Source organism: Clinocottus analis, unplaced genomic scaffold (genome assembly GCF_023055335.1).
Source record: "Clinocottus analis isolate CAN_PGR_092001 unplaced genomic scaffold, fCliAna1.0.p SCAF_18, whole genome shotgun sequence".
Lineage (NCBI taxonomy): Eukaryota > Metazoa > Chordata > Actinopteri > Perciformes > Cottidae > Clinocottus > Clinocottus analis.
Window position 1 is genome coordinate 13072760 of NW_027175909.1, and position 66664 is coordinate 13139423.

The 66664-nt window shown below is 41.5% G+C and overlaps 5 protein-coding genes across 6 annotated transcripts; 2 read left to right on the plus strand and 3 right to left on the minus strand.

Moving 5' to 3' along the window:
- Positions 1 to 298: 298 nt before the first annotated feature.
- Positions 299 to 22092, minus strand: myom1b (myomesin 1b). The gene is made up of 36 exons (XM_068582334.1): positions 21938 to 22092; positions 20096 to 20230; positions 19789 to 19963; positions 18391 to 18548; positions 18117 to 18209; positions 16760 to 16848; positions 16371 to 16412; positions 14658 to 14819; positions 14159 to 14320; positions 12353 to 12494; positions 12000 to 12199; positions 11447 to 11500; positions 11233 to 11357; positions 10966 to 11149; positions 10701 to 10875; positions 10498 to 10619; positions 6629 to 6825; positions 6394 to 6520; positions 6042 to 6226; positions 5751 to 5865; positions 5509 to 5665; positions 5326 to 5432; positions 5175 to 5219; positions 4939 to 5075; positions 4709 to 4853; positions 4013 to 4072; positions 3629 to 3696; positions 3423 to 3536; positions 3124 to 3211; positions 3001 to 3039; positions 2796 to 2901; positions 2396 to 2559; positions 2213 to 2249; positions 1994 to 2016; positions 1679 to 1734; positions 299 to 1561 (listed from the first exon to the last, which is right to left on the minus strand). Exons 1-36 carry the CDS (start codon positions 22090 to 22092, stop codon positions 1301 to 1303), a joined length of 4404 nt encoding a protein of 1467 aa, XP_068438435.1. The 3' UTR covers positions 299 to 1300.
- A 4592-nt stretch (positions 22093 to 26684) lies between these two features.
- On the plus strand, positions 26685 to 29643 carry myl12.1 (myosin, light chain 12, genome duplicate 1). Of its 2 annotated transcripts, none has more exons than XM_068581604.1 (4): positions 26685 to 26750; positions 28088 to 28293; positions 28514 to 28675; positions 29082 to 29643. In XM_068581604.1, the coding sequence occupies exons 2-4, from the start codon at positions 28110 to 28112 to the stop codon at positions 29252 to 29254; spliced, it is 519 nt and encodes a 172-aa protein (XP_068437705.1). In that variant the 5' UTR covers positions 26685 to 26750; positions 28088 to 28109; the 3' UTR covers positions 29255 to 29643. The 2 variants fall into 2 exon arrangements, with proteins under 2 accessions (XP_068437705.1, XP_068437706.1); XM_068581605.1 differs by having other exon boundaries at positions 26695 to 26752; positions 28092 to 28293.
- Positions 29644 to 31439: 1796 nt separating this feature from the next.
- On the plus strand, positions 31440 to 35110 carry fastkd3 (FAST kinase domains 3). Its single transcript, XM_068582155.1, has 7 exons — positions 31440 to 31495; positions 31793 to 33273; positions 33534 to 33619; positions 34027 to 34201; positions 34290 to 34359; positions 34452 to 34566; positions 34708 to 35110. Exons 2-7 carry the CDS (start codon positions 31809 to 31811, stop codon positions 34804 to 34806), a joined length of 2010 nt encoding a protein of 669 aa, XP_068438256.1. The 5' UTR covers positions 31440 to 31495; positions 31793 to 31808; the 3' UTR covers positions 34807 to 35110.
- Positions 34959 to 38175, minus strand: chmp5b (charged multivesicular body protein 5b). The gene is made up of 8 exons (XM_068582156.1): positions 38007 to 38175; positions 37281 to 37385; positions 36755 to 36801; positions 36511 to 36604; positions 36347 to 36418; positions 35699 to 35807; positions 35419 to 35534; positions 34959 to 35323 (listed from the first exon to the last, which is right to left on the minus strand). The coding sequence occupies exons 1-8, from the start codon at positions 38073 to 38075 to the stop codon at positions 35273 to 35275; spliced, it is 663 nt and encodes a 220-aa protein (XP_068438257.1). The 5' UTR covers positions 38076 to 38175; the 3' UTR covers positions 34959 to 35272.
- Positions 38176 to 38853: 678 nt separating this feature from the next.
- On the minus strand, positions 38854 to 44468 carry LOC137788935 (delta-type opioid receptor-like). The gene is made up of 4 exons (XM_068582123.1): positions 44322 to 44468; positions 43691 to 43934; positions 41506 to 41858; positions 38854 to 41150 (listed from the first exon to the last, which is right to left on the minus strand). Exons 2-4 carry the CDS (start codon positions 43924 to 43926, stop codon positions 40624 to 40626), a joined length of 1116 nt encoding a protein of 371 aa, XP_068438224.1. The 5' UTR covers positions 43927 to 43934; positions 44322 to 44468; the 3' UTR covers positions 38854 to 40623.
- Positions 44469 to 66664: the final 22196 nt, after the last annotated feature.

Below are 66664 nucleotides of genomic sequence, written 5' to 3' on the forward strand. Positions count from 1 at the left end.
AAGTGGTTAGTCTTCCCTGAATTACATTCAGGTGAGCTTGATTTTTCAGCTCTGTGCTCATCTTAAAGGGTGTGTGTTTTTTTCCCCAGAGCCTCATCAATCAAGTACACTGTGGTTACAGAAGATGGAGCGGTCGTCTCCATGCTGGTGGTTGATGTCCAGGTGGTCCAAGTTTACAGGTGACTGGTGACTGGGAGTGAAAATGGAACGAGTCAACTGGAAGGAGGAAGTGAATCGTGAAGGGTGGAGGGTTCAAACCACAGTGAGACGACTCAAAGAGGAAGAGGAGGAAGTGGAGGAAGTGGGGAAGTACATGCTTGTTTTTATTAGTCTCATCAAGAACCAAGGGAACAGGAAGTGATGCAATAACCACTGTTAATGAACAGTGATCAAACAGTCTTCACTACAGTGGCTTCATCACAATAAAGGAGGCATTGGCATCATTAACTGTGAAGGGGATCGCACATCAATGGTGGAACACATTATAACAACAGTGACATACAGTATACGCACGACAGGAAGGCCGACAATGGAAGTGATGTCATGATCACGACATTCAAATGGTTGTGAATAACAACAAAACATCGCGAAATGTAAATTCTGATGAAATGACACAATGCATGTTTTAGCCCATTTGCGACAAAAATTTACTTTTCCTGTTTTACTCCACAAAGCACAGCCGACCACGGATGTCTTCTTCGACGTAAACTGCAGTAGAGTCCTAAAACTCAGAAATAAGTCACTATTTTTGCACCTCCAGTTCCCTTTTCTAAGTTTACGTGAAGATTGTCTTTTCATTGTGGGAACCAGTGTGATGCTAAGTATCATCATTTGATGCAAATGGGGTAAACCATGTAAAAGCACTTGTCTTTTTAATGGACATTGCACACAGATTTTTTTTCCCCTTCATGATTTAGCGTTCCTATCATCCCATCAACTCATCTTCAACTTTATCTTTGGCTTTCTTTTGTCAAGTAGTGTTTCATTCTTTCTTCTAAAGCAAACAGAGTAAAATGAGTGCAAACGTGTGCCTCGCTGCATGCCACAACTTTACACAAACACAATCTAAAATAGCACCAGTAACAGATTTGAGTGAACATGATGTTAGATTTGTTCTTAAAATTATTATAAGCATCTTCACCACACTCTGACATTTCATTTCAGATTCAGCGCCACTAGAGATAATTTCATATTCTACACAAAACATCGAACACATCCTCGAGCCCGTTTCTTTTCTTTAACTGTTTCCAGTGTTTTTTTTCTCCATTTGTACATATTTACGACAAGATTTGGACCGCTTTTATTTTTTCTTGCCGCCCGCCTCTTCGCCGATGAAGGCACTTACGGTGAAGTCCCCGCTCTCCGTGCCGTACTTGTTCTTCACCAGGATGCTGTACTTGCCAGAGTCCGACGTGTTCACGGCGGTGATGGTGAAGCTGGCGAACTTGCCCGAGGTGAACTTGAGGATGCAGTGGTCGTCGGACGTGATCTCCTTGTCGTTCTTCAGCCAGGTGACCTCTGGCAGCGGGTCGCCCGAGATGTTGCAGGTGAGATTCAGGGCCTGGTGAGAGGATAACGTGCAACACACGTAACATTATATAGTCATAACGATTATGTTCAGGCAGGTAGAGTCAGTCTCTCGTGGTGCTGGCCCCATGAATCAGCTGAAACAGTTTACCTTGCCCTCCTGTATAGCGACCACATCAGGCAGGCCTCCTGCTACTCGGGCACGACCTGAGAGCAACAAAGTTAACTTCAATAAGTACACTAAATACTTATAATCTGATGGGAATTTAAAGTAAACAACCAGGTTGGAAATTAAGTATATGGGAATATACTAATATAAATATAGTCTGGAAGTTGAAGCATTAGAAACTTCATTATGGATCTTTCTAAACAGAATAAAGAGAGGCCTTCTTGATGATTCAATGGCTCCCACATCCAGACCTTAAAAGTGATGAACACAAAGTCACTTTAAACAAAATAAACTTACTTCTCTCTGCAATAGCAGCAGCTCTGATGAGGTAAAGAAAGGACAGAAAGAAGGAACAACAAATTAGATGAAAGCTGCAGAGAATCAGAAGATTTTCATGCATATTTCTTTTTTTAGTTCCTCAAATCCTTGTAGATTAAAATGTAGAAAATGTTTTTTTATGCATGCCGTGATTACGTGAAGCTACGATAATACGATAGTTATCAAGGAATAACTTACTGCAGTCTCTTGAATTCTGCAAAAGCATCGTCAAATGCTGCAAAAAAAAAGGACGTATTTTAATATGAATGCTAGTGCAGGATGAAACATTGTGCTCTGAAACAAGCAACATTAAATCATAGTACAAGTACTCTACAGTCATTGTGGCGTAGAGAGATGCTTCATATCTGCTGGTGGGCTCACCTTGACCAGACAGCTCAACAGTCCTCCTCAGGCCACCCTTTCCATCGTTGAACTCAATGGCGTATTTGCCCGTGTCTTTCTCTGTGGGCTCTGAGATCTGCAGCCACAGCTGCTCTCCCACCACGCCGCTCTTAATGCGGTCAGAGAAGGAGATGGCCGAGTCCCTGTCGGTCAGAGAGACGACGCATACGAGGAAACACAGAAACATGAGGAAGACTAGCGATGGACAAAGCACTGAAATATTTTTGCTATTGTAAAAAAAAAGGCAGAAAATTGCAGAAAAAACTAGAAACGTATCCAATTCACTCTCAGGTGTAATTATGAATGCACAGATCTTTGCAGAGTGTCTGAAAACTAATTGATTTTAATAAAAAAATATCAATGCAGACGCAGAACGTACTTATAGTGCCACGTCACTTGGAGTAAATCGTTATAGAAGTTGACGAAGGTGTAGAGTCGGATGCCCTCATCTGTGCTTGTGATCTTCAGCGGAGTGGAGGAATTGGCTGCAAAGAAAATGTGATTTTTGCAATCAATTAAAAAAAATATGAAATGACTCAGGCACCAACATGTTTAATGTGTGCACAAAATGTTCATCTTCTTACCGATAAAGCTGAAAACTTCATTCATCAAGTCTTTGAAACCTTGAAGGGGACAGATTTGATCATCCTAAGTGATGTATTTGCTCAAGTTATGATTGGTTACAGTGTGTGACTTTAGGAGCTTACCTTGATCTTTCAGATTTAATGTGGAGGTGTCTTTCCCTCTGTCGTCCTTCAGAACGACCTCATACACACCAGAGTCCTTCTTGGAAATCTGACAGAGAGCGGGAACTTCATTAACTTCATTTCTTGTTGCAACTGACTCAAAGACCTCGTGGACCAGCATTGAAGTGAAAGTGTCCATAAAATATGAAGGATCCATATATTTTTGGATCAAGGATTCCACCGTTAACATTTATATAAGCAAATGAATGTAACTACACTATACACGCACATACATTCACTCCCCTCTCTCATATTCTTACCTGGGCAATTTCCAGTTTCAGGACTCCCTCGGTGAAGCCGAGGTTCTCGTCTGCTTTGATCTGGTGTCCGTCTTTGTACCACAGCGCAGAGGTCTCCTTCTTCATGTTTCCAACCTGAAATGCATCGCAACCCGATGGACGCGATTAGCGATCAGATCAACACTTCAAGGAGTGCGGCGGGGAAACCCGTCAAAGTCCGGCCTCACCTTGCACTTCAGGATGACGCAGCACTCTTGTGTCACCTCGTAACCCAAATACTCGATAAAGTGAGGACCTGCAGCAAACATGACAGACAAAAAATGGAAAATGATATCTCTATTTTATGTCATGAAAAATTAGTGTACAGCTCAAATGTTTGGGCAATCATTTGACAGGATAAATAAACTAAACACCAAATATTTACCATATTGTTCTGTTTCTCTCTTTATATTTTTGTAACGGATACTGTTATGAGATTTATTTTAGATTTCTGACATATTGTAGAGAAGACAACTATTGTTTGATCAAGACAAACGGCAGATTCCTTAATAATGTCACTCGTTAGTCGCTCTCTTAAAACATGAGTAAAACACGAGCCTGCAGACACTCACCTTGCTTTCTGACCCACTCTTTCATCTGGAACTCTGACTCCTTCTGCAGCTCCTTGAACACTGCAAATAGAAAAAGAGTTTATGATGTGAACATCTGCTGGCTCAACACAACATTTACACTAACCGTGATCTCCAACCATGTGACTCTTGTTTGTTTGTTTTTGCTGTTAAATTGTGTGATAATGTAGTTTGGGATCAGTGTTGCCAGATTAGACAAAAGGTTGCCCAATCAGAGCCAAGAACCGGCTCAAACGACCAATTTCTAAGGAAATGTTTTTTATATTTTGTATTTATTTATTTATATATAGTAAATATGAACATAAGCAAGAAGAAAAATAATCCCTCCTATCGCGTCAGCTTCTGTATCTTCAGGTAAACTTAAAAAACATGGTTGTAAATGGTTGAACTTTTACAGATGTTTTGATCACAGAGCTATGGCAATATGTATTGGAACGGGGGAGAATAATCGACTTGGTTGTAATAAACGGAAATAACATAGAGTTTAAACAGTCATCAGTGAGCCATCAAGCTCAATCTTAATTATACTACTCATAAAAATAAAAAATAATCGATAATTCTATGTTATAAAGTAAGTATCTATTGATTCCCAATGAATTTTAGCATTTAAATTGGTATCTAAACTCACTGAACCCGTCTTAATAGCCTATGCGTTTGGGATTATCTTCAGGATTGTACCGTCTCCTATCAGCACCAAGCTGGACTGGTTGGTGGCTTTCCCATCCTTTAGCTGGAAGGTGAAGGTGCCCTCGTCCGCCGGAGTCAGAGAGTCCATGATCATCTCAATCACGCCGGTGTTCTTGTCAAAGTTCATCTTGTATTTCTGCACAAAACAAACACAATACCTCTTCAACATTTCTCCCCACATAATTCCTAGATACATCATGAACTCCCAATTGTTCGCTTACATCCCCCGGGGAGAGAGCGTTTTCATTGAAGATGTAATCGACGTTGCCGTTAGCTGACATCTTCTCCGCCTGCAGCCAAAAGCGAACTTTCCCCTTCTCCAGTAGCTCCACGGCCAAGTCTGACTTCAGGGGGATAACTAGTGAGGAGGAAGAGTGAGAGCCAGCTAATGACATACTGTCCAGATCATGACAGACTTCAAAAAAAGCAGCTTTTGATTACATGCGTATACACTCACTGGGGAATTTGTGGTCGTGACTGACCTCCAGCAGCCTCTTCAACTCTGACAAAGATATGAGGAAATTATTTATAAATACAGGAAAGAAAAGCGGAACACTAAAGTTATTTCACTTCATTTACTTTTTGAAAAGTGTGTTTTTGTAACGCACCTTCTTCAGAGAGAGTGTAGCTGGATGAAGCACCGTCAGTGTGGGTGACAAGACATGAGTATATGCCAATGTCCTCCTCCCCAGGAGTGTTGAAGACGGCTTTGGATCTGAAGGGAAAAGGAGGACTCGGTAAGACCGCTGCGTGTCGGTTAAAGAGTTTATAACTTTAAAAAGTCCTCTCACTTGTTTCCCTTGGTCTCCAAAGTCAGACGGGATGGATCTGTGATATCCTCGTAGTTCTTGGACCACACGAATTTGGAGTCGGGCGTCATGTCGCAGCACTCGAAGTTCAGGGAGATGTTGCCGTCATCGTCGACGTCCACCACGATCTCCTTGGTGCCTGAAAGCGAGAGCCGGCGTTGTAACGACGAGCTCCTCGGCAGCGGCTTTTCGTCACAAGCAAATGTTTTTGTTTTCCTATCTACCTGGTTTGGTGAGAGCTACAACCGGCTCTGTCACGGCGGAGGTTTGTCCGACACCGGCTTGATTCTGAGCGCGCACTCGAAACACGAACGTCTCTCCTTCCTTCAGATTCTTAATCTGCAAAAAAACGAAAAGACATTAAGAAGAAGAAGGAAGAGGAGGAGGAGCAGGAGCAGGAGCAGGAGAAGGAGAAGGAGGAGGAGGAGGAGAAGGAGAAGAAGAAGAAGAAGAAGAAGAAGAAGAAGAAGAAGAAGAAGAAGAAGAAGAAGAAGAAGAAGAAGAAGAAGAAGCACCTTGATGAACGTCTTCTCTGTGGCCTTGCTGTTGATTCCTCTCCACGCCTCCTCCGGGGCGTTCGCTTCCTTGATGTCGACGTAGAAGCCGTTGACCGGATCGCGGCCCTGGTACACGGGTGGTTTCCACAGCAACACCAGAGAGTCACTGCGCACCTCTCTTACCTGCAGGTCATGAGGAGGTCCTGTGGTAAAAAAGATAAAATACACACACAGGCTTAAAAACTGCAGATCAGTAAGTCTGATTATGTTTTACAATAGAGAGGACATTCAGATATCTTTAACAACTAAATATGTGTGTGAGCTTTTTTTTGTTCTGTTGATGTTCTAAAAAAGAGGTTGAGTAACCAACCCGGCACGGCGATGGTCCACTCCTCACACAGGAAAGTGTCACTGGCCAGTGAAGGGATGCCGACGCCGGCCATGTTGGCCGCCCGCACCTGGAACTGGTACTTCTTGTTCTCCTTCAGGTCAGACACCTGGAGACGAATGGGACACGAAGATAAACCTCAGTCATGGGCGTGTCTCGTCGCGTCTACATCAACTGAACCCCGTCATTTTGGGTGGTTGAACTTGACAGAGCTCACCCTGTACGCCCTGTCGCTGATGGCCCTGATGTTGGCCTCGTGCCACTTCCCCGGCACGCCGTCGATGACCTCACGGTAGTCCACGAAGTAGCCGGTGATGTCAGCGCCGCCGATGAAGCTCGGCTGTTTCCAGGCCAGCACCATGGAGTCGCACACGCACTCCAGGACAGTGATGCCATAAGGCGGAGCAGGGGAGGCTGAGATGACAGAAAACTCATATTAGCAGCAGAACGCCTCGGTAGGGGAGCCGGGTGACGTAATGGGAAACTGAAGTACTACAATGAGGTGATACTTTTAATTCCCAACCTTATTGTTTCACCTCCGGGCCAACTGCCGGATCTTTGAAAGTCTTGTACAAATTAGTGTGTTTTAGTTTTCTGGATGCTGACAAGCTTCAGTGTCCCATTACGGAAAAAAAAAAAACATGTCCAATTACAGCAGGTATTGGCTGCATTACAACTTACTCTCTTCCAAAGCCAAAAAAAAATCACTGAAGTCACCACTATATTGTGGAAAAGTGTAAAGATAATTGTAGGCAAATACCTGCTGTAACAGAATATCCTCAAACCTACAACACAATAGCACCTTTGACCTTTTATATGAAGCTCTTGTATATCAGTTTGAGATTTGTTTCCCCCCTTTAAAGTACGCTAAGCTAAGCTATTTCACAGACAAATTAGCATGTGATATCAATCTTCTCATCTAACTCTGCAAGAACGCGATTAAGCACAACTTTCCCAAACATTTAAAACTTCTATTTTATACTTAAATAGAAATATTACATCAAATGTGTGGTAAGAAATGACACGACAAAGGACAATGTCATTTCTAGGATTTGGACGAAGGAGTAACTGTGAGCAAAACGGTCTCTCCAAAAGCAGGATCATGTAACATTGCATCATTAAATTGACCTGTCGTCACATGATAGTCACATGATAGTCACATGAACTTGATACTCTCCCCTTTTTAGGGGTGAGAAGTTGGTTAAAGTGTCCGAGAGGAGAATGTATGAAGGGGTACAGAAAGGTCTCGGGTCACAAGTGTCCTGCTCTTGTGTTGGTTTTGAAGAACAGGGTGTGATTAGCTGCCTCCTGCCATGACATACTTGTGTGTGAGTGTCAAAGGGCTCTGGGTACTGAATGTGATGGCAGGTCCTGAGGTGCATGGTGACCGGTGTTGAGCCCCCCGGTGGGAGTGTGTGTGTGTTTGTGAGGGGGGGTGGTTGTGGGGAAAGTGTTGGCGAGGGAAACTATTGACAGGCGTGTAGAGTTAAAGTTTGGTGGTGTTTTACAGTGACTTACCTTAAAGAGAAGAATACCAGGAGAGAACTTCACCAACTGTTTATTTGGTTTATGTCAAAAAAACATGAATGTAAAAGTGGAACCTTGCAGAAATCTTTATTCTAATAATTAAGTATTTGAATGGATGCTAATTTAAATTGTTTGTTTTAGATGGCGCTGATAGAGGAGATATTTTTGATCTGAGAAGAAAATGGACCGTGCATGGATCTAAGTGTGCGTGTTTGATGACGATAAAAGATTTCCATCCGTGACCTCACCTGTCGACCCTTTCCTGGGCCTCGCTGTCTCCCGATCAGCAGGAGCGTCTACAGAGGACTTACGTGCCCGTTGGGCTTCAGGCTCGCTGTCTGTCGCTACAGCCCCTAAGTGCGCGGCCGTGGCTATGTCAGTTAGTGAGTCGGAAACTGAGCCTGACACGGACTCTGAGACCAGCAGGTCTTTTGCCAGGTCAGGGGCCCAGGACACACCGCCTCTCTTGCCCCCCTTGCATTTACTCTCCACGGGTTCGGGCTGTGCTGTCCCCTGCCTGGCTTCAGTGTCAGCCTGAGCTTTATTGCGCTTTCGCATAGTGTCGGGGGGGGACTGGACAGTTTCATGCGTGCCCGTCCAGCGTGGCCTGTGCTCGGTTAGTTGGCCCGCGTTAACCCTCGGCCCCATCTCCGGTAACACACCATGAGGGATGCCGCCCCCTACAGGAGTTATCAGAGAAGAGCAAAAGAGGCTTTTAAAAAGAAAAGAAGAAGAAGAAGAAATAGACAGCAAACATCCAGAGAGAAGACGAGCAAAAACAGTACATCAGTCTACTAAATACAGTAAAATGTCTTCATCTGACAGGGAGTGAAAAATGAAGACAAGATGACCAACATCCGTGTGAGTCGGAGAGCTGCAGGCGTGTAAAGAAGAACAGGCACAATGACTATGGTTGTGAAAAAACAATCCTCTATGAAAAAACACTGTACTTTAGTCACAATGCTAATGGATTTCCTCTCCCTCAGATTGGCATTCAAAAGATAACATAATTGTTTTTAGCTGTTCTTTGTTTACTAATTCTCCTCAACATGAAGAAATTTGAGCTGCAACTTTTCTGTTTGAAATATACTGTAAATTCAGTTTATTAATAGTACATTCTTTTTGTATTTTAACAAAGTAGAAATGATTGTGTTTCCTTACAACATTACCAATACTTCTGTCTGCAGAGAAATACATTTGCATTTGTACTAATTGTGTACAAAGTGAGTGAGTTTCATGAGAGAAAACAAAGAACAGAACAAAGCTGGTGAATGAGTGAGTGGCATTCAAAGGCTGAAGGTTATGCTGGTTATAATGCGGACAGACGTTTGGAGAACACATGCAGGAGATCAGAAAGAGCAGGATTGGTCTGTTCTGCACAGTATGTGCTCAAATTAAATATTCAAATATTTTGACTTTGGAATTGTATCTCAACGATGTGGAGATATTGTGTTATTGCTTTACTGAGTTATAGTGTTTAAAAAGGAATGTTCTGATCTTGAGATTGAGAATTTCTCTTTAAGAGATCATGTTTTTAATGTGTGAAGGGTTCAAGTCTGATGATAATGGTGAGAAAGTTATGTGATTTTGCAGACATTGCGCCATAATGTGATGATAACAATATTAATATTGGAATCCTATTGAGTGATTTCAGCCCCAGTGTGTGTAAAGTGTCACCAGGTCTGACTGAAACCACATAACTCAGTTGTAATGTCTCAGATTGCCTAATTAATTTATAGTCTACTCCTTAAAATCCAGTTAACTATCGAACAGAACAATTGCAAAGTCGGCTGCTCGGAGGGAGGTGAAGACAGAGAAGCTCAGTGCAGTTGGAGGGCATCGGAGGGTGGGAGAGGTGTGTGTGTCGCTACCTTTAGCACCAAGAGGGGAAGCCGACACAAATTTTGCCCAGGAAAGGTGAAATGGGGGGTGGTGGTGTGACAATGGGCCAGTTTGTAACAACCAGCTGGTTTGGGTCGCACTGACCCAAATAAGACCTGACCCCCTCAGGCTGTGCAGGGAGGAAGAGGAACAGGAGGAGGAGGAGGGTGGATGTGGCTGGACAGGGTGGTGGGTATGTGGGGCACATAACGGTGCAGAATAATGTGACAGGGTGACACAGGGTGGAACCATGGTGGAGAAAGTGTGGAGGTGTAGATGCCGATGGTATAAAAAACTGAAGACTCAAAGGACGACATCATGTTAAAATGATATTACTGCATGTTTTTTGTGGGGGGGGGATTCGCCCCTTTGCACAGATAGCGTGAAATAAGATAAAATATATATTGAATATCATATAAACCTCCTTTCATTAAAAATCCTAACATAATTATCTGAGATGTTACAAAATATAGTCGAAGTAACAGCAAAATGAATTCATAAATACAAGCTACAGCACCAACAGTACATTTTAAGACATTAAAGGGATTTATTTTGCGGTGGGTTTCACCTCTAAACCACACATCTGAATATACAAATAGGATGATATCAGTAGCTCAGTATCCTCTGACTCCTGCACTAGCTTCTTGTACTGAGATGTGAACCGTCGGCTGTACTCACCAATAGCAGCCTTCACCTCCACAGGCTCAGACTCTGGGGAGAACTGGCTGAGCCCTGCTGCGTTCACAGCCCTCACCCTGAATATGTATTGCTCTCCCGTCGTCAGACCGTGGCAGATGAACCTGCAAACGTGAGAACGGCAACGCGTTCGTATGGAACAAACGGACTACATTGAGCTTAAAGAGAAAGAGGGGTCATTTTACCTGGTAGCATTGACGGGTTTGTTGTTGCACGGCTCCCACACATTGCTACCCACAATGCTGCCCTCGATGTAGTAACCCACCAACTCCTTTGCGTCTTTAGACGCTGCCCAAGACACGACGACCGACGTGTCTGTGTTTCTGATGGGTACGACTTTGCTTGGGGCAGATGGGATGTCTGTGGACCAGAACGTTTGACATGTTTCGGGTCATTAAGTGTGAGTGCGCCGCGCCGCTTATCACGATGGATGTAAGCGTGTTTTCTGACCGAGCTTGTCGCCAACAGTGGTGGCCTCAGTTGGGTCGGAGGGCTCGCCGACGCCGGCAGCGTTGCAGCAGCGGACGCGGAAGCTGTAGGATTTCCCCTCGGCGAGATCAAACAGAGCAAAGCGAGGAGACTTGACCGGGATCTCTGTGTTCACCCTCTGCCAGCTGTCTGTGCCCGAGACACACTGACCAACAAGGAGACGAGGTGTAAGCGCAGATGTTCCCTTTAACGGGTCAAACGTGAGGAGGTGCTGTTAAGATAATTTACCTTTTCCACATAGTACATGACACCCTCCAGGCCTTTCTCTCCAGGTGGATTCCAGCTCAGCACCACATAGTTCTTGGTCGCTTCTGTCACCTGCAGCTCGAGAGGTCTGCCAGGAACGATGCCCTCTGATGATCAGAGGATAATGAGTTCATGTCAGCAGATGCCGTACACATAACTTGTATAAATGACGGTATGCAAAAATGTGATTCTCTACCTGCAGGCTCCTCCTCTGTGACAATGATCTGTCCGGTCCAGGGAGCAGAGGTACCTAACAGCCAGTAGATGGAAAGTTAGGAATTTAATGTGAATACTGATTTTCTTTCAGGTTTTAACATTTATGTATTTTGCTGAAAAGTTCACAAAGTATTTTTTAATTGGTTCATTTTGAAATACTTATTTTGGTAAATTCAAAAGAAAGAAATTTAAATGACGCAACATAATTATTAAATAAGAAGCAAATACTTCTAACAAACATCCCTGAAAAATAAAAAATATTTAAAAAATTAAAAAAGTTCAAAAAAATATTAATCCCTGTTGTCGGCAGATATCAATGTATCTGTCAACAAATACATTGCCCCTGACTCCTATTGTGCTTTGTTAATTAAGTAAATACAGCTCTTTAAATAAGATAAGATAATCCTGTATTAGTCCCGCAGTGGGAGGATTTACAAGATAACAGCAGCAGAGGGTAAAGTGCACACCAGAGACAAAGAATCAAAAACAATTATTAAAAATAACCAATAAAAAAAGAGTAAAGGCTGCAGTACCTCTCATACGGGCGCGGTCAGCTGGGTCCATGGCAGCCACCGGCTCAGACACTCGGGACGGGCGGCTCATGCCACTCTGGTTGACGGCTCGCACGCGGAACATGTATGAGCGGCCCTCCACCAGGCCGGTGACGGGGAACCGGGCGAATTTAACTGGAGTGTCGTTGCACTGGATCCAGTGGGAGGTTCCCACCTCACATCTGCACACATATGACATTATTTGTTATCATACATAGGTTTTTACCTCACCGAAAGCAAAAAAATAGCCAATTGCTCGAAACTGTGCTTTTCCTTTACCTTATCTCTCTCAGGGGTGTTGTCCATATGACAACCACTGCTCTATATTCACTGACCTGTCCACAAAGTAGCCCAAGATGGAGTCGCCACCATCGACCGCTGGCTGCTTCCAGGTGACGATGATGTAATCCTTGTTGGCATCCAGGCAGCGCACATCCAGCGGGGCCCCGGGAGCGCTCTCCACCTCGGCTTCAGCATCTAACACAAACAGCATCAACACCGTCAGGGTTATTGATATGCATGCTCTGTCTGTTTTACACACTCTTGTTTTGTTTTTTTATCAGATCATGGATATGGTTATGTGAGTGCGTGAGCGTGTGCATCTCTGTGTCTGTCCACAGCGAATCTCCCCTACTGGAATCAGTCTGATATATTTTGTATGCTCAAGGAACTCTCATGGATGTGGTGATTCACAATTTTTGAAAACACATTTTATTGACTGTTTTGTCTCCTCATTGACTGTCATTGGCTGGTGGTTTAAAGGTGAGCTGTGCCTTGTGCTTGAGCTGGACTACGTGGCTGCAGGGTTTGATGTCAGGAATGTTTCTGGACCTCCAGTCAAACACAAGCTGAGAGCAATCAGCAGGTCAGGACAGAATTAGCTGCGGCCCTCCCCGGAGTGAAAGGGGATAAGAGAGGTGACTCTTAAAGAAACATAGTAGGGGGTAAAGCCAGGCAACACAAGAGTTGCATCATTAATTAAGAGCATGTATTGACTGGGTGCAGGTGTACGAATACAGCCTGTATTATAAACCGCAAACCATTAAGAAAATGACACTTAAAAAATGTACTTTTCAAAAAGGGCGGCATCCCTCAATAAATCTGAACGTACTTTTCACAGCCATTAAAAGTGATTTGCGCCATGTTTTGAGGAAATAAAATGTAATATAAATCAGGCTATGAATGATATATCAACACAAGCCTCTATAAAATCCATCAGAATAAATATGCAAATCAGACATTGTCTAATGCTAACTTTTGGAGAATTACGGAAAATTACCACAGATGCAAATAGACAAAGTTGTAAAACACACACCCAAATCTGTATTTTTTTTAATGTTTTCTTTCCACTAGCCTAGTGTTTCTCTTTGAAACAGATATGTACAGTATCTATCGGTGGTTATGGCGAGACTCATTCCACAGCTGAGCTCTCTGAGAATAGACCGACCGCAGCCGAGCTTTGTTTTGGAGACTGGCCTCTTCTTAAGTGGGCCTCGTCTGTCACAGACCAAAAAAGTCTGAAAAACAACTCTATTTCGATCTCTTATTATCTCTAAATGTAGCACTCTAATTAGCTTATTTGGACAAAACTACCAGCTGAATAAATATAATGTGACATAATATAATGTGTTATGCTGTCAACGGCAGGGTCTATTTTCTGGAAGCTGACCCTTTAAAGGTCAGATTGTCTCTGAAGGCAGCAAAGATAAGCTTCACCACTTTTTCCATAGTATTCAAACAGATGCCAGGGAGGCTATCCTATTTAAAACCAGTCACTAGCATTCAAACACGTTGGCCATTAGCTGCATCGTTGTCATCGGGTGCCAGGGGACGTGCGGTTGTGCCTTTGACCTTGATGACTTAGTTGACAATAACAAAGCAGGTTGTATTTAGCTGCACATGTATGAGTGGAGACATCTAAGATAGGAAACATTTTATAGAATCAAAGACTTTTGAATCTTTCCTAAATGTGCTTTAAGTGAGGTTTTAGAGCAGACTTTATGGTTTGAACGATGGTCAGTTTGACCATAAATGACCTCAGAGTCAGAGCTTTTAGTCCTCTGAAGGAGTCTGAGACATGGATGTGTTATTTAACAGCTAATATGCAAAGCAACAGATTACACTCAGTTAGAGGTTCCCACCTCTGACAAAGACGTAGGCTGAGTAGGTTTCATATCCGGACTTGGTGGTGACACGCAGGGTGTAGAGCCCCTCGTCCTCCTTGTTGAGGTGTGTGAGAGTCATCGTGGCTCTGTCGCCGCTCCAGCTCATGTGGTTCCATTTAGAGGGAGACAAGAGAACATCTGGGAGAAAAAGAGGCAACACAAATATAATCCTTCATGGAAAAAGAAGCAGGGAATTGGACAGAAAATCATTCACAAATCATTTCACACTTTTTAGATAGATGCAGTTTTCCCAACCAAAAATAATACATGTGATGTATTGGGATTAGATACATAATTAATACGTACGTACCGCAACTAAGTACTATTTTTAAGACGCATAACTATAATATTTTTAGTTTGGTAAAAGATCTGAGCATTTCTTTTACTGTTGAAATGTCATCCCAATGATATTCATGCAGGCGTTTGGTGTGGTGTGGTGTAATTCACAATAATCCATAATGATCCATATTCTTACCATCTCTGTACCACTGGATCTCTGGCTGGTAGCGGTGCAGCGCCGGGTAAATGATGACCGTACATCCCAGACTCATGGTCTCACCCTCTCGTCCAAATGACACACCAAATTTATCAACAATGTGAGTCTGGAAATTGATGCCATACTCGGACACTGGGCCATCTACAGACAAAGCATGAGACAGCAGAGTCAAATTTTGGACTGGCACTATTGTGCAAACACTTGACGAATAGAAAGACTGTGTTCAGATCAAGTGGAGGAACAAAAGATTGAAGTGTGAAAGAGACAGAACATTGGAGACAGAGCAGATCAATAATCATATCCACAGAAACAATGATGAGTTGGATCCAAACTGTTTTAGCCAGACAGAAGAAGGTGGAGAGAACATGAATGAAGGATAAAGGACAGCAACATAAACAGACAAAAAAAAGTGACTCTGAAAGTAAAGTGCTCATAATAGTGTATCATGCATTCAGACATGTGAAAATCCTATTTGAAATGAAAGAAACCTCCTAAATATTCTGTAATTTCATACTCTCAAAATGTGCAACACGTTCCGTATACCTTATGAGAACATATGTTTCAGAGGTTGCATACCTGCCAAATAGTTTTCCACCAAAAAATCTCTAGATTTTTCCATATGAACCTCTTAAAAAGAATACTGTGAACTCTGAATATCAACACAGACAGGAGTGGTCATGCACGGACACGCAGTGGAAACATTAAGTTCACCAAAACATTTGCAAACCAGATTCCAGCGACCCGTTACCTTCAGTACTGGCACCTGTAGTGTTGCCACAGCATCGAGGAAACAGAAAAGTTGTTAGTGTAGCAGCACCCACCCGTCTTCACAGCACCCATCACACCCCACTCATCACTGCAGGCCAGCCAGTTAGCTGACACCCGCCATCAGCAATGTTCATAATATAGATTATTTTGAATGACCAAGAAGTGCATAATGAAAAAATTAAAGCTGTATCAAATGTGGCTGTGGAATAAGGCAAATTGTTGCTATTACTGTATTTCATATTTTCATTATTACACAATTATTTAGTATTGTGGTACTTTTAAACCATTTTGGCCTGCTCGTTTTCAGAACACCAGTGTCCTGAGAGAAAGTCTTGTTTTTGACACATCCGTCCACAACAGGTTTAAAACTATTTCTGTTGAGCCGAGGAATTCAAGTTTCTACCACAACAAATTATCCTTATTTATATTCTATTGGTATTGTTTCCTTGGTGCACTTGGTCGGAGGTTGGGGTCATGTTATTCATTTCTGTGACATAATGCTTCAAGCAGCTGTACAATACATGCACAGCATCAAACAGCAAACGGGCAAAGTCAGCAACTAGTGATGAAAACGAAATATCTGGCAGATGAAGAGAGATGTTTTTCTAAAGAGTTGGTGGAGACCAAAACAGACCCATAAGGTGACTGAATGGTTGACTTGTATTAATTAGATGGCTAGAAACATAACAAAAAATGAATGCTAATGCTCCTCGTGGTCTGCTAGCTTGATGTGTAAAATAGCAACTGCTTGCTAACGCGTTAGCTAAAACAAAAGATGTAAATATGTCAAGGCTGTGTCTTTCTGCTGGTTCCTTTGGCCCCTGGTGACCGTGAATGAATGAACGTTGCTTTAATTCTGCAATACAGCAGACAATAAAAGGTAAAAAAAAAAAAAAAAAAAATACAAGATAAATTCACACTTACGTCTGGGTGACGGCAAGGACTCATTCACTTCACCTTTGAACCCTATGAAGAATAGCAGCTGTTACTATCAATAGGCTACATGCAGCACACATAAAGTGTAAGTAGATGTAAAAATCATATGAGAATTTACATACAAATTACATTACAGGTGCCATGTTTCCGTATCCTCTAACTATTAGTTAATAACTTACATTGGTTCTTACAGTTAACAAGAAGGTATTAGCACATTTGGAAACTAAACACGGATAGTATTGATCTATAATGAGCTACAATTACTGTTTTTTTTGTGATTTATGCATGTTGTGATCAAGACAAAACGTTTGTTGGAGCTTGTCCGTGTCGAGAGCATTTGGGGTGTGATGGTTTGGTGAAAGCGTGGTGAAACATACTCTTAACAACGACGGAGGCAAATGCAGACAGCTCTCCATTGGAGTTCATGGCAGAGACATGATACTGCGCCGTGTCATCAAAATCACATCTGAAAGAGGAGAGCATCAGCTGGATCAATGTGCATGATATGCATATTCTCTCTCTAAAGGACTTGTGTGTACAGTGCCCTTCCCCCACCTCAACCCTCTTAACCATGTAAATAATACCGAGTATGCAGGCCCCTAACTGTAAACCGTTCCATAACTCCTAGCCAGGAATACTCTGGTAATAAATAGACACCAGTGGTGATGTCATATGCACCAGGTGGTGTGGGTCCATGTACATGAAAGTATCTCCAGCCAACCAATTCCACTAAAATGTAATCTCGTATGTTCCCTCTTGTGAGATTTGGCTGCTTGTTGAACGGGTCAGACGGTCTTCGCTATGTTTAGATGTGCTCTTTGTTATCTGTGGCAGCCTGGGAAATAGTGTGTCTCTTCTCTGGCTCACAGTCCACCCGTGTCAGTGTGTTTAGGAAAACTGGTACAAAGGCATATATCAACATCACCATAAAGACAGAAGTGTTGGTTCTTTCCAGTAGGGACAATCATGGCTGACAGAAGACACTAAGAAGCTAATGTAAGATGTGGGGATAACAAAAATGTTTGACTATATTCAAACAGTTCTAATTAAGGACTCAATTCACTTTTACTGTGTGTTTTGTATTTTATACGTGTTCACTTGAAGACTCAATGCAATTAAACATGCATTTCTTCAAGTTCTCTGTCTTTGAATTAATTACAAATACATCTCAAGTGAAAGGGGGGATAAAAGCATTTTGAGCATTTTCATATAAAAATCTCTTGCAAGTGCAGTGTGTTGGATGTGGCGGCATCTTGGGGTGTGTGGCAAGTGTGTAGGAGAACGGTGGTGTCGACGCATGAACGTAAAAATGTGCTTTGTTTGTCCGTTCTGGGCTACTGTAGAGTCATCATGACCGGCTCTGTAGATAGATATAAAAGGCTCATTCTAAGATAACGTACATTTTGACTCCAGTAACAAAATAGGAGACACTACTTCCATCCTATGCTTTTCGACAGTCAACGGGCAGCTAATAAGGTAAATATTCTTACTGGCTGGGAACAGAAAGGGCCTGAGAAATGCAAAGTTTCTGCCTAAAGATAGAGGGGAAGAGCTAATAGCTAGCTGATAACAAGTCAAGCTAACGTAAGAAAAACACATTTGCATAAGCTAAGTTATCTGCATATTTAAGGACTATGCTTCTGGATAGTTCTGGATGGTGGTGGCATGTTATGGATAAAAAGCTAAGGCACAATATGCTTCATTAGCATTTTGAGTAGGAGGAGCTTCACCTACCTGTTAATCTCCAATGAGTGCACGCTGTATCTGCTCTCAACTTTATACTTGCCAGCATTGGTAAGAGTGTCAATTGCCACATTGTTTTTGTACCTTTTTAGTGGGAGGCAGAAAACATGACAGAAAACAGACCAGAGGAGACAGAAGTAAACTGAATCAAGAGGGGAAATAACAAAGACATGGAAACTAGATGGAGCTGGATAAGCAGGATGCTGAGTGAACAGAAAGGACAGATTTGAGGACATGTTACAGGTGATGTATATCTGTGACCTACCAGACGACCCGGGGGTCGGGCCAGCCGGTGACAGTGCAGTGCAGCCGCACACACTGCTTCTCCCACACGGTGTGGGAGCGTGGTTTAATCACAAACTCCGGGGCGTGCATCAGGCTGTCTTCGTTCATGCGCTTGAAGTGTTCCCCGTGTTCATAGATCTAAAAACAGAACAGTACCTAAGCCTTAAAACACTCAAGACAATAGCACTTACCATCCATACACTATAACATTTCTTTATATATACGTATATATAAATGTACATGATTTTTTTTTTAACAGGAATTCAAAATGCATGGTTGAAGCAAAAACAAAGCAACACAATTGAGCAACAATCAAGCGTATCTTTGTTTTTTTTAACATGCAAGACGTTTGCTCATTTGAACGCTCCATGTGTTATTAGTGTGAGTGTGTGTTGTTCATTATGTCCTATAAATAGTTGGCCGTTGAGGCCCTGTCTCGTCGTGCGTCAAGTAACTCAACACATACTATGACAACGCCATTAGGACACTACTTGTCTGTGTCTCAAGAAACAGGATCTCCTGGGGAATTTGCCACTCGGTAGTAGGGCTATCTGACAAAGTGGAGACAGATGAATAAAGTGAGGAGGTCACTGTGGCTTTTGGGATGCTCAATGAATGGCCGTGTACTATTTCACATAATCACCCAGACATTAATAACTTCCTTGTGTAAGGAGTAGTAACAACTACTAAACCACAGGCACTTGGTGTTCCTGAGCAGTATTGCAATGTTCTTATTCTCAGTAGTGTGACTATGCAGATACAATATATGTGTTGTGTAGCCCATCTCAATTACTTTTTTCCCACTGTGATAACAGAAGATAATTTGTGCTGTTATGAAAGAGGATGGTCTACTGGATAACACAAGATAATCTGTATTTCAGCAACTAAAATGATGTAATCTGGTATGCTATGAAGCATAATGGTCCACTGTGATCTCACAAGTAACAAAAGCTATGAAATAAAAAGCTACTTTGATGTCAGATACATAACACGAGACTTTTTACATTCAATGATGTGCCAAGTCGGAAAACATATTCAGTCATGCCAGGAAACACAATCGTCAACTATGATGACACAAGTACCTGTCTTGTCTGAAAGAGGATGCTTTGCTGTAATGTCACAAGTAAAAAAAAGCAACAAGTAACAAGACATTTTGATTTAAAAGGATCTATGATGATGGCATCGGCATTGGCCGTCATGAATGAGAAGTGTTTGCAAATACACATCAGAACAAAAACCTAAATTAGAAACTGGGCCGTGATACAACAGTCCTGTCACTGATATGGAGATGATAATCAGTTAGTAATCCATGTTGTTGTAGGTCGATGGCTTCCTTTATGACCCCTGAAAGAGCTGCATGTAGAATTCCCCCACTGACCCTTTTATTCAGAGAGATGCGGTCAGCCGACTCGCGGACGGCCTTCCTCCTGGAGGTCTGCTCTGACCTCTCCATCTCCAGGCCACTGGTGAACAAATCCCTGCGGGCCATGTATGCAGCAGTGTCCCTCCCCCTCGCTTCCTCTGTATCCGAAAATCCTGTCGCAAACTCTTGACTAGGAGTTTGTAGAGCAGAGCCAGGGATAAGATGTGGGGAGTAAGGCATTCCATTAACGCTGAAATAACTTTAGGATGTCACAACATATATATGTTTTTCTCAGTTTTATATGATGGGAAGAGTTCATTACCTGCCCCTGAAGATAGGCACTACATAGCCGATGATTTGGTTCTCTTTATCCACAGCCAAGTAAGTTGGCTTGACTCTCTTGGGAACGGGGCTTAGTCTGCTCGCCTCCAGCCCAGAATATGAAGTCACGTTAAGTCTGGGACATATGAAATACCATCAGCCTGGCACCCAGCCAGACAGAGCAACCACAAACACAACATCAACATGTGGGGACAAAGTCAGGGTAGATGAGGGTTCAGTGGGTAGTGAAGTAGTGTAGGTGGTTTAGTTTTGATTATTTTAACACCTCCACAATATTTGCATGTTCACAATCAAAGGGCATCTGATACGAGAGACCATCTGAGCACCACACACACTATAAATCAATTAACAGACCCAACATTATTATCAATCATCTCACTCTTTGTGCTTTCTTCAGATAATTTGAGGGAAGGCATGACAGTTGAAGTAATAAAAGATACAGTTTCGATGTTAGGTCTGCGGCAGCGCTTATCCGCAGCACAGAGTTGGGGTAGCAGCTCAGGGTATGAGGTAACAAGAACCCGATAAGGTGGCAGGGGCAAAAAGGGTGACAGGGCAACTGGCCAGATTTTTCTACACCTCCGTCTCATTGTCCCTTTAGCTGATCACTTACACTCGCTTGACTTTCCAAGATCAGAGCTGCAACAACTCCCATTAAAATGGATTCAAACGCGACATAAACAAGAGCTTAAGTTTCACTACTGAAATCCAGTAACAGTTATTTATTACAACAAATCCCTTCTACATGTCTATCCAAATGCAGTATCTTGGCCAAAACAAGATTATTACAACCACACCGACTATTAAATCCTCATCACATCATCCTCCTCCTCTCCTCAGCACAGATTTGGGGACTGGTGGGCTGCCCAGCCACAAGAGTGTTAAGGCAAAGATCAAATAGTGTTAGTAAAACCTAAGCCCTCTGACCTGTTCACACTCTCCAGGCAACTGTATTTAAAAACCGGCCAGGCACTGTAATAAATAAGATCTCCATAAACTGGATGTTTTTTCTGTGTTCCTAAGATAAGAAAGAAAAGCGGTGACAAAGTAGCCCCATCATCACAGAGTTGAATCAGCTATAAAACCGAACAACACGACACGGCTATTTCTTTTCCAACTTTGACACTTTGTCACATACACTAACAAAAACCTCATTTGACCCGTGTATATTCTCTATTTAAAGCACTGGCAGCTGACCAATGTATTTAACAAGGGGAAGCACAAATCCTGGCAACAAAAACGACCACTAACGGATAACTCTCCTCTTGGAAATATATAAACATAGTAATACGTGTAAATGCCACCAGGCTTAAAAGATTGACAAACTGTGGCTTGTTACTTTCCCCCCAACATGGAATGCACAGGTCAAGAGTCTATTTCAGTCTTCGCCATATAGCATAACTCAGCTATTACATAACAGAGCATTTCCTCACAGTTGATGTAACAAAGGGTTATAAAATAGACCAAATTAACTTATTTCCCAAAACAATGTGAGTTATCTAGGAAAAGGTGTTACAAGAAAGATTTTGCCAGCATGCAGAAAAGCAAACATGGCATCTCTTCTACGTGCAAAGAGGTTCATGCAGGATTTAAAGCAGTGTGTAACAAGCAAAGATCCTCAAGAGTGTGTGTGTGTGAGGGTTGATCAAAGAGAAGGAGAGGAACGAAGGATGGTTGATCCCAATGCTGTGACAGGGAAGTGATGCGACAAGGTTGTTGGAGGTGAACTTGATCAGTTGGGTTGGGTGATGGTGTTAAGGGGAGCGTCCCCGGTGACAAAGAAGTGGATTGATGAAGGTGTGATTCCCTTGCTCCTCCTTACCCCCCGCTCCTGCTGGTGGTGACGGAGCTGCGGCTGCCAGCAGTATATCTGCTGCTGGTCTCGTACTTGCTGAGATTTGACTCCGTCTCCCTGCTACGGTAGTTACGGTCATAGTGGCGATGGTGCTTCTGGTAGAAGGGTATAGATCCAGCCATGCTGCAGGCCGCTCCTGGTACGAGCCTTGAGTTTTCGAGTTTCTTGCTGCCTATCTGTTGTCTGTGTGACTGGTTTGTGTTCAAGAGCAGGTGGATTGGCTGTTATGATTGATATAAATTAGCTGATGGCTTCACAAGCTGGCTGTGCTTTTATTTATTTCAAATTGTTTTAGTTTGAGTAAAAAAAAAAGAAGTACTTTACTCAAACTAACGCATTTGACGGGGAAGTTATGCAATCCCCCTAATGCCAATATAAGTATATTTCAATGTTCTAGCCAGAATCTGCAAAATATTTTCTTGATCAAACAAAGAAAACAACAGGGTAAAGACTTTTAGCCATCATGAAATGGCAAATTCAAACCCACTAGCAAGACATACAAGATTCAGGCACTCGGGCACTTTCTCATCATGCTGAGACAGACATAGTGCAACAACTACAACCTGGCTTATCACATCGTATCCCTGCACAACTGTTGCCACTTACCTTGCACAAAAAAGCCTCAAACTCCAAGCTTTAAATGAAAAGATGGTCCGAATTCCACACTTAGAGCTCAATATCCCAGCAAACCTTCGGTGTAGGTGCGTACAGGGCTGCGGTTTCCACACAACCAAAATAATGTCGGCCCTTGCCAGAGTGTCCCGGCAGCAGTCACAACCTTTTATGGTGACGGTGGAGATAAATATAGATAAGAGCAGAGTGGGGGGGTAAGTCAACTCCCATAGGGCAACACATTAATGGGTACAGGTTTCTGCAAATGAGCATTACAGACCACTTTTGTAGTTATTTTCTATATTTTGATTTTTTTTTTTAAACGCATTCTTGTGGCCTTTGTCCAACTTACACAGGTATGAAATGCATCAAATGTAACAATCAGTACTGGATGCATTGTATTAATTAGTGAATAAACATATGTTTGAAGTATGTCTTTCGGTTTAGAACTTTTCTTGTTTGTTTGTTTGTTTATTATTTTAAGGGATTAAGTCAGCGTTAACGCGTTATCGATCATTATTATAGTCATCAAATAAATGTCAGAGTACAAATGCACCTCAGAATCCAACTTTTCCTTTAGACTTAATGATCTCAAAATGTGGCTTATGTGTTTAATTGAATATCTCTTCCATAACACAAACATGACAACGTTGCTGACTTTTAAACCAAAGTCATCATTGGTTAATTTCTCCAGTAGATTTTGTCTTGAATATTTACCAAAGCACTCTCTGCTGTGAGTGTTGCTAACTTTAGCTAACCTATTGTTACTTGTTTCACGTGCAACAAATGCCAGTTACATCTTTGTCACTCTCACTCTTATTTGTGGACGTACGCAAATGTCCCCGCTTGTTTCATCAGCTCATAAAAAGCTACAAAAAGAAAAGAAAAAGTGAAGTAAATCAAAGACTCGGAGGCTGTTGATAAAATAAACTCCTGGTGCCAGACTCAACAACATGAATTCACAAAAGTTATCAAATCAAGTTTGTTAAAGCTCTATTTGGCAGGCAGATTTGATTTGGACATGTGTTGGGACTGACTGACTGCAACACAAACACCTGGTAAGTTTATATGGCAGAAATATGTCAGTGAACACCTCTGAGGTCCTTGTGTTGAACTCTCGTCCTTTTTGACCCTCACTTGCCACGGTCCCACATGACGCAACAGTATATGCAAAATAGCTGTAATGTTATGGCAGCAGTCTGAAGCTTAAACACATTATAAGAGATCAACACTAAGGAGAAAAATACAATGCTAATACCACTAAATGTGGTCTAATGAAATGGGATATGTTCTACAAGTGGAGTGATATATGTTACACACCACTAAATCATCTGCCAACATGACTGCTTTGATCCACTGTGATGAAGAAAGAAAGAAGAAAGACAATTAACGAAAAGCAGAAGTGATATGAACGGCTTGTTATAATCAACAAGGAGAGTCTAGTTGATTGTTAAAGGCAAAGTTTGACACTTTCTTTTCTGGAATTTAGACAAGAAGATTTATAGCTTAGCTTAGCATAAATTATGGAAACAGCTTGCCTGTGTCTTTCTAAAGCCTTTAGGCAGAGTCGGGCTAGCTGTTTCCCCTTGTTTCCATTCTTTATGCTAAGCTAAGCTACCCATCTTCTGACTGCTGCTTCACATTGTGCAGACATGAGTGTTATACATTTTTCTCATCTAGTTCTTGTCAAGGAAGCAAACAAACGTGTTTCAGTTACGCGCTGGCAGGATTGAAATGTTCTTTTACCAAAAGATCACCTTTTTGCATAATTTAGCATTAAAACACATACATTACTGAAAATAATTGTTTCCTACATGTGTTAGTTTTTCATCTTCCTGAGAAATTATATCCCCATGACAGTTCATTAAATATATTGATATCATGAAGTACTTTGTAAGATCCCTAAAGGTACAGTAACCTCCAGGATTAGTGAACATAACTGAATGTTGAAGAATAGCCTCTCTCTGTATAGATTTGATCCCGGATTCCTGCACGGGATTAACTCTAATCTGACTATAAACTTCAAATACCAAACAACTGTAACTCACAGCTCCTATAGAAATGTCCTCTCCTTGAAACTATTCAGTTTCATAGTAAAGCTCAAGCTTCCCAGGAGCGGGATAACACAGTCCCTGGATGCCTTCTATTGTACTCTATTGCAATCCAATACAATCACCCTGAAATATAATGTATAACGTTGAGAAGACAGAAAGGCGCTTCAACTCTGTGGTCATTTTGCGGCCGTGAAGCAGATAGTTCATGTTAGCATCCTGTCCTTGGTTTCAGCTGTCCAGGAAATTTCAACTCAATGGATGTCTCCTGGGATCTATTTGGGGTATTTTTAGTCTCTGTTTAGTATGGCTCCCACACATTGCAGCCACTTGAATGTTTAATGATAACAGTTCTAGACATGAACAAATTAACTGAGCTCTCACACAGGGTTGGGTAACATTCTGAGTCAAACTCAAGAAGCTGTCTATAATATCACTAAAAAAAGGTAAGCTTTTATTTGAAGCTAGCACACTCCAGTGGTTTAATAGTGACACTACATAATAAAACGTATATGTATATATAAATTTGACTCAGCGGGTCCCACCATTCACAAATACAAAGACATCAATTTGGAAAAGTTTAAATTTGCAGATAAAAAATGTGCTTGCCTCCCCTTGAAAATTTTGCAATCATATTAGTTGCACTGAAATGTTTAATGTCTAAATATATGCAAGCTGTTCAAATTGATAGATCCCCACTACAAATCTCAATGATAAAAACATATTTTAAATATTCAGGCACAAACTTTCAGAGTTTATTTTTATGTCTAATAAAGGACAAATACAGATGTTGATGTAGATAGTACATCAACATCTGTATTTATCCTTTATTAGACTACAACGTAAAAATAAACTCTGCAAGTTTGTGCCTGAATATTTAAAAGATGGTTACTTTTCTCCATAAATCATTCAAGTCCCATTCGAACCATCATTAACACTAATCTAGTTTAGTCTACTTTAGGACTACTGGCAATAGCTCTAGACTGGAGTTATGGTTGATTACAACACATGGCATAACTGTGAGTGACTCATGGCTTTTGTTCAGCCATTTTATTATCAACTTTGAAAGTGATATGACAACTGGACCAAAAAGACAGCGACTTGTTTTACACTGTGACTCAACAGTTTAATATCTTGCTTTTTAAGCTGTGCAACACTAAGCCTCCCTTTACAGCAATGACCAACTGTTGTTTGACCCCCGGTGGGCAGTCAGTATCTATTATTATCCATTATATCAACATTGTTCCCCTTATTATATTGGTTTAAGTGTGGGAACTACATTTTGATTTGATTATCTTTAACTTTACTCAATCATATTAGGGCCCATCAAAATGAAATTATCATTTTACAAGAGAAACCTGGCCCAGAAAGCAGCATATACATATTTTAACATCAATAAAAACATATATATGTATATATAACAAATAGAATGTAAATAGAATATTACATGTAAATATACATAATATAATAAATATAATACAAACAACATAAACAAACTGACAACTACCACATGATTCAAAATACCATAAATAGCACCCAGCTGAAATACATATAATTATAAGAAACTTTGAATCGGATCTATGGGGAATATATTAACTACTAGTTGTATTTGAACAGTAATAATGATCATATCATAACATCATAAAATAAAGAATAGGTTTTCCATATTTATAGTAACGCCCATTTTTTCCCATGGGGATCATTTCAGTTCTCCCTTGCCTTAATTGCACAAAGGACGATGTGTCTTTCTTCCCTTAAAAGGGCATATCCAGGAATGTCAACGCAGGCCAGGCAGTATTTGTGGAAGTTACATTTACCTCCTTGGGGGTGGAAATCTGAATTGGTTTTTCTTAATACGCTTAATCATAAAATGTTAGAATCTGCTTTGGACTGAAGTTCCGTAAATATACATTTGTAACTGTAGTATTTAGATCAAAACAACGTATTACTTGGGTTTCAAGAGAGTAATAATAGTTTCGTCCTTGATGAACTCCCCTATTCTTCTCAGTTGGTTTGTTCCGAATATCCTGTACGGAACCCAACATGATTATCAGGAAGTGAAGGGCGGTGGTTGAGAAAAGAGCAGCTTCGGGCTAACTGTGTTTTGTAGTTGTCAGGTAAGACTGTCTGTTTTGACTTTATTTCTCTACCTCACTAACTTCAGCTACATTATAAATGTGTTTCTATCAGTGTATCAAACAGCTTGTGGTAATTGTAAAGGGTTGTAGTATGTCTGAATATGGTTTTGTGGCGATTGATTGCACTGAAAACACGGCTGGCTGTTAGCTTCGAGGCTGATTACTCGATAGCAAAAACTAAATCAGTTGCAATACATTGGTTTGCTGGACTTGTAAAGTTAATTATCTTAATAAAATATAACTTTTCCTCGTAAACGTGGGTCACGTCCACGGCTGGCTGGTGTTTGTAGGGAGCTAACGTTCACATCATGGCTCAAGCTAGGCCGCAGCTGTCTACGTACTTGTGAAAGAACAGTTGTCATAAAATCGGTTATTAAAACAAATTAGCACGAGGATGATTGTGTTTTTGGTTGTGAATTATTAGTTTGCGCGATACGTTTTGTAAAGTGCGCATCACTAACAAAGTAAACGTCACCAGAGTGTAACTAACTTTTTATAGTAACACTTCTGTGAACTTATATTGACGGCGTTTTAAACTTGTGTAATTGTAAAGACATCACTTATTTCAAAGCTAAAATTACAGTATTGCACAATTGTTGTCTGCGTGTCCGATTTTATCATTTGCTGCTTTTTATTTCCTAATAAAAAGCATATTTGAGGAGTTTCCACGCCCCTCGCCCCCCTAAAAGAAGCAATTTGAGTGATTCATTGGGAACATGTACGTTTATACACTGATTGATTAACTCCAGCCCTAACTCAGAGCATTAAAACGTTCATCTCATAGATGATATCTGACCATGTCACCTTATTTATTATGTCAGTGCAAAGCTCCACAAGGAACTTGCTGTCCAAGGCGGCTGAGATCGTTTTTCATCAACACCTCCAGCTGCAAAAATATTCACATCTGTCATGTGAACAAAGGAGTCTTCATTCAAGACGTTGCCTGATATGGGCATCTGTTCTCACATCGCTAATTCTCTTGCCTTCAGTAAAGCCGGCGATCTGATCAACCTAGAAAGCCAGGGAACATTTCCATTTATAGCTCTGTGAGGGACACCACACTAGGGAATTGCTGCCAGAGAATTAAAATACCCTTCCATAGAGTTGTGGGCATGAATGACAAGCTCTTATTTCAAGCAACGACATGATCCACATAACCTTTCATGAGATTGTCTCCCTATGTGTCATCTTTTTGCATTCTTATTAGTAGTGCTGTCTTTTTTTGTCATTTGATGACTGTCCTCTGGCTGTTCTAATGTCTAGCTGCAGGATGTATAATCGAACATGTATACTTAAACGTATATTTATTTCCACAGGTAAAAAAAAAAACAGGTCAAAATGTCTAGCAAAAGAGCAAAGGGAAAGACCACGAAGAAGCGCCCTCAGCGCGCAACTTCCAATGTCTTCGCCATGTTTGACCAGTCTCAGATTCAGGAGTTCAAGGAGGCCTTCAACATGATTGACCAGAACCGCGATGGGTTCGTGGACAAAGAGGATCTTCACGACATGCTGGCCTCACTTGGTGAGTAGGAGAGTCTCTGAGTCAGTTGTTACTTCAGAGTTAGCTCAACCAACACGTCTGCAAGTTTACTTGTGTGGGTGTGCACCTACACTGCTTTTAAAACTAGTTCTACAAGCAAACATTTTAATCATCAGCTGACTGTTCATGTCATTTGTACTGAAACAACTTCTGTAGTTGAAACCCTTGAGACTAAGTACATCTTAACTCGGTCTTTCTACAGGCAAAAATCCAACTGAGGACTACCTGGAGGCTATGATGATGGAAGCTCCTGGACCCATCAACTTCACCATGTTTCTCACCATGTTTGGGGAGAAGCTCAATGGCACAGACCCTGAGGATGTGATCAGAAATGCATTCGCGTGTTTCGATGAGGAGGGTACAGGTAAGTCCAGACCGTTGTAATATCTTTCCGTTTCTCAAAACATTACAACTTTGCTTCCTTGCTATGGCCGCTTTCCCCTCAGTTGTTACATGAATAACATGCATCTTAAGGAGGAAAGTGGCTTTTAAAAAAGCCATTAAATAAAATTTTATTCAAAAAAAATTGTCAATTCTATTCCTTCCACTCCTTATACAAAACACTTTAAATAGCAGCGGTTTGAAAAAGTGTTAACAAATTAAGTTTTGTTGCCTAAAACAATCCAACTTTGTGAAGACAATTTTCTTCTGAAAAATGTAGTAATATCATTGCAAGCCAATTCAAATTCTTTGAGATGCTTTTGATTTATTTTTTTTAATTTTTTTTTTACAGTCTTTACACTATCTGATTTGGTTGTTTTTCCGCACAGGTTCCATCCAGGAGGATTATCTCAGAGAGCTGCTCACAACAATGGGTGACCGGTTTACAGATGAGGAGGTGGACGAGCTCTTCAGAGAGGCCCCCATCGACAAAAAGGCAAACTTCAACTACGTGGAGTTCACACGCATCCTAAAGCACGGTGCCAAGGATAAGGACGATTAAAGAGCCGTACCAGCGTAAATCTTTCCACCCTCTTCTCCACTTCCGTCAGCAAGATCTCGGTGCTGCATGTCTCAACTTTCCAGTACGAACCCCATTTTAAAAGGCAACCAAAGCAATAACTATCCACTCTTGTTTGTTGTGAACTTCCATTATTGCCAAATGTACACAGCTCTAATGAGAAGAGAAATTATTTGAAATGGATTGTAAAATGTTTTTCCTGTCCTGTGAAGTGGCAGAACCTTGGAAGATCTAAGGGATAAGTCTTTGCAATTCATGTGATCAGGTTTAGCTCAATTTTTACATTTTATAATATAAACTTTTTAAATAAAGCCATCTATCAAGTTGTATTTTGCTGACTTTCTCCCTTACATAAATGACAACTGAAATAAGTGGTGCATTATTCTGTCTTTATTTTTGGTGCTCATGCACAGTTTTTCCTTCCTTGGGTGCTTGTTGAGACTTGATCAGGCAACTCCCTCCTCGCTAAATGTATTTAACGTGTGCCAACTAGCTGGCTGAATTCTTTCTATGAGGGCAAATGAGTACAAGATTTACCAAAAAAAAAACATGAGGTGGATTTTTGTGACTCGATTCAAAAAAGCGCTGTCCAAATAGCATGAACACCTGCATATATTTGTGAGTGTTTCTCATTACTTTTTGTATTTGTTATTTAACAGAGCAGTGAGGACTCTGAGCTATTAGAGATGCATGATACAATTGAGCCCATCTATGATTGTCAGGTTTCTATTGATTTGGTGGCAGCAGTATCTACATGTGCTCAAAATGTACACTTCTAATGTCAAACTTTATTGGAAAGCATGCATCTCTGCTGAAGGCTCTTAAATCCAGAGATTAAAATTTTCCAATTGTAAACTAATCTACTAGGCCAGGGACATCTAAAGTTCTGATGAGTTCTATTTTAGGGAGGAAGCATATAGTTGAGGGCTGCACAGGAGAAGTGCAAACGTAAAACTAAGGATCTTTTCCATGCACTTCATTGAACTGATGAATTGCCATCTTTATCTCAAAGACTAATGCTGTGATGAATTAGATTGTAGTTTCTATCTTTCAAATTTAGATTTCTGTCATTGAGTGAATTTTCTTTGACACTCAAGTTCCACCAGTTAAGTATTTCCAAGTTGTCATTCCTCGTCTGACGAACTCTTTTCAAAGGGTTTGACACAGTAGCAGAGTAGAGATCTTACACTCTACAATGACTTGGAGGACATTTTCATCTGGGATCAAATATACTATTGTGACCTACTATACAATGACATTTTACCAAGACTTTTTGCGAGATTTAAAAGATATATATGTGTGGTAAACTAACTAATTTAATTACACGCTCTACTGTGACCTTCTTGATATACTGTCGTATAATTGTTTTTTTATATGATTATATTACTAAATAGATTTTGGAGAAACCAAATGCCAAAAGAAGCTGTAGTGAAGTGTCATTCAAAAAACTAATACAAAATTCATAGTACAGTGCAATTTAAATATATTAATTATATAATACTATCAGTATATGGAGTCATAGAATTTCATAGAAATCATAGTATAGTTTACTGTAAAAATGTCATGGAAAAAGTAATTATAAGTATGAGTAGAGTACGTCATAAAAAAGATCAGAATCAGCTTTAATGGCCATGTAAATTTGCACATACATGGAATTTGACGCTGGTTCACTTCGCTCTTCGTACTTATGTACATACAATAAGCAAGACATAATATAGTTTGGAAACCTATTGTATTATAATTATATTTTTGCTATCCCATATTATCATATTTTATGACAATTTATAGGCCATTTGAACAAGTGGAAACCTAATAAGTGAGAATGTGCAGTTATTTAGTGGGTTATGTCTCCTGCTGTTGTCTAAATATAAAAACACATAGCTGAATGGTGCTGCTTTCTATTGCTATCGGTAAAGATTTGTATCAGGTCACAATATGGGTACAGCCAAAGTTATTAAGAATCAAGAATCTCCCACATGGCTTCTAAATTTTTCAGTATTTTTTTTTCTTTTGTCGTAGTCAAGTTTAGTTCCGACCAAAATCTCAGGAACTACTAGATATAGTTAGAATCCAATGACATACTTTTAAAACAAACGCATAACGAGGCGCCCTGAACGCCTCATGAACCTTACGCAACCACGTGACGGGAAACGTCTTCGCTGTCCACGGTTCCTGTGCACCCGGTTCCTGTGTCCCTATGCTGCTGCTGTCGAGTATGTCAAGGTGTGAATTTTAACACTTTAATCTTTTATATTGGTGTTTATTCTTCACTACGGGTCCAGGTGGCAGCCATTTATCAAACTAATCAGATCAGCGCGTGCCAGGAAGCTCGCGGATGAGTAGCTCACGTTACCTCACAGCAGCCTCAAGGTTGGTTAGTTAACGGAAGAGTCACGTGGGAGTTGCTCTCATTGCTCGCAACACTGATGGTGATCTCATATTTAGTCAGTTAACATTGTGGAAACACGTGAGTTGTCAGAGTGTTCTTGTTTTAAAAGTAAGTGTTTGTCATTGTTTCAGCTGGGTCTGAAGAGGCATGGCTCTGAATCTGATGCAGAGATGTCAGCTGTTCAGGCAGTTTGGGATCCAGCGCTACCGTCCTGTCGGACCCGTCCGCGCCGCCAGGCTCCTGGGGGTCAACGGGGACGGTCATACGTGTGCAACCTGCCTGCACACCTCAGCTGGCGGCTGCATCCGGAGTCGGGGCTGCAAGAAAGTCCACTTGGACTGCGGGAGGAGAACTCTGAGCACCATTGTAAGGGAGCCCCTGTTTGTCGCTTGCAGCGCTGTGGGGCTCCACAGGGATTCAGGACCTCGGCTCCGTCTGACCCAGCTGCACCGGCCCACGGCTGCAGAGGAGGAGGCTTTCAAGAATCGCCTGAGGGGCTGCTCCTCGTCCCGGCAGGTCTTCACGCTGCTGCGCACAGCGGAGATCATGTCTGACACCATGGCTGCAGAGGCTCTGCACCGCGTGGCCGACCTGGAGCACGAGAGTGGATCCCTGAAGGATCCCACGGTGCTGGAGAACGACACCATCAGAGCTCTGTGCTTCCAGCTGGAGGAGGACTCTGTGCGCCTGACGGATGCCGGAGTGGTATCGGCTCTGCTGGCTTGCACCCGCCTCCTCTTGGATCCCTGGAGCACGCTGATGGTGCGGCTGGTGTCCGAGAGCCAGGAGAGGCTGGACAGAGGGCAGATGAGTGTAGGGCAGCTGTGCACTCTGGGCCGGGCGATGCTGGCGGTGGGGGGTCCTGGCTGTGTGATGCTGGAGCAGGCGATGGAGCAAATCAAGAAGCAGCCGCCGTCGTCCCAGTGGAGCCTCGAGGATCTCACTGCCGCCTATAGGTTTCTGCAAGATGTCGTGGGTCAAGATGGGAAACACCGGGACCTGCTGAACGCCATGCACTCCCACGCCGTGACAGTCGCCTCCCGCATGGATCCTCCCGCTGTCAGCGGGCTGCTCGGCGCCCTCGTGACCCTGAACCAGACGCAGGCCATGCCGCTTGTGATCAGTCTGTGTAAACAGGCTGTGCGGCATGTGCCTCACTTCACCGACGAGGAACTCGCCGTCGTGCTCAGGGCCTTGATGCACTTTGGTCACAGCGATCATTACTTTGTTGAGGCCATGGAGAGGTACGTGCCCACGATGACCTTCACCTCGCACCCAGAGACGGTGACCAAGGTGATTCAGTTCTTTGGCCGGAGGAACATCCTGTCCCCGACTGTGTTCGATGCCGTCGCGGAGAGCTTTGTGTACCGAGCAGACGACTACAGCACCAGCCAGGTGGCCAGGCAGATCGCGGCTTTCGGAAAGCTCGGCTACCTTCCTCCCAATGCCGGCGAGGTGTTCAGGAAAGTCGAGACCATCCTGCGTGCACGCTTCTCACACTTCCAGCCCCGGACGCTGCTCAACCTCCTGCACGCCTGCACCCTGGTGGAGCGGTTCCCCGTTAACTTTGTCTCCAAAGTATTCAGCAGTTACTTCCTACAGCAACTACAAGGTGAAACATCCCGTGAGACACCTGCAATGTGTTCAAACATTAAGAAGAATACTAATAATGACATTGTTGCGTTTGTCTTGTGCGGTTATCCTTCTGCAATGTATCGACAAGTTGGTAATCCGGATTGTTTGTACTGTAATATAAACATGTTGGTTCATACTATACACACATCTATTGCATGGGAGAAGCTTTTCCTCTTGAGACGCATTTGTAAAAATAGGCTATAGAGACACTATAGACTAAACCTCCCTGTCTTCCAGAGCAGGGCACAGGAATGGACCGGATCGTCCTGGCACAGCTAACCCAGCTCTACATGACTTTGAAGTTGGAGTGTCCTTCTTATCAGGTAAAATATGTAAACTGTCAACAGTCGAATATGTTATAGAGCCTCAAACCTGACTACACACCTTCTTACAACATGCCATCCTTGTGAGGTTCAGTGCATTATAGATCCTGTACTGGTGACTTCCTACTTTTCTCATAGTGACTGTTGACAAACACAAAACAGACTTTGCATCTTAAAGCGTGTCTACTGTGTGGTTTGGTGCGCTTTTATTCTGAAGGCCAAAACCAAATGGATCGTTTACGTCACTGCAGCTTTCATGGAAATATGTTGTTTTATTGATTGCTCAAGAGAAATCAGAAAAAACAACAACTTTCAATTAAAATGACATTATAGGGTTTGTTAAGTTGTAAAGCAAGAATGTAATCGACAGTATGAACGTATTTGTGTTCCTTCCGTTGTCTCCTCAGGGTTTCAAGCTCCCTCCCAAGTACCGCATCAAGTCCTTCCTCCTGACTGGACAGACTCTGGAGACGCCCGTGGACGGACATCTGTACTACTCTGTGAAAAATGGACTGGTGGATTTGCTCGGGGATCGTAAATACTTTGGATCCAAAGTTCTGACGCCATACTGCTACACACTCGGTAACGTAACAGCTGCTTATCTCCTAAATGTTTACTGTAGTCGACCTAAAGGGGTTTAACGCCCAACAACTATTTTTTGTTCTTGTAGATGTGGAGATAAAAGTTGATGAAGACGGATATGTGCTGCCTGCCAGTCATGTTGATGATGTATACAAAAGGTAAAGTGTTTTATGTAAAAACTCTTCTGGAGTTCATCTGTCGAAGCTGAAGTGATTTTTAAAAACAGGGTTTAACACATTGTGTGTTGCAGGATTGCGCTTTGTATTGACGGACAGAAGAGGTTCACTACAAACATGAGGCAGCTACTTGGAAAAGAGGCCATCAAGCAGCGACATCTGACGCTTCTGGGATATGAAGTTGTTCAGGTGAGACCCCGCCCCCCATCTTCGCTTTGGTGATTTACTGAGTCATCAATCTGTTCTTTAGGCATTTCCATCGGCATTACCCATTTAGTTCTCTTAACTTTTCATGAAATTACTAAAAAAAACTTCTTTTTTTTTTACTAGATTCCTTTCTATGAATTTGAAACACTGCGAAACAAGACCTGTGTGGTGGAATATCTACACCAAAGAATCTTCCCTCACACTTTCAGGCTGAGCTGGTGATGCACACTGAGTTACTGTCGTTGAGCCCCAACTTGTTTCAAGAAAGATTTTTTTTTTTTTTTCAAGTGTAAATAATAAATAGTGCCTTTTTTAAGTTATGTATTTATACTTACTTGGCAATAAAGTTTATTTTGTATAAATTACTTTTGCATGACTTCGATGTATCAGTTGAAAAATATAATTTATTTTGTTCTTGGCAAACAAAATGCTGCCGAAACTGTACAAAGTTAAGAGAATCCCAAATCACACAATCACCACAGATACATGAGATATGAGCTCACTAATAGAGTAGAAATCAACTTTTAATTAAAGATACCTGATTTTAAAATGCAGTTCATTATTCCTTAGACAGAAGATGCTTTGGTTTTTTTTAAAATTCTGCACTATAAGGCTGGGAGTGTCAGTTGGATAAATACAAAAATCCTATGATACATGTAAACCTCGCATTATTGCTCTGGTTGGACTTTTACGAAGCAGGAATTTGAGGAAGGCCAAACTCGTCCACCAGGACGCCATCCTGAAACAAAAAAAGAAGAAGAAGAATGACCGTTCATGAAAAAAGCTCTGTAAACTTCCCAGAAGACTTGTGAAAAACGTTAAACTGTTCAGTACCCTGTTGACCGACTTGTCGCCGGGCATGCCCTCTGGGATGGAAGGAGCTGTTGCAGCCTCGTCCAGGTAGGAGCTGTCGTCATCCATTAGGAGCTCGTCTCCCAGAGCATCCAGCTCTGTGGACGCAGAAACGGTTAAGGATGGAGGAAAATGGCGGCCATAATAAGTGCCATCACCTTGTATGAAACAAGGGTTTCAATGACAACACATTATTTAAGGGCAATTCTCAATAACTGGTTAATTATGGTGAAAGTAAAAATCCTCGAAGTATTTTACGGACCGGCCTCCAAGTCGTCGTCATCAATTTCAGGTGTGCCGTAGCTTCTTCCCAGCGCTTCCTGGATGTCGTTGGCATCCTCCATCATGTCCCCGAGCTCATCTTGAAGATCCTGAATATTAAAAGAACACAAGAGTTCAGAGTTTGCGCTTCATCTTTTGGCTCCAAAACAAAGACTTGTATTGTGCTGAATGCCCCACACAAGGTTAAAAGTATAGTTTGGATGTTTAAAAGTAGGGCTTGTGTGCACGGCTGTGGACAGGGCAGTAAAATGTATTGTCACCACCTAAACGAAGGCCAACCTAAAGGAATAGTTTAAGCTATACTTAGAATATTTTCACCACTTAATCTTGCCTCAAGACAGCCACTATATCCAAATATGCTCTGGCCAAAGTCACCAGACTCCATCCGACTGTATAGCTCCGTTACAGCAAAGTCAACTGGCAAACATTTTAAATATAGCATGAACTTAAACAGATAAGATTTTTTTATTTTTAATGGAGCCTTTCTTTGAGCTCGCTAAAATGCGTTTTGCCCCTCATTACTTCTAGTCCACTATAACATGCATTATTATTATTATTATTGTGACACCATCTCGTCCGCTGAGATCAAGCCTCTTGGTTGTTAAATTTGTATTCACAAAACAAATACCTCAATCTTATCAATCTTGACATTCTTGTACGCTTTCTTCATCTCTTTGGCGCCGATTTTCATGGCATCAACCTAAAAAAAGGAAAAAGCAGAAAGACCCATTTTCTTAAGTTATCTTTCCAGTGGGGTGAAAATATCATCTGGTCGATAATTGACTGTCTTACTGTGGTTTTAGTGTCTTTAAGAGACTGGATTGTGTAGTTTGCTTGTTCCATGTTGAACGACTGGTCCATGAGGTTACTTCTCTGGCCCTCATACCTGGAAGATTTGATGATGACATAAAGTTAGACTCACACAGCAGATGGGATGTGTAATAGCTGTGGTTGATAAGATAAACATGCAATGCTTTCATAGATAATTTGATGTTTAATATTATAAACACCATTTTTAGTAAATAGAAGTACTTACATACGCTTCTGCTTCAGAACTCTTAGAGCTTTCTGCTTGACCATGTTCTGGTGAATGAAAACAATAATTAGAAATACTTGAATGATACTAACTGATTATCAACATGAGACATATTCTAAATATTTGACAGATGTCAACGTTTGAGAATTTATTTTATTAAATAAAATATGTTTTGCAGTGAGGTTTTGGATACAGTATCAAATCAAGATATTGAAGGCATCCTGTTATATGTAACTTAGTGATCTTCAGCTAAACTACAGCATTTTACACCATTGAAGTAAAAGAAGGGGGAACTCATTCATTTGTTTAAGTTTTTTCTCAGCCCACCTACACCCATGTTTCGAGCTCTGCTTGTTGCAGCATATGTGTGTATGTTATAATTAAATGAAAACTTTAAGAAAAGAGTTTAAAAACACTTCCTTTGTGCTGTTGAGTGTCTTTTGGTCCTAGTCAGCAGCCTAAAGGGTTCAAGAGAAGAGCCATTTCTCTTTTTGGTTTAACAGCAGCATCGGACACTGAATCTCACCTTCGAGGGCCCGTCTCTCATCTTCTTCATCTGGTCCTTGTATTTCACCAGTTCAACATCTAGTTTGGAAATCTTTTTGTCTATGGACTCCGTGCGAGAATCAACCTTCAAGTAAAACAGAGAAAAGGACATCAGCCTCTCGTCATTATCAGTGGATTCCTCTTAATAAAAGGGCCCTTTCAAATAAAATAAAGCAAATTCAAAGAAAGGATTAATTGCATGGAAAACGTTTTCTTTAGGCATCCACACATAGTTGGGTAAATTAGGCCTAATCAAGAGCAATAACACATCATCCGGTTCTTCCCCCACCCCAGTTGTCTAATAATAGTTGTTCCCTGACAAATAACCAGAATAACTGGTTATTTGTCAGACATTCCTCCGAGAGAGCGACACGTTTCCTGCTGTTTACCAGTTTAAAGGCTCAAATACTTGCTCAAAACTAAATAATGCTGAGTCATGGCGTGAGCAGACAAACACAGGAAACACATTGTGTTGTTTAAATACCTTTTGTTTGTCGACACACGATATCAACGTTAGGTAAACACGCCCTGTCTGCTGTCAATAATGCTACAGCTAATGAGCATTGGGCTCGTTGAATATGACAGCCTTAGCGTCTAAATATGGTTTCCTGCTCATAAAAGTGAGCTAACCCAGCCGAGAAGGGGTCCATCTTTGTTTACTTTGTTCGAGACAGCGTCCAAAAAGTTGAACCGGGATTGAACTCACTTTTCCGATGCAGTCTGTCAGGTTTGGCGGAGGAGCCTTGGGGCCCCCTCTTCCAAATATTCGGTTCATTTTTGGCTGAAAATTGAGGCGTTTTTTGTTGTTGTTTACTCGTAAAGGAAGCTCCTAGCTTGCTGACACCGTTCACCGAACCTTCTGAGGCGAAAACACCCGGAAGAGACCGCGAGTGACGTCAGAGGAGTCACGTGATATTTGGTCGCTGGGCCGTGCCCTCCAGACAGCTCTGTTTGTTACTTTAGTCTTAATTTCCTGTTTAAATTTTATTATTTAAAGTGTATGTGTTGTGTTGGTGTTCATTCATATTACCATATTATATTTTTATGAAGAAAAAACAACGTATCAGTTCATTGTTATTTTTCATAATATGTCGAAACACATCTAAACATTCAAAAAATAAACGTGACAAGGGTAGGAGTTCAATGTCCATAGCATTTTTCCTAAATCAATTCATATGTTTGATTCACATTGATCAGTAATGACATGCTGTGTCCTCTGGAGGGAGCAGCTGGCTTACAGTAAAACCCTTGTGAGTAAATATAATCACCTGCAGAAGACTCCTGAGCTCCTCAAAATAAAACTGCTCCTCCTCATTCAAAGTGTGATTTAAATAAGCCACTGTGAGAGACAGCGTTTCATTTCACAACAACATATTAAAAGTAATGTTGCAGTGCAAGCATATAGAAAGATGCTACTGGCAGCATCTAAAGGAGAGTGTCACAGTCAAATATTACAGAGAAATTACAAATCAAAACTGACAACAAGATGAGTTGTCATTGCAAGAGAAGAGAGTCATTGTTTGTTAAACTTGCTTTAATATTTATCGCTTCAAGCACAGTTTTGAGAAACACGTCAGCTGTTCAGTTGACAGCAGTCAAAGCCAATATACAGCAGCAGCAGCAGATTTAAACGCCAAGCACAGAGACTGAAGATAAAACAATGATGCCTTGGTCACAGTGAAGTTTCGTAGAATAATGTCTCTTATTTTGTTGTCAAATAACAGAACTTCTGCACTTTTATCTATTTTCATGTCAGTTTACATAGAGATTTGTTAACAAAAAAAGTTTCCCTAAACCCACAAAACTCCGGTTTAGGGACATGAGAGAGAAACAGAATGTCTCTGAAAATGGATTTTCTTCATTAATTGCGTAGCTAACCTCTAATGTGACATGAGTTCATACCATAAGTGATCATACGTTTGTATAATATAGAATCTATTTGGAGTACATTCATAATAACAGCACAGTCCATCAAGTACTGGCTGCTGATGTTGCTTTAAACTGTCATAGCAATGATCATTGACATGCTACAAATACAGTATATTTCAACAATGTCTGTGCAAAGTTTTTTTTTCGTTATCTATACAAAATAACATATACTATCATATTGTACAGTTGATAGAACAAACGGTATTTAACCAACTCGTTTAAACAGCTATTCATGTTTTCAGATTGCACTAATGACAACATTTCCCTACAACAACAGAGTGCTTCAATATAACTATGTGATCATAGTAGAAAGCCAGACAAAGCACATGTGATGGAATTATATCGCATAAGTTGAACAACTTATCGGTCTGGACACAACTCCAGAGTCAAAGCCGTTCGAGAGCCCTCTGTCAAATTTTAAAAGCACATTCAAGTCCAGGATTTTTAAACTTTTCTCATCAATAAACTTTAAGCTTTGATGCAGCGATTTAGTTTAGTTTTTTTGTTGTTTATCTCCCAGAGACTTCAAAGTCGACCATGGGTCAGTTCTCTCACGTTGTAGTCCATCAGCACAATTTAAACGCTCACCTTCAAACAGAAATGAAAAGGATTCAAACATGTGATGTCAGCGACTCATGCAGGTATACGACTAACATGTTAACTGTATAAACAAAAACACAGTTGCTGTTTGACCCTTACTGATCCTCACTGAAACCATTTCCCGCTGCTACACACATCCGTTATCCTGGACTGTTAAAGGCACGTTTGGCGATAGAAACATACAGAAAAATAAGTGCCGTCTGCGCCGAAAATGGTTCTTCAGAGCCACAAGAAGAACCATTTATAGTTCTGCAAATTCAATTTTCCACTTACAGGAATACATAGAATTTGAGAAAGGCGTAAAAACAACTGATTTAACAGGAACTGCGTGAAGGGGCCGACCATGTAACAATTGTTTGTTTGTTTCACATTAAATAATTAATAATTCTCTTCAGAAATGTTGGCATTATATTCTTGTTACCTCGTGGTTTGCTTTGGGAACGTTCCACTAAGGGAATACTTGTAATCTACGTAAATAATGTTCAGTTGTAAAGTTTTTCGGAAAGGAAATGGTTAAAGACAAACTTTTGGTCTGCAACCAAATTCCCTTCACTTCCATGTAAACACACAATCTGCTTGAGGGAAAATATGACTCAAAGTGTCACACTATTTATAACGTAGACCGTTCCTTAGATCTCTGAAAATAGCTGTTGGCACTGGTTAAAACACAAGTGGTAATGGAAATAAACTCCGTAATAGTGACAGCTCTACATTGCCGACGTGACGTGGGTTAGGCCCAGGTCATGCGAGTCTTCTTTTCCAATGTGAGAAATTGAAGACAGTTCCACCGCTAGTCATGTCGGCTTTCTAGTCCCGTCTGGGTGGCCGAGGGTCACGCCGGCCTCCCGCACGCCGGGCAACCTCCTGCTCCCCGACACCTTGTCCCCCTTCAGTTTGGCCGAGAGGCAGAAGTCCTTGAAGCAGCGTTTGAAGTTCTCATCCAGAAAGGCGTACAGGACCGGGTTCAGGCTGCTGTTAGTGTAGCCCAGAGCCACGCAGAAGAAGTAGGCGGCCATGATGGCGGTGGTTTCGGGTATGCTCACCAGCGCCTTGACCAGGATGAAAATGTGTATGGGCGTCCAGCAGACCACAAACACGGCCACCACGACCACCACCAGCCGCGTGATCCGCCGCAGGTTGCGGTCTTTCTCCCTGGAGCCGGACAACATTCGGACGCTCTTCAGCCGCAGGACCATGAGGGAGTAGCACACGGTGATGATGAGCACGGGCACGACGAAGGCGAAGACAAACACGCACACCTTCATCACCGTGTCCCAGTAGACGTACGGCTCTGGGAACTGCAAGGCACACTCGGTTATGTCTGCAGGAGCAAATGAGAGCGGAGGGGAGAAAAAGTCAATTAAGAGACAAAGTGCACTTGTGCTTTATCGTAAATAGAATTCCACTTTGTTCCTTTCTGCTATCAATTCAGCAAGCGCTACAGAACAGCTAATCTGCACTCAAAAGGGAACATTTTGCTCGAAACTCTACTTTTTCTTTTCCATTCTTCCATTTATATTCAGGCAGGATGATGCATAGCGTGCAGCTAATGGAAAACTCTGCGCTGACAGATGAGAGAATATATTTCTGCTCTTAAAATATTATCAACGCAGGCTTTAAGTGAGCGCCCGTGTCCATTCGGCGTTATTGAGGGATGACGAAAGCTCTTTCCTCACCGCTCTTGGACTGCGTGCCGCCCAGGATGAAAGCAGGTATGCCCGCCGCTGACGACAGGATCCAGATGCACACGTTGATCATCTTGGCTTTGATCGGCGTGCGGAAGTCCAGGGCCTTCACCGGGTGGCACACGGCCACGTAGCGATCCACGCTCATCATGGTGAGCGTGAAGATGCTGGTGAACATGTTGTAGTAGTCGATGGCGATGAAGACCTTGCAGACCACCTCGCCGAAGGGCCAGGTGTTCAACAGGTAGTCCGTGCTCTGGAAGGGCATCGTGGTGGTGACGAGGGCGTCGGCCAGCGCTAGGTTGAAAATGTAAATGTTGGTGGCCGTCTTCATCTTCGTGTACCTGTTGAACGTGCATGTGAGGGTGAGGAGGAGAGAGATGACCAGCCGACCGCCCACCGAGAGGCAGAGGCCTTCGTTCTTGGCTCATCAGGAGTCAACATTGTGCATTAATTCACACTGCTTCCTTGAACCCAAAATGAGATTAAAAACAAGATTCTCCAGATTTGGTTTCCGAGGCGACGTCGCCATGGCTCATGGGAGGGAATGTATCTTTGGTTTATCATAAAAATATAAAAATGAAGTCATCACATGGGATAAAATCCTTGGATAAAGCCATATGACAAGGCCTGATAGATTTAGATCTTAATCAGTAAAAGATGAATAAATAAGAAGCTTTTGTTGTTTCAAAAGAGTGTTAAACTGTTCTTTTAAACATGCATTATTATTTATTTTTGTGTTGGCCACTTGGGGACTCTACAACAAGTCGTAAACAAAACATTGATAAATTACAGTCGCCAGCAAACTCAGAGCAACACAAGCGTTCATGTGGAGTTGTGTTTCGGTTCTTGTAACGATTGAACGTCTGATATTGACTCTTTTAGCTCTGCTTTTGGTCTCCACCTCGTCCTGAGTGGAATATCTCTGTTCCTTCGCTATGTGTTCACCAGCTAGTCACGAACGTTGCTAACTTGTTAACCTCTTGCTGACCTCTTTTTGTTTATCTGAGCTGTGACTGGAAACAACAAAGATGAGAGCCGGGAGAGCGAGTCAATCGACCGAAACAATGAGCTGAGAGACGCTGAAGTGCTCCAGAGATCTGAGGGGGGTCTGCGGAGCGGGGGATGAATATCTAAGGGTTGATCGCCAAGAGACTCCTTCCGCACATTGATTCACTGTTAATGTAAAACACATTGAGCAGCTTTAACAGCACAAACCCTTTAAAGAGATAAAGGTTGCACTGCCGTGACAGATCTACTAATGGCTTATAGCTCGACATCTAATGTATGGCCTGTGTTCGCTTCGTGCCTTTAGCGTTTGGATGGAGATTATTTCAGATGCTGTTTACACTAAAATCGGCTTCAACCGACGGGCGTCGCAATCAATCTGATTTCAGGTAATTGCGGACGCCACCGCTGCGTTTCACACGACATAGGAAGGGAGATTTGTTGGCTCTCGCCCACGATAAATAAGAGCCAATGAGGAGCAAGAAGGATATCAGCTTGACAAAGCACCACTGGCTTCCACTATGACTCATATCATGTCCACCAGACAGAGACATTTACAGAATATTGTTGTTATGTTTTGTAAGTTGAAGGTTAGATTAATACAAAAGGGCAGAATCAATTATACATGGAACGCTTCGGTGCCACTAAATTAAAAATGAAAACATTAATCCAAACAATTTCGTTGACAAATTGCTACACCTGACTGGTCCCTTGTGCTTTAGTAAGTGCAACATTAACATATATTTAGACGCCGTCTCAGACACTTAACATGCTCATTACATGCTAGCTCTTTGGATGAGCTGCGTAAGTGGGCTTTAGACCAGAGGACCTGCCTCTATTGAGCACAAGGGCACTAAAAGGAACCATGACAGAGACCAGATGGCCTCGAGGTCACTGTGAAAGCCCAAGGGTTGGTGCCAGTTCTCCACAAGTAATAACATTTACAGTGACTGTGGAGGAACACATTCTTCTATAAGGGCCTCTGTTGTTTTCTGTGTTTCTAAAAAAGAAACCTTTAGGCTCCCGTGCATTTGTCAAAATTGTCATCAGAAACTTTCCAGTCAACGATACATCTTTAAATTCAGATTGAATGCGTATCATATTGCCACATACACGTACAGTGTGTGTCTCGATATTCAGCCTTCTTGTATTATGAAAAGGACCTTACCTGATGATCACATACATGACGAGGCAGTTGCCCAACAAGCCCACCACGAACACCACGGAGTAGACTGCAGTGATGATGGGGATGATGGGAGACATGCCTTCCGCCTCCCAGCTGTCATCGTGGGTCACGTTGCGGCTCTCGGAGTATCCGGACATCCAGGCTGAAGAATTCACCGGACAGTCTTCAAGCAGGCACTTATTGTCTTCTTTGAATATTTCAACAGAAGAGATTTCCATTGTGACACCTGTTTGTTGAAGAAAAAGCTTTGTAATAATACTGAAATGATAAGACGACATGGGAGCAACATTTACATGGCAATCAGGGATGTGACGGTTAGTAATAATGTAAATACATAATAAGGTAACACATCATGCGACTGAGACAGAAAAACGCACGTGAAACACACACACACACACACACACACACACACATTCAAATGAAGAAAAAAACAACATCACAACGTTACTGCAAACCCATGAAAGCCTCACGAACTTCACTCTGGTTCTCCAGCCACTTGTAGTTTATGCAAAACAGTCGGAAATAAACACACAGGAGCTTCATCCTTTCACGAAAGAAAAAAAAAAAAAAACGTCAACACGTCAGAGTAATTTGAAGCGCGCAGGTTACTCACCTTGATCGACCCGAATCAGCGGACGCAACCTGTAGAATATGTTTTTGAAAATAATAATAATTGAGCCCGTTTTGTTTCCCTTGGTGAAGGTTACAGCTCATCAAAGTTTGTGGACGGCACTGCGCGCCCGGAGAGGAGCAGCGGCGGCTTTGCGGACACTCGTGCACACGCACCGATGGAGAGGCGGCGCGCACCCGGGCTCGACCCACAACACACACACACACACACACACACACACACACACACACACACACACACACACACACACAAACACAGACGCACACACACGCACACAAACGCACACACATTTATATATAACAGCCAACCTTCACCCAAATTACCAGATGACAATAACCTGCAGCACAGCGTCCTACAATCTCATGCCACAGTGGAGTAAAACATATTCAAGACATCTCAGTCAGATTTTCTTAATGAGAAATAAAAAAAAAGATTAATTCACATAGAAGCAACATATGCCATGTGTTTTTTTCCTCCATATCTAAAAAGATAACGTCTTATTCATGTCAGTAGTTGTTTTTTCTGCTGCACATTTCTAAAGACTTTGGGCGGTTTAGTCTGAGTGTTAAACGAGCCACTGGGGAGGTCAAAGGGTGAGATAGAGGGGGAGGCATGAATGTGGCATTGAGCTCTGGGGTCACTGAGCTTTGCGTTGCACATGCATGTTTCCGTGGACGGAGTCCACAGGGACAAAGGGAGGTGATATACGTTCAAAGTGCAGTGCAGGCGGGATACAAAGCAACAAGGCGAGCCATCCTTTCACCTCCTGCGTCGATCTAAACAAACACAAAAGCCTCAGATCTTAGAAAGTTGCTGCTTCGCCATAACGGCAACGTTCTGAGCAACACATATATCTTTTGTTCGAGGATGCGCTGGAACACAGCTCTAAGTATACCTGCTGGACAGCGTTGTTTTGGATTCAGAAGCCCCCGTCTACCTGATGTATTGAGCTCTTTTCTAAAAGAGCCCCTCGGTGCCAACAAAGAGCGCTTTCTTCACGCTGCATTTCTGGCACCACAGGCTGTTAGTGAACATAGCATTATGTTAGCCAGTGAAGCGTGTGAGATGGCAGATTGCACAAAAGCATGAGTTGCATCCCTCAGCGAGTCCTGTTGTTCTGTAACAGCAAACAAATAAAATAAATACATCTCACCGGTTCTAGCAATACATAGAACAGATTTTCGTAGGCGTTGTGTATTGGATGTAAATGGTGTTGACAGTGCTTTACACACACTTCACACCCAAAGCCCCTAAAAGTCCCTTTAGAGTTCTGTTATTGTGTTTTATAACAGTTTGTTCACGATCCATCAATCAATGGATTCAGGTTAACACAAGTCATCAAGCTTTACAGGCTGATGAGCGCAAAATAAGACAAATATTAACAGCAAAACCACTTGAGACTAATGCACATAATAAATAGTAATTAGATCAAATAGAATTAGCTACTGTAAAAGAAGAGACAGTACAACGTTACGTGTGTTATTATATTTTGTTCTTAAGTGGAATACGAAACGTCACACTGTATAAAAGCAAAGCCCGTTTCATAGAAACAACTCATCTTAAGTGGTTGTTATTTTGTCACCTTTATAAAATGTGCGAGCTCACTTTGTGACAAAAGGAAGAGCAACTATCTCACAACGTTTCCACATGCCGGGTTTTAATGACGTCAGGAAGAAATACAAGTGTTTGCAATGATTGTTATTTGACATATCACTTGATTTGTATCTTTATTTGCTTGTGAGCTGCTGTAATCCTGCAATTTCCCCACTGAGGGACAAATAAAGGATAATCTTATCTTATTTAGAATTCATCATTTCTTCTCTTTAAGAGGCCTTTATGTTATATTTCATTGTATTAGATCATTTTCATCAGTTATCTTAGCGATAGCAAACATGCTGCAGGGTTTACAAGAAACAAAAGAGCTAAAAAAAGAATTTTGCTGCGAGGGCGATGCTTCGTGTGAATATTATGCAACGGCAACTTCAAAATGCGAGTCATCCTCATTATGTCATTGCATGTCTGAGGATGTTAAAAGAGCTCATTTGCTGATTCCTCAAGGCCCTCTGGAAGAAATGGATATGAGCTTCTGTGAATATGAGGAGAAAAACTTACAAGAAGTCAAAAGTCCATGCAGAGAGAACATATTCCAGTTTCATGCTGACTCAAACTTCCTCGGCATCTGCTTCTGTTGCATTTCTTTATTGTCAGAACAATCTCTATGCAGCAATCAGGTCAATTAGTGGGGAGTTATTCAAATTGAGGGAATAAAAATCTGCAGACACATATTATTATCCACATGTATTGCTCAACAATGAGCAAAGCTCCTAAACTTATGAATGCAATTATCTTTTCTCTAGTTTTTCATGGATTGATGCTGAACTTCCCTTCACGTACTCATGCAGCACGTTTGAAACCAGAGATCTGATCTTTCAATGTGCAGAACGGTAATAAGAAAACATAAATTGGATGCGACGGCTAAAAAGTTGCTTCTCCCAGCTCCACAAAGTCAATATTTATTTATTTTTCTTTCCATCAACTGGCAGATTTTATATTCCTGCTGGTCTACAATTCACTGACTGCAACGTTGCTCGCTCTGAAATGTGATGCGAGCGCACAGACTGACTGAAGCGCCTCCGGGCTCTGCAGGAAAAAGGGGAATTCTTGAAAAGTTGAAAAAGAAGCTTCCTCAGCACCTGGTCAAAGTTCAGTGTTACAGCCCCCCAAGTGTCGCTTTGGGAAGATACAAATGAAAAAAAAAAAGCTTCTCGCCCGGTGCATGCTGGGATACGCTACAGCCTGTTAAAAAGACATAAAAATGGAAGAAATAAAAAGAAGAGGAGATAAGGAAGTGAAACTGCTTCTGGCAAGAGGAGAGAAACTTTTATTACACAGGATTCAGTCGTGTGGTGAACACGTTAGTTTTGTGTAATTGTCTATCTGCTGTCTACAAACAGTAGACCTGATATTGAAGATTATTCCAGAATTACATATTTTAAACCCACCCGCCTTCTCAAAGGTTGCATGAACCAAGAAGATGGCGTCTTTTGCCACCTGAGCAGCTCCCGCTGCTCTCGTGTTGCACAACGTTTGGAAGACTGGGAACACTGTGGATCATTGAAATGATCCACTGATATTTCATTATGTCGCAAGCATACCTGAAAATGTTGGAACGCAGCCATGCTGCACAGCAATTATATTGTTGGAACGCAGCCATTTTATATAGTAATTATAGTGATGTGCTGTATTATGATATTTGAAGCAAATATAGTTCTAATATAATGTGGCAAGACACATGTTTTGAAAGCTTAGGCCATATGAGCTTTGATTTATAGTAAATATTGATGTATTTATAGGTTTTTACGCATAAATAAAAGTATTTCCTGTTGATGGCGCTACAGAAACTCATTGGCTTCCTTCTGTGGGAATCATGCATGTCTAAAATGTCTCATAAATTCCTTTAATAGTTGTTGACACATCTCAGTCTGGACTAAAGTGGTGTCACCATTGACTGACCTTCTTGTTTCGTTGCATTGGTGAAAAAGATTTAACAGACCATCATGTGTATTAAATCTTTGAAATGTTGGACAACGTCGCTGTCCGCCTCAAGCTTTGCTATAATCGGTTGTGTTGTAATCATCAAAACAAATCCAGTCCCGGCGCCGCATTGCTCTGTGACAGCCCACCTGCAGGACCTCGACATCGACGACCAGTCAGACGCAACAAGGGATCCTGATCTAAGACCTTGCGGAGGAGGAGAAGGAGGAGGAGGAGGAAGATGAGGAGAAAGAAGAGGAGGTGTAAGCTCAAGATAATTTCTCCTCAGGAATCAATACACTACATTAATAATCTAACTAAATCCCCTCCTTCGCTCATACACGACTAGTCTTTCCAGCTTAAAGTAAATACTTGAAAGAACAGATACGATTCTGTCAGAAAGTATGTTAGGCTACATCCACAGGGAGAGATTAAATAGATTTAGAAGATTATTTTGAAAGTCTGTCTGTGCTTTACCAACAAGCAGCATCAGATGTGACTCACACTTTGGGCTATTTTGAAAGCGAGCACATCATTGCTATTACAAAAAAAAGTCATTTCCAACATACTACACTATCAAATCTCCACACAAAAAGAAAACACAATGCAGTAAAAACAAAGATAAACTGTCTCCATCTCTTTGCAGCCTGACAGCTGAGACTTATTGCTATTTTTAAGACGACAAAGCCTCTATTGTGTGAAAACACATCATCCTATGACAGGAGGGATGATGGATCTCGCTGTTTACTTACAGTGTAGGCAACACTGATGATGACATTTGGTTTGATCACAGTTCGCAGGTTTTTGTGAAGCGGCGTGGGAGGCCGGTGGAGAATCTATCGCCGCTTTGTCTGAACTCAGAGGCATGAAAGGACAGATGGATGCCACAACATGTTTGCGTTTCCTTCAGATGCGAGTGGGTCAAAGAGGGATCTTGGATCTAATTTGAGCTCAGTCTGTGAAATTATGCAAGCAGAGTGATGTATTTACAGCTTCGTGTGCCGGTTTCTCACTGACGCTTCAGTCTGGAAAGATATCTGAGCGGCCAATTAAAACCTGGAAGTCATTTCCACCCAAAAAAATGCAACGAACGCAATTACTGTTGTCTGCAAAACGCTCTCTGTCAAATGTGTATTGCTTCAATCACAAACTTTTCCCTTCTAGTTTATTCAAAATCCTCCCACGGCCTTTTTTCTCACACATTCCTCATAATAAAAAGCAGCAAAAATGAAAATAAAAACATAGTTATTATGTATTGCATGTTAATCGTTCTGCAGCCCTTATGTTGTTGCCTATAAATTCCCTATTGTTGTTGATTTCTAAGTTATCTAAGCAGTACCACGCACACAGGTCATCACTATTCGATGCCTGCAACCAGCTCTCCCTTGTGTGCATGTTTAAATTGTTTGATATGCACACGCGTCTAGATACTGCTTCACTTGTAGAGGCAGAGAGGGAAAATGTGTAGGTTCAGGGGAGTGAGCAGCCTGTTCAGGTCGAAGGGTTTCTCTGCAGGATTCACAGTGTCTGTGGAAATTGAGTGCGTTGTTGTTCTGCTGTTGTGTTGAGAGGAGCAACACAAGGTCGGCAGTAATGCGTTTTTGTGCAGCATCCCCAAAGTTAAATTATAGACTAAAACCTTAATGTTATAAATGGTATCCTGAGCTGTCGGTGAGTGGACTGAAAGGTGACGTGTTCCTCCAAAACTGTGTTTTCTTTTAATACTTGATTACATGAGTCCTCATTTCAATTTGTTTTGTCATTTCCAAACGTGATTTCTTCAATAAAAATGGACACAACAAGCCAGGAAAGGAAAGTAAGATGAATAAAACGTTGTTAGAATATTAAACACCAGAAGTAGATGTGAATGCAATGAGTCAACACCAATCAGTGGTGGGAAAAAGCCCCTTGAGGCCAATTTAGGACTTCGGGTTGTATAAATGAAACGCATTGAACCCTATTTGACCTTATAGTTTAATGCATTTATCATATTTTCCCATCAAACACATACAGATATGTGAATGCAACCAAAGTTATGAGATCCACCTTGAGGTGTGGAGCAGAGGGGCTCGCAGGGTTTGATCTATGACCCAGAGGAGCAGCCGATCATCCCCAAAAATGCTGACTGTGCTCTGTGAGTGAGCGGACTATTTACAATCAATGTTCGAGGGATTGGACTGCACAAACTGTTCTCTACATCAAAGTGAAAGAGAGAAAAGAGCAGGGGGGAATGGGGAGTTGGAGAATTTAGGGGTTGATGTAGTGAAAAAGTTGGTGAAGGAGGCACGCTGCCTCCATCACACTGATGGAAGACGTGGAAAGAGGCCAGAAATGATGACGCATGCAAGGACGAGAGACTTTTACAGAGAAGATTTATTACTCATTATTGTATTGTCCCCATGTGCACTATGGACTAATGTTACAATTCATATTTACATGTCATTAAAAAGATTCTGTACAATCGGACCAAAATAAATTAGCATCTTCTCAACTGAAATTTACATTTACATTGTATGAAAATCATCATATTCATTATTTCAGCGTTCAAATGCGGACTGTTTAACTAAATGACAAGTTTTTATATACTGTGATATTATATTTAACATATAAACACATAACCTAAGTTTAAGTTTAGTTTATTTATGAGCATCTGTCTTTGTTATGACCTGGATTGTAAAAAAAAAAGTTTTGTTACATACAAATATTGGCTTTTGAAAAACTTCACGAGAAGACAAATCAGATTTTCTCGATTTGTTTGGCTGCTTTGAATATCACTGTCTTCATATCAGTGTCTTTATATCAATGTAATACAACTCTATATTAAAGAACAGACCACAAACCTACTGGAGCCTGATATTAAAAAGCGAAAACACGCTGTAGAAAGAAATAACTGTCTCACATTGCAGACGTGCGCCCTGTAATGAAGGATTCGCCCCTCAGTCTTAAAACCTGCTTAGCATCAGCAGCCAGTGTGGAAGCTCCCTTCGGACAAAGCTGTGTTTATATAAATGTTTCATAAATAACAAACACCTTCACAAAACCTTCATGCATTCTCTCAGGTAGAAATCCTGACACATCTGCAGGGAGTGTTCTCCGCAGTTGGAGGTGTCTCCCCTCTGCATGTCGGTCGCTGTGCATTAAAGCTCCTCGCCGTAATCTTCAGCCAACAGTCAGCAGGCGAACCGACCACTTTTTGATGGATGCCTGCGACTTAATAAGAAGTGAGGGCTGTCAATAGAATTGATCAATAGGCATGTCGATGCATATCTCAGCAGCTTCACTTCACAGAATCTCATTTTCACCCTTGATTCAGAGCCTTGCAGTGTTACTCCACAAGCAAACTCGCTTTCATACACATATAGCAGCCAACTTGCCCTTGATTGCTGTGAAACTGAATACATCAGGGATAACATGCGATTCATAATATATGTCAACACATCATGGCTGATATTCACAGTTACTTCAATGTATAGCAGCGGTTTTTGTATTTGATTAGGAGGAACGCAAACATAATTTGTAACACTTCAATCTGCTTTTTAGTTGATGAAGTCCAGTATTCACATCTCTCGGAGTGTGCCTGAACATGCAGCAGGCGTCACATGGAGATGAAGAGGTCATTGTGCTGGCAACAGTTTCCCAATTTTGCAATCGAAATACAACATGTTGCACAAGCACTTCGGTCCAACACGTTCCCTGGACAGGTATTGTCAAGTCGTTGCTGAGCAGCTGCATCTACAGGCACAGCGGGCCTGTCTGGATTATATTGGGTGATATCTTTTATTTATTTTTAGCCTGTCCAAAACCATCAACACAAACATGAAGGGAATGTGCTATTGTATGCTGCCATTGTTAGCATGTCCGGCTAACAAAAAAAGAAAGAAAAAGCAGCCAGTCTGATCTTCTAGTTTCCTCTTCCTTGCACTAACCAGCGCTACACTGCTGGTTATGCTAATGGCCTGAGACATGTCGTTGTAGTGTTGTCTTTTTTTTTTTTTTTTAGCATGGCATCGTGTATGTAGCCATCAAGGCATTTTTAAAACCCACTTGACCATATTTTTAAAGTTAGCCTGCTGAAAACATTAGTTGGTGAATACATTTCTTGTGTTAGCTTAATTAGCCAGCCAGCTACAGCTGATAAAATCCACCAGTGAGTTATTTAAAACTCACAAATAGGGCGGTTGCTAGCTAAAGTTAGCAAACTCGCCAAACCCTTTATATCATTGTCGATTGACATTATGCTGTTTTGCCGTGATGGTTAAATTATTTTATATGCTAACGTTTTACACGTGGATTGTACATGAAACCGCTTGTGCCTGTAAGTTATTTTATCACGTGAACTGTTTCCGTTGGGATAATAAGTGTGAAATTGTAGTCTTTACATAACACTTCACATATGCCCTTTTGTACATTGTCTACATCTGTTCACATATTTTATTTATTTTACTGTATTCCTCTGGGAAACTAGAACCGAGCTGGCCATGTCCGCTAATGTTAACATCAGTTCCCAATGGACACTAATTTTTATTTCATTTATTGCAACAGCTGATCAGCTGATGAGCTGATGGGATTGCCAAGCGTCTGCACGTTCTCGTTTGGGAATATGTTGGCAAAATAAAAATCTGGCTCTCCTTGGCTCCATATGTGGTGATGGAAAATGTCCAGATTGTCCCAATTTATCTTTTACATAAATATACAATTATTTATTAAACAATGCAGTGTTCCTGCCAGCATTATTACTTTCTTTCAGGCAATGGCAAGTCTTACATCCATTAAAAAATTCAGTCACGATCCAGAATTGTCTCTTCATACCTGTGCTCTGTGACACAGCAACACATAGTTTATGTTGGGCATCAGGTGTGTGACTGATCTGTTTTGGCTTTGATGATAATGTGATGAGAGCAGATGGATACGATAGTGAAAACATCCGTCACCTATTATATGGACAGATGCCTCCTCTGCACTACAGAGAAATAACCGTTGCTTTAAAAGACATTACATTTATTGGTAAATCATTTTGACAAAGAAAGTGGAAACATGATTACAGTAACCATGTTCAGACTAAAACACAAGCAGAACGAGTTCTGGAAGCTTTTATTATCAGTTTTTGTTTTTAATGGTTCAGCACACTCACATCTCTGCTTCTTTCTTAAATATGTGAAGAATGTATGTGAAATATAGCATATGAACTGCACCGTACATGACAGCAGGAAGGGCCAGGGTTCGTTTCCCGGTCCAGGCGCTCCTTCTGTGTGGAGTTTCCATGTTCTCCATGTGGCAGCGCGGGTTCCCTTCGGGTTCTTCGGCTTCCTCCCAAAGACATGCAGCTCAGGTTATTTGGAGGCTCTTAAATTGCCCGTCGGTGTGAGTGACGGGTTGTCTGTCTCTATGTGTGCCCCGCGATAAACTACCTCCTTCACTGGGATCGCCTCGAGCGACACCTATAGGTTTGGATAGTATGAAAGTATGTTTGGATAAACAAGCATGGAGAGAGACGTTTTGTGTGGACTAAACCTGTGCAAAGGACGGACCTAAGACACACAATATCCATACTCAATATCCATACTCAAAATGACTTGAAAATATGAAGGGCAAACAACAAAATGAAGCCTATCTAAAAAAATAAATAGAAGATAGCTCTGCACAATTGTATCCATAACAAACTGGCTTCTCCTATCAATAGTTTATTATAGGAAAGCAATATCACATAGTGTTAACAGCAAACCCAGTCTTATATTACTCTGCTTTTGTTCTATACAGATGAAATCTGTGCAGTTCATTAAAATGTGTTTCTCTACTCTCAGCAATCAAAAAGCCAGCTAACGCCTGTAGCGTCCAAAACTTCAGCATCCAAGAAGGGTTTTATTGATCAAATGCTCTCTATAGGAAAGTTGTTATAGGTGGAGTTTTATATCCAAAAGCTGCTCAGATGCATAAAACAATGACATCTGAGGGCCGAATATGAGCTCATGTGTCCTCTTCTTCTGCATAGGTTTGATAGCCTCAGACTGGAGAATAAGCTCCTAATCTTTATGAGCTCAACTCTAATATCCACACAACAGGAGTGGATGAAACAGTCTTTTTTTTCAGATTGTCCTAAAAAATGTTACCAAATTTGAATGGAAATCTACATAATGTGCACTGTTCCTTCTCCACAGTGTGGCTGATTGGAGTCGCGATGAACAGCGACGTGATCGTAGGACACATGGTACACCTATGCTTCAAGCATCTGTATGAGGAACACAACCAAATAAATATTACATCACTCACAAAAAACATATCGATTGAGCTCTTTGTCTTTCACCACGTTAGAAACTTCATGGAGAGGCTAAATGTCCTCGTGTTGCATAACTGGCATACTTTCACCCTCCTCGTCGGCTCCGAGCCGCGTCATTTATAGGTCAGACACCATGCACGTATCCCAGTATCTGTATTGTAACATTTCTGAGAACGCATGTGTGCATCAGAGCAGCTCCCTCCCTCGTCTACAGATGGCTGCTCGCAGTCATTGACATGCCAGACAGATGGAGGTTGTGTGTGGTGAATCACTTGCTGCTCAGTTGTGTCGATGTTTCCATGACATCCATATAGGCAGCAGTCCCACCGGAGTGAGCGGTGACCTTTAGAATGGATTTTTTACTTAATGTAGATAAACAATACTTTCTGGGGAGCTCATGAGGAAAGTATGAAAGCTGTAAAAGAAATTATCCACGAGCCGCAGTGTGCCTGAGCTAAACAAGCCACATAAATCATACTCAAACTTGAAGAAACTCAAATATTAAAAGGAGGTTAGCACTGTTTATTACGGCCGCACCATAATTATTGCTTCATAATGTGGCTGCTCAATAATGAACGCTCTGTTACACGTTAAGGGTGAATGTGAGTTTGTTGGCGGTGGTTCGTAGTTCATCAGGAAATGAATCGCCCCTGTCAGAGGAATTAACACGATAAATCAGCCTGATGCCGAGCGGGGAGGCTGCAGCCTGTTTGTCCAATCTGAACTTCATAATCTTCGGCTGCAGTGCCACTGATTTGACTTTGCATTTTATAATAGAAGCACTGAGGCTAATGCTGCTGTGCATTAGGTCCGAGGAAAATAAACGCCCAGCCGGAAAAGCCTTTGTGTTGCCACAATATTAATATGGTTTCATCAGCACAGCCTCTGCTAATGCACTGAAGCTTTATGCTGAAATATATTCATACAAGTCCGTGACATCGGGCTGCTGGTAATGTTAATGGTCTCGTTACATCTGTTACCTGGGAAAAAAATGAATTATATTTGGCATAAAATGTACGCAAACTTGAGGGAAAGATACAAAATCTGAAATACGTGTAAAAAAAAATAGTCACCTGTACACAACCAGCGACGACAAGACACCATTTTACTGATGCTCTGTCGTTATAACTGTAGTGCTGCAGAGTTCATAACTTTGTCCTGAAATGTCCTCAAAAGAAAAAGAGAAAGACCTATGTGATATACACACATATAATAGGCTAATGCTGCTATAGAGAGAGAAAAGCTGGGGGGGAGGTAGCATTTTGATTGAGTTTGTTGAAATAGTTTTTCTGCAGGAAATGTTCTGTTCATTTTTCCCGGAGACAATCTGTGACTCACAGTTGGAGCTCCTCCGCCGCTTAAAAGGACATAAAAATCTCCTGGTTGGATGATCAGAACAAAACGATGGCCAACAGCTTGAGAACATAAAAAGGCAAAAATAAGTGTTCATAACAACTTTGGGTGAGACGCTGCCTTCTACTATAAGTCCAAAGGAGCATTTCAGCACGTAGCGGCTGCAGAAACCACAAAAAACACACTGTTGAAAAAAAAAAAAATCAATAATCTTCAATTGTAACTGAATAACCATTATTGTAAATTGGGCTCTTTTGCATAATGAACACGTTGAATTTTGGATTTACTAAAAGAGCTAAAAGTCCTTCTTCCACCACTGGCTGTACAATAATGTTTTATAACAATTTGCAGACTCAAACCTATGTTAATGTTCTCTGGGTGCTGCGCACCATCAGTAATGCAAGTTAAATTCACATAATCAAGCAAACCTAATGCTCCGTGTCCCCGTATGGACCATTAAAGTCTGAATCCAGAAGCATACATCGGTGGAAAATGACGTTTCCAAGTGTGATTTGACATCTGCTTCTGGGAAACTAGATGGGCAAATATTAATACATATATCAGGCAGAGTGCATTTCTATTAAATCTTGGCAGCAGAATCTAAATGATCAGAACATAAAGATGAGCAGCAGTGGCTCGGCATGTAGCTGTAGATTCATATTCAGCCATACAACCGCTAAAATCAGAGCAAAGTGACAGAAGCTCATCGGTTGCCATATGCAGAGAGAGAGAGTGCAGTACATTTAGTTTAAATGGTGCATCAGGAAGGAACAATTCTAACTGGCAAGGACACACAAAGATGCCTAAGTCAGAGATTGCTCTTACCTTTCTGGCACCAATTAAAATGTACCTCCAGCTACAACTTAATGAAGTACCCAGTGTAGTACAAATAGCCTGCACAGTGTGGAGTTGTCATAAGAAGTTTGACCATGAACACCCAAATGCTTTGATCCTAAAAAAAAAGAAAACCTCTACAAATGCTAAGCTCATTAAATACACTGTACACGATGTATGCAGCTGCACAGCAGGAACAATACGCATTAAGCATAAAGACAAAAGAGTTGCAGGCTGGTTTTGTGCTCATTAATAGTCAAAAAGTATTGAGAATGTTCTCCAGTCTCCGTCTTTCACGAAGCACAATGTCTCGAACGCTCCCTGAAGGGAACCTCGTCTTCAGCGTCATCATGCATGGAGCTCGCTCTGTGGCACATCAAGTTTGAACCAGAGCCGTACAATCTGCCTCCTTTGAAACTCTCCCTGCAGGGGCTATCAGACCAAAAATACCCCAATTTTGAGCCCATTTATGCCATTTGTAAACATCCTGCATCCTCACGATCCTCTATCCAAGCGCTGTGTGTGAGTGATACATCAGACTGGACCGCTTCAGCCACAGGAAGACCAGTAAGGTCACGATATCGTGAAATGTACTTTAACAATGTGACTTTCTCCCGACCTCACGGCTTGTGGGATTAGCCACGAGACTCAAATTTAGGAACGGCGCAAGCACTGAAAGGTCACATGTGTGATAACGTAATTGACGATTAGATGTTGAATATTTCTTTTTTCGTTGTTCCATCTGGTCCGCCCGCTGCAGCATGGGATGTCTGGTTGATGTCCAAGATGTGCTGTGAGCAGACTGTTCGATGATGGATGCCTCTGAATTAACAGGAGATTAGAGAGAGAATAGAAAAAAAATGTGTTTGGAATGGACTTCAGGGGCGATGATGGTTTGGAGGCAATAATGATCACCAGGACATTTTCAGAAAAGCAGAATAACAGCATTTTCCTGTTAAATTATTCATGTCACGGACTGCATACTATGCATGCATGCTCAATCTGACAAGATTGGAGAAACGCCATGGAAATGTCAGAATGGAGAGATCCAATATTTACCTGGTGTGGATATTGAATTCATGCATGACAGCTGGACGAGGTTTTTAAAATGAAAAGTTTTAGATCTGGTGCTATTTTTGAAGCTCAACGGATGTTTTTAGTTGGCACATGAAAAGCTGCCACTACACCAAATCAAAACCTAATCTGAGTTTGTGTTTGAGTGAGTTACGTAATCCTGCAGTACCAAGAACGGTCACTAGGCTAAAACTTGCCTCATCCGAGCAGCAACCTCCAGTTCAGAAGAGTGTGGAAGTGTCTTAAACTTGCATTCTCTCTCTACGTCTCCAATAACCATCAGGAGGCGACTCCTCTGGTTGCAAAAATAAATCAGTTTGCATAAAAAGCAATGGAAAAAAGACTCTTCTTATGGTCTGAATCACTCGTTTCACGTTTTCAATACACCTTGATGTTCATTTAGTAAATTATGCTTCGTTTAGAGACCATGAAGTAAGATGCTTTACGTATTGTCTAAGGTCACTACCCTATCAGAGCCGTACTCTGTCACTCCTCCGTTGTCCTTGTGTGGTTGCAAAGAAACCAAGATGGCGGTGGCTGTAATCCAAAATGGCGACCCATCATGAATGCAACATCTGTTAAGGTTAGTAGTTTAGCTCCGTGCTGTCAGTAGAAGAGCCGTCACTCTGGGCACCATGCATGGGAATTAAATATAATATGATACGTGTCGGATTAAGTTCATTGTTCCTTTACTGTTTGTTTTTGGATTCGCAGTTGTGACAAGTTGTCGGTCTTCTGCACTCTTTACCGACAACATCTAAGTGTGTGTGCGGCTGTGAAGCTACTGTCTGGTGCCGTGTCGACGGGAATCTATCACCTCTAATCCAAAGGTTGCATTTATAAATTGTTTGTATTAGTATGGTATCAAAAAAGGTGGCCAATTTATTCTGTTCAAGTGCAATTATTTGATAACCAAAATGGATGAATAATCATATTTTTAACATGAGCAAAATATTATATCAAAATAAATATTTTCTAGATTTCTCACTCTGCAAAGTATCAAATATATGTTCATGATGTATTTTGAACCATTACTTTAGTTCCTGCGTAATCTAACAGTGAACTATAATTTATGATGTAATGTCTGTTTTCCACCGACAGTCCAACTGTTTATCAGGTCGATTTATGAAGCAGAACAATGCGACGGCTCCAGGGCATGAAAGCGGCACACGGCATCTCCACAGTCGACTGATCCCAGGAGGAAAAAGCAAAAGATCGTTCCCCTGTGAAATATTCTTTGAAGTTTCAACAAAAAGATGAAGCAGAGGCCTCCCGGGGATCCCCACAGCAGTGTCCGACACACTCATTTATTCCCCTCCTCATCTGAGAGACATGACCTTTTGCACTGTATGATAACCTGCTCGTTCTTTAAATCCCTCCTCGGTTCCCAAGTGAGATTTATTTTACCTTCAATTAGGTCATCATGGATAGTCGCGATGTGATAAGTCACACTTCGAGAGCCGACGGAGGGATCCTCATTTCTCTCTGTCTCTCCTTATTTAGAGGCTGTAAAGTGTTAATCTTCTGCACAATGTTCCTTTCTGGAAGACCAGCTGCTCTGACAATTATATCTAAACATGGATTGGACACATCAGCTGCATTTGCTGCGAAGCAGTCAGGAGTTTGGCTCCGATAGTCTTGGCTGTCGTCCGCAATGGTGCCGGGAGCTTTGAATGACCAGAGTGCTTCTGGGAATAATGACAGCGTGGCGTGCCGCTGGGAGCGAGGGAGCTGGATGCATGTGAGAATCTGAATGCAGCGCAGAGTATTTGAAAAGGTGACGTTAAAACTCTGACAATCTTTTCCAGAAAGATACTAAAAAATAGTTTGAAATGATTGAATTTTACAAGTCTGAATGACATCCGAGCGGGTCACTGCACTTTGACTCAATAGGCTGGCTTTTTGCTATTTTACACAGATTTATTTCACTTCATATTTCTACGTGCGTCCATGAATAAGAAATACGGTATATGTGCACGAGTAACACGGAGCATTCACACACTTTAAACCAGTGTTTCTCAACTGGTCCAGCTACTGGAACCACCAGCACCCAAATCAAGGAACATTCTCAACTTCTCAAATGTTATGAAATGAAAAGATGGTTCAGTCTGAACCTGAGATAGTTTCAAATTGGGATCGATTAAAAAATCCTTTTGATACATTTTCAATCAAATATAAGAGTTAGTTCATGAGCTGAATTTTATATTCAGTAGGATGTTTAATTGAATCATCCTAAAAACCCTAAATCCCCCCCATGTCAGAATGGTTTGACCCAACCTGGCACACGCTGCTGAAAACATGGAGGAAGAGTCAGCGGAACAAAAGACACTGCGCTGCAAAAAAAAGTCCCTTCAAAATAAAATCACAGGATGAAAACATTTTATTTTTTTGCCCAAGCAAAGGCCCACAACCCATTAAAAACGTGTCCAACCAGTTGAGAACCACTGCTTTAACCAACCTAACGCATAGAGACTCTTCCTGCTGAGAACCAGAAGAGCCATCGATCGTGTCACAGACTTGAAAGACAGTTTTGAGCGAGAAACCTTAAAGAATCAAGAACCTGGCTGGTCTTTATTGTTTACATCTAGTTCTCGGGGCAGAATAAAATCTCTGTTCACCCCACATGCTTCTCAGCAGAGTCAAATTAAATTAAGGCCACAGTCGAAGTCACGACCAATGAAAGGCACCGAACACGCCGGGGGGAATTTGACTGCGCTGATGAACAACCTCCACAGTCCTCGAGGTGTTGCAGTGAATTAATAGAGAGCATTTTAATGTATGTACATGTTAAGAGAGCATTAATATCTCGTACCTCTCGTGCATTGCTGCCTGTAGCACAGTAGGCTTTGGTTTAAGTGTTGTGTTGAGGCGCCGTAAGTGAAAAGTATTCAAACAGACATTTAAGAGCATTTTCCGACACAGTGAATCACCTTACGGAGAAAAGTAAAGCCGCAAAATGGAAATCAGCCATCGTGCATCGTATTCGTTACTTCTGTGCTGTTCCTACTGTGAAAAATATATTTCAAAGCTTGTTAAAGAAAACGAACAAATTCAAGGATGTGTTTCCTGTTTTAGGGAAGTCTCAAAAACTACTGCAAAAAATACTACTGAAAGGTATTTTTACTTTACTGTTCTTGTACTACTTCTACTCCGCTTCATTTTAGAGGGAAATACTGCAGCTTTTTATTTTATTTAATTTTTTTCATGTTGCTTTGATATTGGCAGCAACTCAACCAACTACAACAGTTCAATTCTGCTTTTACACTTTACATTTATTTTACATTTCATTTAGCTGACGCTTTTATCCAAAAGCTCTATACACCGTAGACACAGCAACAGGGAGCAAACACTTTTTAAAAAATCATGCTGTCTATGATTGTTATAGTTTCCTATCCAAAATAAACCAAAAAGCAAATGGCACGGACTGATTCAAGCTCTGTAAAATGATCTGCAGCGATCTGAGGCTGTGAGGGAAGACACAGTCAGCCTCTCAATCCTTTTAAAGATTCAACTGCAGAGAAGTTGAATATTTTAGGAGGAATTATCAGATTATCTCATGTTATCCTTGTTAAAAAGTAGTGAAATTAAATTCCATGTGAACTATAGTCCACTCCTCTTTAGCTTACACCCTTACAGCCATGAGGAGGGATGTTGTATGAAATATAGATGTGGTACGTCAGATGCAATGCTGTTCTTAATGTGTGAAGACAACATCAATCAAAAAGCAAGCCATGAATATTGTAAGATGTATAGATTGCTTTGCACACATTTCATATTTCATTCAGAACACATTTCTGCAGGCTCTTGTTAACTCAGATGTGAAAGCATGAGAGCGCGATGGAGACCGAGCAGAGTGCCAGGTGCCGCCGAGCCAATTGAGCTCTTTGTGGCTGCAGGAGCCGAAGGAGTGACGGCAGGAAGACGCATAATCACACACCTGAAGGCGTCCAAAGGGGCGACAACATCGACTAAACTGCTGCACTGGCTGCGCATATGTGATCGAGGACGGTTGACTGGTTTCTTTGTGCCGAGTAAAACACCACAGGTGCAACTGTTTCTCATCTTTTTTTATGTTTAAATTCCTTTCAGAGAGGTATATTCGTGTATTCCAGGTAATTCATCTTTATTCGACTTGGATGAAATAACTAATAACCTGATGAATGATTCATTGCACACGAGTTTGACGCTTGAGAGTAATTAGTTTAAGTATTTATTGCACTTTTCTTTAATTTCAGTCAGACAGGTATTCTGGCAATTCATCTTTATTTGACTTGGAGGGAATCACATGACTTACTCACTTAATTATGGCGGCAGCTCCACAGCATCAACCCGATGAAGGTTTCATTACCCAGTAGTTCAACATACAGAGTGGAAGTTCAACTTCATGCAGGGACGGATATAAATCACCAGGATTTCCATTTGGGAGAGAAGGTCAGACGGTCTTATGCAAAGATCTGCGAAGGTATAATTAGATTTGATGTGATCTCAACGAAAAGATTGTTTCCAGGAGGTAAATTAATGGGATTTTAAGATTAAATGTACAAGAACTTAAGGTGGATTTTAAAAAAAGAATGAAAAGGTTGAATCTCTTTCACTTATTTCTTGGACCATGTGTTCCTGTGCTATACGCTGATGCATTGTTCCACTTCTTAAGTGGTTTCCTTGTAATTTAACGTGCATTTCAGTTGAATGGAGGCAAACAATGTCGCTCTGATTCGTCTCGGAGGCGTTCCCACGTCCGCCAGCAGGCGTGACACACTCGTCCCTATCCTTAACTATGACGAACCAAACCCAGACAGCACGTCCCACATAGCAACACGTGCAATTAGTTGGACGGGCCAGAGGTGGCGTCCAGACACCGGGCATTACTCTTCCTGATAAGCCCCGTCAGAGTGGATCACGCCACGCATCCATCAGCCAATAACACAACCGTCTGATGTCTCAAACATGCAGTTAATCACGAAACCACGGCAAGAATAAATAGTCCATACGGGAATAAGTTGCTCTCGGTTGCTGCATGTTGAAATTAATAGGATTTTGAGTTGCCTGGGATCACCTGAGATAGTTGAACACGAATGGTGAGTTCAGGCACTTAGTTAATCCGGCTTTATATAATTCAAGTGCTCAAAACGTACATGTTGTGATAGCGGAGTAATGTCTTCAAGGAAGCGTAACGCCCTCCAGGGAACCTCAGTTTGTCCATACATGATTTATATGTGAAAAATTACAATATTGGCCTCTGAGCTGTGGAGGAGTGAAAAGTACAATATTGACTCACAAAAGTAATTTGCATTTTACTTGTGCTTGCGTATTTTTGACATCGACTTTCCTTCGCAGAGATAGAAGACGTCGCAGCTTGATACCTGCCGCCTGCAGGACGTGGACGGCTGACATTTTGAAAAATGCAGAGTTGAGTAAAAATGGGATGGAAATTTATGCAGCTCACCTTCGAACAGAAAATTACAATAATTTAGCAAAACACCGCATCTTGTCGGAAAAAAAAAAACATCAAGCATGTTGCCAAAAAAATCCTTCTATTTCGTGCACGCTTCAGTGATTGGATCTATAAGTGCATTCATCTGTATTCAAACCTTAAGTGGATTCTGAGTGTTTCATTACCACACCGCCAGCTGCTGATTTCTTTTATCATTCATCAATACTATTTACATTCTCTCAGGGCGAACACGTGGAGATTCTTATATAAAAAGCAGCGGCTCAAGCCGTGATTCATTTTGAAGTATCACAGCAATTCAGCATCAACCGCCTTCATATTGCTGAAGACCGCTTGGGGCCGGAGGCTCCGCTAACTGCTCTTTAGGCTCATGGAGGTGACAACCAGTACCACAGCGCTAATGGCCAATAGCCTGACAGGCAGCCTGCTAATAAGCCCTTCATCCCTCGTACAGACCTGGCTGACCTCACATGCTTTAAACGACACGCCCGAGGCAATTATAGGGCCGTTATCATTTAATCTGAAGTGTCTTGGAAACATGTGATAAGCCAGAAATACACATCTTTAGGAGGACGCGGTCACATACGGGCTCAGGTCAGCGCGGGTCGTCATGGTCTTTGATCTGATTGCCACGCAGGTAAAGAAGTTCTGGGCAGCGTGATTCCTTTACGAAGCTTGATTGTGCCGATGTTTCAGCGTCCTCGGGGGGGAACACAGAGATCATATTTCGAGGCACCGAGCAGCACCTTGAAGGTTAGAGGAAGCCTGCTCCGTGTGATTGAAGTGCCAGAATCTGTGATATGTATTAACCTTTTGGATCAACTCGAATAATAAAATATGTCTTGGAGGCGTTTTAAAATATTACTGGCTGCAGGTTCGTGCGGTGTATTCTCACTCGCTGAGCCAGAGAGGATGGGCGGGTTTTAAAGGCTTTCCGACACTGTGACTATTATAACGTGGAGTCATTTTGCACGCTGTTTTAACGCATTTCTTGTTTTGGCGCGTCATCACAGAGCATGCTGTCTGTACTCTGCAACGCAAACCCATTCATGTGTAAAAGCTGAGGAAGAGCGAGTGACAGAGACGGTCAGAGCAAGTGATGCGATACATAAGCGAGACTCTCATAGTGTGTGGGGGAAAGGTGTGTTTTTATTTACTTATTTAGAAGTGACATTAGAGATGTTTGTGGCATGTTTTTCATACGTAAGTTGTGTGCATTTATTTGTACCTCATGATCGTTTTACATTATCAACGTGGCAATAAATGAACATGATTTCATTCCAAGAATCATTTAGAAAATGCTTTAAAGTCTTACAATGAAACTGGAAACACTTTTCAAGTCACCAAGATTATCTCGATAGTGGCAAGTCACCACAACTGATTGTGTGTAATCCTTCTCCGTGTCGTCCCATCCCTGTTCCCAACCTTGACCCCGTGGTGTGAAGTGACATGTGAAAAGCTTAAAATGTGCATCATGACACTTGGAAAGTGTTGAGCTATTTATACGCCTTCCCGTGGGATCGAGTCGCCACAGGCCCCCAAATCACGACAAGGAAGACCACGGCGGCCCAAAGATACGACAACAATGCCTCGTACTGGTGGTGTCAAGTACCCTGCCTTCAGCGCAGAGGAAGATGTGCTCATCTCAACCCAGAACATCGACTGTAAGTGGTCAGAAATGATGCCGTAAACCAGGCAGCACATTGTACAGTAACCTTTGCAAAGCATCTGTTAAGCCGCTGCAGCATTTACTCAATTTTATATTTTTTGAGGCAGCTCAACGGCATCTACATGTTTACATCCTCCTCCAGAATCCTTAACAACAACCCTGTGAAGCAACTGTGTAATGTCCCCGTCTGTTTGCCTGCGTGAGACACGTTAACGCATCAAGTTACAGGAAGTTGCAGAATACTGTTTTGGGCATTTTACTCCCGGAGCTCATGGCGGAATTTTTCTGTTTATTTAAAACAATAAAATAAGAAACGCAAGCCAAAAGACGGGCATCACAGTCATGCTGAGGCTGCGATTTTAGAAATGCAAATCACTTTTTTTTGCATTTCCTATTAGCTAGTAGCTCTTTTGTCATATTTTGAAAGACAAATGAAACAGATTTCTTCACAATTCAGTTTGATTTCTCCTAGTTTTGATATTAAATATTTGAGTATGTGAAGATACAAGGGAAAACAACGTGAAATTAAGGAATAAGTAAAGGACATTTTGGAACTTAAAGATATATAATATGTTTTTAGCTAGCGGGTACTTTTCTGTTGTTTCTGTCTCGCAACATGGTTCTTTTTCTTGTTGCGTAGAAAAGTAAATGATTAGTTACAAACAGGCGACAATTAGATTTACAAAGAGTGTGAATGGCTCCAGGTTTGACTTCAATCAAGTGGAATAAAAACAGACCAAATTATTGTTCGGTGCACTTGTTCAGAGCAGAAAGTTTCTCTCTTCTATAAATCCAGTCGTTATTGTGAGATGGATTTTCTCTTTTTAAATTATGTCCAGTGCGAAATCCAAAAAAAAAAAAAAAGAAAGCTTAATTATACAAACATACAGAAATCTGAATTATTCAAAGGCTGGCTGATTGGCTCACTGCCGGTCTGATTAAACATGGATTTACCAGACACATATCTCAATCAACAGTGCATTATTTATTTGTTACTGATTAAAAACTCATCAGACGTTGAGAACCACAGTCTCTACTGATTTACAGTAACACAGAAAATTCCTTTTTTCCTCCACACTGTGCTTTTATCTTCGTCGCCCCAGAGGTTATGAGCAGAGTACCGAAAAATACCATTTACTCTTGACATTTTCCTACTAAACTGTGTTGTCCCTGAAGGCCACAGTGTGCTCTGGAAGAATAACTTCACTGAGTATTTGGTTACATCTTTTTTCATAGGGACAAACCAGAATCTACCTGGAAAAACCTTTAAAAAAACATTTGTTTAACATCAGATCAATAAACTGTGTTCCGGCTTTCTCTTTCACACTGTTTGAATGACATCATATCCATCCGGTCCTCTCCTGGGCTCCATGGGATCACAGTCAGAAGCCGTCAGTTCTGGTCTGTCAGCTCATTTGGAAGCGATTGAAGTCGACATCCTCGGCGTTCTGGACCAATTGCCCTTTCGCTCTCACAGGGGAGGGGAGAAAAAAAAAACAAATGGCCGCCACGGTGCAGGAAGAAAGAGGAAGGTTTCAAACTGCCTTAAAAAAGACCGCTCAAAAGATTGAATTCATCATCAGACATCAGGAGCGATGGAAAGGTTAATTAGAAGCCTTTTTGTGTTAATTGACGACTGAAGAGGACGCTTTGATGATAATCACCCAATTACTTATAATCCTGCAACCTTTGATGGAAAAAAAACAACAACAAATGATGATGGACTCAAATCAAATCAACCACGAGATGTACTTTAAAGATTTACCAAATAAAATATACAAATTCATGATACACAACTTCCTGGAGTTAATGTATTGATACAACATATCCCGAGACAACTGTTTGTATGATACATTATGAAAACTCCTTGTTGCTGGTTGCATGCATACAGTCTTTTGAAAATGAACTCAACTCAATCAGGTTCAAGCAGTACAACTAATTATTTAGCTTGAGGAAAATATCGTTGTTTGGGTTAAAACAAGAGCTGTTACGTGACAAATGAGTCCACGTTGGCTTCTTGTTTCACGCAGGGTTTTCTTCGACTTCCTCGTTCATGACGCGTAGATAACATACGAAAGGATTTAGTGGGATATCTACGAATTACAGCACACACATTGCCGGAGGATTAGCTAGAA

Coding starts and splice junctions, on each gene's coding strand:
- myom1b (XM_068582334.1), bottom strand. CDS start 22,092: ATGGCTGGATCTATACCCTTCTACCAGAAGCACCATCGCCACTATGAC. Junction 6,826..10,497: donor GGAGGTGAAGGCTGCTATTG/GTGAGTACAGCC, acceptor CTGTCATCTCAG/CCTCCCCTGCTCCGCCTTAT. Junction 5,076..5,174: donor TCACGACCACAAATTCCCCA/GTGAGTGTATAC, acceptor CCTCCTCACTAG/TTATCCCCCTGAAGTCAGAC.
- myl12.1 (XM_068581604.1), top strand. CDS start 28,110: ATGTCTAGCAAAAGAGCAAAGGGAAAGACCACGAAGAAGCGCCCTCAG. Junction 28,294..28,513: donor CGACATGCTGGCCTCACTTG/GTGAGTAGGAGA, acceptor GTCTTTCTACAG/GCAAAAATCCAACTGAGGAC. Junction 28,676..29,081: donor TTTCGATGAGGAGGGTACAG/GTAAGTCCAGAC, acceptor TTTTCCGCACAG/GTTCCATCCAGGAGGATTAT.
- fastkd3 (XM_068582155.1), top strand. CDS start 31,809: ATGGCTCTGAATCTGATGCAGAGATGTCAGCTGTTCAGGCAGTTTGGG. Junction 33,620..34,026: donor TGGAGTGTCCTTCTTATCAG/GTAAAATATGTA, acceptor TTGTCTCCTCAG/GGTTTCAAGCTCCCTCCCAA. Junction 34,567..34,707: donor TGGGATATGAAGTTGTTCAG/GTGAGACCCCGC, acceptor TTTTTTTACTAG/ATTCCTTTCTATGAATTTGA.
- chmp5b (XM_068582156.1), bottom strand. CDS start 38,075: ATGAACCGAATATTTGGAAGAGGGGGCCCCAAGGCTCCTCCGCCAAAC. Junction 35,535..35,698: donor TGACGACGACTTGGAGGCCG/GTCCGTAAAATA, acceptor CTGCGTCCACAG/AGCTGGATGCTCTGGGAGAC. Junction 35,324..35,418: donor GCGACAAGTCGGTCAACAGG/GTACTGAACAGT, acceptor TTTTTGTTTCAG/GATGGCGTCCTGGTGGACGA.
- LOC137788935 (XM_068582123.1), bottom strand. CDS start 43,926: ATGGAAATCTCTTCTGTTGAAATATTCAAAGAAGACAATAAGTGCCTG. Junction 41,859..43,690: donor GTCATGTATGTGATCATCAG/GTAAGGTCCTTT, acceptor CACGTTCAACAG/GTACACGAAGATGAAGACGG. Junction 41,151..41,505: donor CGGCACGCAGTCCAAGAGCG/GTGAGGAAAGAG, acceptor TTGCTCCTGCAG/ACATAACCGAGTGTGCCTTG.